The sequence below is a fragment of the Puntigrus tetrazona genome, chromosome 16 (assembly GCF_018831695.1).
Source record: "Puntigrus tetrazona isolate hp1 chromosome 16, ASM1883169v1, whole genome shotgun sequence".
In the NCBI taxonomy this organism is placed as follows: domain Eukaryota; kingdom Metazoa; phylum Chordata; class Actinopteri; order Cypriniformes; family Cyprinidae; genus Puntigrus; species Puntigrus tetrazona.
This window is the reverse complement of record NC_056714.1, coordinates 1,716,871-1,788,959: the sequence shown is the minus strand read 5'-3', so window position 1 is coordinate 1,788,959 and position 72,089 is coordinate 1,716,871. Positions and strand designations below refer to the sequence as shown.

The following is a 72,089-nucleotide window of genomic DNA, read 5'->3' as shown; positions in this document are numbered from 1 at the left end:
GCTTAATGTCTTCTTTATTTTTCTTTATTTTGCATAGCTTAAATATTATAATACAGTTATAGGTAATTTTTTTAAAATCATAAATATATTATATATATATTATTTAAATATTTATAGACACACATATAGTATTTTGAAAATATTTACATGTATGTTAATATAATTTATATTGCATAGGCTATGTTAAATGTTTAAAAAAACACATTTTCTTAAATATATACATCCATGTGTGTGTATTTATATACACATAATAAATATACAGAGCACACACATATATTATGTAAACAAAGCGTTTTTGGATGCGATTATACGGTGTATATTGTTCAAGTTCAATGTCAACTGTAAAATAAGGCTAAAAACTAATTTAAGAAATACTTACAATATACAATAAAATGACAAAAACAAACAACAAACATAAAAAACATCCCAAAATCTAAATAAAAAAAAAAGAACCAAAACTGAACATGTATCAAATTTTAAAATTTGAACAAAAGCTATAATAGTACATCAATAAAAAGCGGTGCATCCGCCCTTTTCCCTTTGAGCTCTTTAATTATACACAGCCCTGGCGGTGGTGCTATGGGTTCCTGTGCTTGGGTTATCTGGACTGTATAGTGAGAAAACTTCTGGAATGGTGTCTCCATTCACCGTTTAGTTTTTCTCCACCAATTCTCTGATTCAATTAGACTAGTGGTACTGAAAAAGGGAAAAAGATAACAGTTATTGGGTTGCACTCGTCGAGTTTAAATTTCCTTTATTAGTTTCTCAGCTCTAATTAAGCTTTGAGTCCTAAAGATGGCCAGTGAAACAGATATGGATGTCTAATAAGCTTACTGTCTCCCTCTCAGTTTACAAGACTCTTTTTCTTTTTTTTTAGAGCCTGCCTCGGTGTCAGCCGAGAAGCGACCTGTCTTCACGGGTGAAGATGGCGACATTCCAGTGAAACCTTCTTCTGGAAATCTTTCACACTCACTTTCCTCCTAAACCGCTGGATATATGGCAAAAAAATTTAATCAGCATCTTTTGCCTTGTTTTCTTCTGCTCGGCAGAAAGCCAATACATTTTATTACGCGTATGCTTAATAAAAAACCAACAGAAGTCACGAAAATAATCCCAATGGATCTCCTGGAAAAGATCTCCTGAATAACTGAAGACAACTCAGTCAGCGATAATATCAGAGCTCTTAACCAGTATCTCGAGTTCTGCTTTTCAATAAATTTAGATTCAATATTATTAAGTATGCAGTTGAATAAAGTTCCTAAGCCTGGGCCTCCAACATACACAAATAACCAATATCTGTTGATTTTTACTCTGTGTTGGTGACAGAACATTTGCTCTGTGACTCTTACCTACAGTGTATGTAACTATAGATGTCCGTCCTGGCAGCCAACACCTCCACCCACGTACCTCACATAAAAAATTAAGAGTTCTCACTTACACATAATAACGCCCAATCGCTTTCTCATCAATAAATAGCCAAGATGAAAGGGAGAGGAGACAGTGAGATAAAGGTGGTCTGTATCGTTTAGATATAAATTCATTTAACCTTCTTACTTCATCATACTGAAGAATATGGCTGAGCTTTGAATAGAATAACACAAGTCTTTATGCTACTTCAAACTTTGCCCTCGAGTACTGTATGTACTTAGTCAAACCATATATGTACTTTTGGGAGAGGAACTGAAACTACAGGCAAATATTTAGAAACATTGTGAAAGTGTCCTTTACCAAATCCTCCACCTCCACTTATGAATAAATCTCAGAGATATGAGCAGAGACATTTGATAAGTACCTGCAACCTCGCCTGATGCGCTCAATGGAATATTCTTGCAACAGGACCATTAAAAATGCTAAGCGGTTACCACATAAATAATACTCTAACTATGTCTATTCTGTACATAGTTAGAGTAGCCAACTCTTGGAATATATATGGGTCAATGGGTGTACCATTCTACCATTTTGAAGACATTAATACTGTTATTCAGCAAAAACATATTGAATTAGTAATAAATGACATTAAAGACAATTTCTCTTTCAAATCAATGCTGTTCTTAAGGATTTTTAATTCATCAAAGAATATATATATCACGATTAACCCGCCGAGACTGAGACACTCGACACGTGAAATGAACTTAACTGGATTTAATCCCAAAATGGGATCCCAAAGGCAGGACAACAACCGGGTAAGGGACAAAAGCGGAACTCAAAACACAGGACTTAAATACACAGGGTAAAATTAACAAGGCGCAGCTGAAGACAATGATATAATTAACACAGAGGAAGGCAGGGGCACAGGGCACATGGCACGAGGCGAAAACAATAACAAGTGTTCAGAGATGTGACAATATATATATATATATATATATATATATATATATATATATATATATATATATATATATATATATATATATATATATATATATATATACATATATATGTATATATTCTTAAGACTCTAGCAATCATGCTGGAAATTCTGCTTTGCATCACACAAATACATTACATTTTAAAAAATATATTAAAATAGAAAACTATTATTTTAAATTCTAATAATACAAAACTGTAGGGTTTTGCTGTGATAAAATCTATGTAATTTTAAAAATCTTTAAAATCTTTAAAAAAACATCAATACATTTTAGAGACCATACACTTTTGAATGGTGGCGTACTCATTTGACTTTTAATATTTAGTAATGTTAGTGATTTAACTGACATATGAAATCAAAGCTTGAACGAATTAAAGCTGGATAATGCGCTACTTTCTTCTGCTTTATAGCTTAATGTAATATACTCATAATTCATTTGCAGTTATTGAAGGCGAGCTGAATAACGACACGCTGTACTCAGAAGGGCCAAACTTGTTTCATATATGAACAAACTATAGGCAGTAATTGAATTGAACAAGAATCAAAACTGAACTGAACTGAACTACTGTCTTGATACAGCTGAAGTTTACGTCTTCCTTTCTATTACTTTCCTTTAAATGCTGTCAAACTGCTTTGATTCGATCTGTTACGTATAAATCTGTATAAAAATAAAGGTGAATTTACTTGGTAAAAGCTAGCCTTATTATTAGCCACTTTGCTCACTGGTTCCTCAAAACCCATGAAGAAATCTGTGTGCTGTTAAAAAATGTTTTAAAAATTGAGAACCACTATTTGTGCGCGCTCATTCTTGCTTATAGTTTGAGCAACTTTACAGAACAGCTATACACCACAATAATCTATATCTATGGCTTGTGGCGCAGGTCATCACTCATTTTCCATTTAGACTTGTTTGTGTCCCATCTCTCCTTCCTTTCTTCTAACTTTGTCTGCGGCCGGATTATGAGTAACGACTCGCTGTCATCTGAAAGTTAGTCACCTCCACCGGACTCCACCGCCCCTCGCTGGAGAAAAGGGAAGCCTTTTCTTCCCTCTGCCTCAGCTTCTCTTTTTGCTGCAGCCTAGACCCCAATAAACAATGCCTTCTCAGAAATTCGTATTATGGGGCCGCAGATCAAAGAGCGGAGGGTAACATGAGTCCATGGAAGCGGGTAAACAGGCTTTTAGCGTGCTCAATGCTGCTCTTTATGCTGGCGGAGAAGGCATGCCCAGCGAGGAAGACTTCAAGTGACACGTCTCTGTCTTCACTGGCCCATTAAAAAAGCGAGTTGCGGGGAGGGTGCTTGATTTCACATGAGATGTGTAAGGTACCGTCACAAAGATGCTTTTTAGCATCTGAAGTGGAATAGTGAGAGTCTGTGGGAGAGAGAGAGAGCGTGGGCTTGTCTTATTGCTGATGGTGCTGGTGCATTCTGGGAATGCTGTAAAGATCATTCTACAAAGGAAATGTGGTAGGCTTTGAGAGAGGGGAACCATAGAAAGAAATAGAAAGAGAGAGATTGTGATGGAAAACCTAAATTACCCAGTCACAATCTGGATGTTCAGCCACGCGCAGTAAATCAGAAGTGCGTTTATTTGGAAACATGTAAGCTTAGCCACTGCAGGGCGATGCATTTTGGAGAAATTAGGGAATAGTTCCCACAAAATGAAAATTCTGTCATTAATTACCCACCTGATGTCGTTCCAAGACCTTACGTTCTATGGAATGCAAATTAAAGACATTTCCTGATGAATTTTGACCCTGCATAGAGAGCAAAAACCCTTACATGATCAAGGCCAAAAGTAGTAAAGGCGTCATTAAAATTAATGTAAATCATTGGTTTCATCTGTATTTTTATGAAGCTACTGACCTGATAATCACACTCATACAAAAACTAAAGTCTACTGAGACTAAAGTCACACTTACACAGACCAATTTAGAAAACTAATGAGTATGACTGTTAATAAACTGCTTATTTTCAGTATATTAATAATTTGGAGTAAGTAGTTAAATTTAGGATCAAATCAATAGTTCTAAAATATTGTCATCATGCACAATAAGGCATTAATATGTGCCCAAAGTACTATAAAAACCAAATATGCTATTAATATGCATACTTAGCAACTTGTTATGATGGTGAGAACTGGTCACTTAACTAAAGTTGTCAGCGGTTTTTGCGAAGAGATTTGATTATTTAGCAATTCCAGTTTGAATCATTCAGACAGTTCACACTGCTAGATACACATGCCATGTCTGCAATAGTAACAGAGATGTTTTATAAGACAGAAAACAAAAGGAGCACTGAATGAGAGACACATGCAACTACAATCCATTGCATGGGAAACAAGATGTTACTCTCGTTTGTCATCTTTCATTTGCCAATCTTGAAACATTTACTTATAGCTTGTGTAGATTGGAAATGTCTGTATGGAAAAAAAAAGGCACTTTTTTTTGAAGAGGGCTATACAGTACTGATAAAAGATTTTGACCACAGTAGAAATATCATTCAGAAATTCTGATTCAGACCTGAGGCGTATAGAATAACAAGGCTTAGGAGTACTCTCTTTTGACTTGAAGTAAAACAGCGTGGGTGTAAGTAACCACCCAGAACACCCTAACGACCACTAAGCAGTGGCCTGAAACCGTCGCTAAGAACACTTTAGCAGCTGCCCAGCAATATGCTAAAAGCAGTCCTGAACTCTGTAGAAACCAGAGCTGTCCTCATTCATCTCAACAGCAGGTCTTTGGCTGCCATGAGACACCCTTCAGAACCTGCAGCGTACTGCCATCTTTGCTCATGGACACGTTTGCTTTGAACCAATCACCTAAGCTATAAATGCCACAAAAATACACACACTGTCCCAGCCCCTGTTGGTGCTACGAGCCGTCATCACAGACAGCAAAGAAATGTAATATTTTACACTTTCAAGAGCCCTCTATTTTACACTCGGTTACTCAGTACCAAGTCCCAAATGGTTTTCTTGGGGTTTTCATTAAAAAAAAGTTTTGCAGTGGTTTTCAAGAAGTTTGCCATGGTGACCAAAGTATGCTACTTGGTCTGAATGTAACTCTCTGTGAACTGTGTACTTTATGCACATCCATTAAAAAGCCACTGTACAATGGACTTTTTGCCCACCTTTATGTACACCAAGATAGTCTGAAGGGTGTTTTGTTAGTTAGCTGAGACATAGTGGGACCTTTATTTCTCTGCAGTTTTTAAAGACTTACCTTGAAGATCATAACATTTAAAGTCAATAAGATGCAGTGTCTATTTTACACTAGGTGCAAATAGCCGCCTTGTTCAGCAGAGGCTATTTACACTAACTCCGCCCTGCATCTTTTGAAATTGGTCTAGTCAACAACAGAAAAGATGGACTTCAGTCATTATCTCCAGTGGTACAGATGCTTCTACAAAAGTGTGTGTCAGCTCCTTTTGAAGAGAGAATGACCTGGAGTTCAGATCTGCCTTTGTCTCCCTTTTCGATTAAATCACATCAAAACATTTAGTTTTAATGAAAGTGAAGTGAAATGAAATGAGAAATCGTTAAAGGGTTGGGGAAAAAATCAGGTAGGCTTATGGGAGTGGGCGTTTGTCCCAATAAGGTGTACACTTTTGTGAATTTAAATAAAAATGTACATTTACACTCAACAAGTTACTATTGCATACTTTTTTATAATGCATACTGAGGTGCAATATTTGCCACTATTTGCAATAAGTAGTATAAATAGCAAAAATGCTGCTATTGTAACATTGTGTAAATACAATCCATTGATGTTTGGCAAGTGTAAATAACATCTATCGCTTATGGCTGGCTATTTTCACTCAGTGTAAATTGCATCTAATGCTATTTGAACTTAATGTAAATAGCCTCTATATATTTACGCTCCAGTGCAAATGGCAGATTTGCCATAAAATGATCAGTAATGCTTTAGTAGGTAGGGACCAATTCTCACTATTAACTAGCTGCTTATTAAAATGCCTATTATAAACGTATCGGCTGTTTATTAGTGCTTGAAAACACATGTTCTACTTGTGACCATATTCTCGTCTAATCCCTGCAATACCTAAACTTGGTAAACAACTTAAACTAACTGTTAATAAGCAGCAGATTAGAAGTCAGAGTTCGCTTCTGAGCCTAAACAACCACTTTGGGCCTCGAACCCGAACCCAGGGTGATGTAGTTATGACAGCTACCAGCAGAGGCTAACTGCCCATACTGATCAGCCAAACTTTGGTACCAAATACCAACTTTTAGTCCAGCATCCTGTTACTTCTTTGGCCAAGAACTTTGGAGGAGCAGGCGCAGCTGTGTCTCATAATGTGTGGCTACATGCTTGGCTTAAGGGTTACTCCATCCTAAAATAAAAAGCGTTGCTATTAATCACGCACTTCCATGTCATTTCGGTAGAAGTATGCAGTTCTGTGTCAGCAGCAATGAAAAACACATCTTGTATTTTCGCGAACAGCATATCGCTTCCATTACTGTCAACGCGGAAGCGTGTATTGGCGATTATGAATCATTGATAAAGTTATTATTTTGATTTCTTTCCTTACAAAACCATTCTCATAGCTTGTACGTTATGGATTTGAACCACTGACAATGTCAACATACCTCTTCACCCCTTAACAGTGCAAATAGTTTGGCGGTCACAAGCCTCCCAGTTTTGATCAGAATATCTTAAATTGTGTTAAGAAGACAAACAAAATGCTTTCACTGGTTTAGACGACATAGGGGTAAGTGATTAATTTTCATTTGGGATGGAGTAACCCATTTAGGTAACATGTACAAGTGCACACAAATCAAGGATGTCTTGCAAAACAAGAACAATACAATCTTATTTATTAATCCCAGTCAATCTGGTAATACTGGTAACACATGCTGAAAGTCTTTTTGTTGGCTCTTTCTTTTGCCCCTCCTTTTTCTTCCCGTTACATTCAGTGTCTTTTTCCCAGTTGCTTTTCTTGTCTGAGGTTCGGGTTTCCTCTGTTTCACCGCGTTACAGTGACATTCACTTGATATTTGTGGCTCAGTGCTTACACAGGCACTTTGCCTCTGTGCTGGATTAGGGGCCGGTTGTCAGACTACACGTCTTGGCATAACACAGGAGCCAGCGTGGTGGGGTCACAGGGCAGTTTGGGTTGCTGGCGCTCTCTTTAAGGCCAGGTGTCACCGAAAATCCCAGCACTTCAATAGGGGATCATGCTGTCATGTGTTTAGACAGAGGCAGAACAGCCATGTCTAAAATCTTGAGAAGAAGCCGAAGGGTAAGTCTGAATCCTTCTCTGACCCCAGAACTACTGTCACGGTCAGCTGTTACAGGAGACACACTGTTTTTAACAGCGGTGGAGCGTCTCGGAGTGTCTAAACGGGTTTTGTTTGTGGGTGTTCTTGCATTAGCACCCTCTGAACTCCTGAAGTCGTATTTTTGGTTGAGGATTATGACAGCGAAAAACACACATCTTTAATAATGTATCGATCTGCTTAGCAGCTTTAAATATAAACAGAGAGAGGAGTTCAAAGCCGGTCTGGTGGTGGAAATCAGTTTATTGAGGAAAGTGTAAATGATGGCAGCTCATGTGTTCGCTATGGTCTGTTTTGCGATTCAACCAAACACAGGAGCCACATTTGCCACGTGATAAATGTCCTTTTTGCTCATCTTTGTTTGTGTATGGTGAAAGTGTCCGGGGGTGTGCGAGCTGTTAACATTTTCAGTGATTGAAGGACATACTTTTCTTCTGTATGAACTCAGGTTGGCATGTTGTGTACAAGAGTGCAGTTTTAGCAGCAGGAGCAGCCATTTGAGTCAGATAATGTGTGTGTGTGTGTGTGTGTGTGTGTGTGCTGCAGTTTTTGGCCTACGGGGTTAAAGAGACAGGAGAGAACAGGTGTTTCTCATGTTTGAGTGAAAGAGTTCTTGGCATAACCAAAGGAAAATGTTTGTACTAACACATGAAACATCTGACAGGAATTATTATTAGTGTCATTAATGTTAAGCTGCACATTCTGAGATTGTGTTCTCTGTAAATGATACATTTGGCCAAAGACAGGTTAGCATAACCGTTTGAATAGCCCCTTCATGTCGAGACTGTGTCTATAATGCCTAAAAGTCATTCTGTGGACTCTAGATGTTAATATATCATTTATTTAATATGTAGATTTACTGTTGTCATTTATTTAACAAAATGTTCTTTTGAGTCATTAAAAATTAATTAAAAAATACTTTAATAAAGCCTACTCAATTTGTTTCTTTGATGTTATTTTTTATTTAGGATGTTAATAATTAGTTATTATTTTGGAATATTTCAAATAGAGGATATTGTTTAATGTTACAGAACAATGAAACCAGACAAAATTGACGCCTTGTGATGGCATTAACCGTGACCAACATGGGAGTCTCTGCTGAAAGTGCAATGGATATTGGTATTGTTATCAAAGGGAGAGTTGTCCATTATCCCAGGCATATAAAGTGGTATTTCAGAAACTTATCTCAGAGCTGGATGCTTCAAGGCTGTTAAGCAGAGTCTAGTGACTCAGTTCAAAGGTTTAAAGAGAAGTGATTGATTCAGTGTTTGAAAGAACTTGACTTGTTCGCAAAGCAAAAAGTCAGAATGCCTCACCTCCAGGTGTGACTTTTAAAGGGAGATATGGACAAACTTCAACATGGGGAAAGAAGTATTAGGACACCCTCTTCTTTAGAAGAAAATGGCACTTTGAAGCTGTGGCAACAAAGACAAATAATTTACTAATTGTATTCCATCTCTGTTGCAACATTTTTGGAAAGTGTCTAAAATGACTGTACCCATATGCTTTACAAGTCATTGGTGTTTTGGTGATGGGTTTTGGCTCAGGGTCTGCTTTTTAAAGTCACACAGAGATGTCCAGCTGGCATTATAACACTCTTAGGCAAAGCAAAAAACAGCTGGTTCTGTTAAAAAGGCAACCACTTTTCTTCTTCAACTAAATTAGAGTTTTACAGTTTTTACCAAACTTTGGGGTGATGCTACTGGTCTAATTGATTCAATGATCTATGCTAAGCTATGCTAAAAGTGCTATTGCCAGACCTGGAAGTCATTGAATATATTCCAAAACAGTACAACTCAACTCATTAACTCTGGTGAGTTGGAGAGTGATTCTATTTTTTATATATAAAGTGGAGCACGTTCCTTTAAGGGATTGTGAATGCTATTGTAACTGCTGTTGGCAATAAAGCAAAGTAATTCATCTTTAACATCTGTGTCTGGTATTCATACAAATCATTAAAATTATTTTAAATCCACTCATTAAAAATATTTAAATTATTTTGTGTTAAATCAAAACTATTCCTTTAAGTAGTATTATTACCATAGCTCTCCTGATGAAAACAAGATTTTGTGTAAATTGTCCTTTTTTTCATCTAATTAATTCTAAGCAGATCTGAAGGTTTAAGTCGCATGGGTTTTCAATGGATAGGCAAAAGTTTGTCTTATTAGATCAAAGAAAGCCTTGTGGAATTTGGAATGGAAAGGGTGAGTATGATGAGAAAATTGACATTTTTAGAGTGAACCTAATTAAGCTTTAACCTAGTTAAATGGGCACACATGGAGATTCATTTTACATTTGTATTGAGTATACTCTTATTTTAGAGATGCTTAAAGCCACTCGTGTGCGGATTCTCTGAATCACAATTTACTCAAATAAAGTCTGTGTTCTTCAGATACAATCCAGAGTGTGTAGTATGTTGTGTGCCGGTGCCCTGCTAGTGTCCTCTGTTTATACAGTGGGACACAGGCGCTCGTAAATAAGGAAGTGGCCGTGCGAGATGAAAGCTGCAGTCTGTTGTCTGTTCCTGCCAACCTCTTATTAAAAACTTCTTTACATATAAACAATTTAGCTTAGCAAAACACAAAGCATACCCTTGCCTTTTAATTTTACCTGTTTTCCCCTCATACTCACTTATTTGCTTTGTTCTTTCCTGATATTTGTAATGTTTACTCATGGTAGATGCGGCAGGCCCTTGCCCGATATTGCAAGTTCAAAAGAGAGGTCTTTTTAGGCACTGAAATAGTGTATTAAGCGGAAAAAATCATGTGCATCGATGATTTTACATCCTGCTGAGCGTAAATTAGGTTTTGTGAGAAGGTTTTCTTGCTGTGATAGCGATCGGAAAAATTTGCTAAGAAAATCACTGATACTTGGTGAACAGGTTTTTGAAAGTAAAAGAAAAATAAACTGTTTCATCTTATTTAGTTTTCACATGGCAAATGTGGTATGGGGCTTGTCGTTTCCTCAGCTTTATGCAAAAGAGCCTTCCTTCAGTGCGAATATCAAAAGAAATTATGAATAATTTTATGGCACTGAAAATAATCATGCGATAAGAGATCTATCTTGTTTCTTTTGTTTCGCGGCGGGGCAAGACTTGGGTGGTGTGCAAAGAAAGAATATTTCAGTTATTTCTTTTTTTGTATATATCACATAAATTAATCTGAGAAAGAAAAGCAGTGAGATGAGTTGTTAAATGTGTACAGTAGATCCCAAATATTCTCTAACATCTCAGAGTACATTCATAATGTAAACCGTTAATTCTATATTTAGTTAATTCATGGTTTTATCTCCAGGGCGTGGTCCATTTAAAGCTAACTTAAAAACTCCTCACTTCATATTCTAAACATAAATTAATAAATACGTTATTATTTTTGTCCTTACAGTGCATGTCAATGGTGTCCAAAACAAACATGTATCCTGCTTGCTTTCATTGAATGGACAAAAAATAGATGTATTTCCCAATATATCAACTTTTTTTGAAACAGGTTTGAAATGGCATTTGGGTAAATAAATTAAATTTTACTTTGTGTGAGCAATTTCTGTGAAATTTAGTCTTTTTGTCAATGCACACATAATAGCGTCTCGGAAAAATTAGAATACTGCCCTGTTTATTTTCTTACTTAACATTTAATGAGCAAAGAGACGTATCTGTTGCTTTTATGTTAAACTTATGATTATGTCACAATTGTAACCTAAAGAAAATGGATATCCTAAAGAGGTTTGGTTCAGTGTAGCAAACTTCACAGAGACAAATGACAAGTTAACCTCCACGTGCGCACACACACACACACACACACACACACACACACACACACACACACACTATTAGGATTCTACTAGGATGTGTGTTTGTATTGTATGTTTGACCTATATAGGCATGAAGGAAAGCATCCATTGGAGCTCACCTGCCTGACCATAACAAAAATCACCTCTCTCATGAAAGCACTCAGTTTTCAGGCCTGGGCGAGGACTTTCTTTGAAGTGACACTTTATCTGTATGTATGTGTTGCAGGGAGAGTGAAGAAAGGTTATTCATGTGACATAGAAATACATTCTTATCCTTTCTATAAGAACAATATAAAACCTCCAGGTAAATGTCTGCGTCGCAGGGATTTCGTGTGGCGTGTGGGAGGGATTTAAGGAGCCCTTTTTGTTGCAGACTAATGAATGTATTTTGGATGTGTGTGTGTGTGTGTGTGTGTGAGAGAGAGAGAGGTGATGTAATCACAGGTGCTACACTCTCACACAAGGATTGTTTAATGGAGGGAAAATGGAGGTTCTTCCTCCTGGTGACAAGTTCTAGATTTCCTCTGATGTGTGTGGCACAATGCGTGTGTGTGTGTGCTGAGTATCTGCGTGGGATTCAGCCTTTTGCTCTTAGTGATTAGCGTGATTAGTCAGTAATGGAGACAGTGAGGACGGGAAGGACCGCGTCACACCTGTCGAGGACAAGTGATCCAGTTAGATCAACTCTAAACTTCCAGACGATATCTTTCTCCTGGAAGTGTCTGTCTCCTCTGGATGTGCTGATAGGGATGAAGGAGATGGATGGATGGTCAAAGAACTTGAAAGAAAGGGAAGTGTGTTTCTTAGCTGACAGAAGAGTGATGCACGAAATGAAAGAGAGGGTGGACAACCTCTGGTTGCCATCATTAAATTAAAAACAGCAATAAATACAACAACAAAAAAATATAATTAGAATTAAGCTCAGCTTTATTTATATTATTAGAAATATTTTTAATTTATATATATATGTTATTATATATATATTATTATATATAAGTATTTTTGGTTTTAGTTACTTTAGTTACTTTGTTACTTTTGTTTCTAAAAAGATTGGTTTGGATTTAATTTAATGATTATTTACTTCGATATTGCATGTTTTATGGTTTTAGTTTCAGATAATGATCATCTAGAATAAAGACGTTTGTTAGAAGATGGTTCCTTGCAGCGTTGTTCTGGTACATTGAAAAACACTTTTATGAAGTTTGTGCTGATGCAATTGCCCAAATAAATTTTTTTTTTTTGTTTAATAGATCAAATTAAGACTTCTCCCAGTTTCAGAAGACATTCTGCTCAAATTTTGTCAAATTCCTCAAAGGAGAAAATACATTTATAGCTCTATTTAAAAAGAAACTAGCATTAAGATTAACTTTAAACCATCTTCACTTGCTAGTAAATTTAGCAAATACTTCAAAATGAAGCTACAGCATTCGATCGAAGGGTAAAATACTTATTGAAGTAGAAAGATTAATGTAAGTAAAGACTGTCTTGTCGAACCTAATCCGATATTCTTAATGTACAACTTTAAAAATCATCCTCGCTTTATATAAACAACTGCCTTGATTTCTGTAAAATGAATAACTTTAGAAAAGTCAATTAAACCTATCTCGAAAAAACAGCTGATGAGTGAATCCGAGAAAGGCGGATCCAGAGGGTGCACGTTTCTCTCTTGCGTGTGTGTATTGCAGTAGCTAAGTGTGTGTTAGTTGTCATGCAGAGATGAGTGTGTGTGTTCTGCTCTTATCTTAATGGAATCTGAGGGTGGCTGTTTTGTTTAGCTGAGAGGCTGGGTGTGTTGGGCTCCATTACAGGGCCTTTGTCATGCTAACCCTCGGCTCAGCGCTCAGCTCCTGCTGAGCCAGCAGCTCTTTTGTGTCGCGCTGCTCTCTCAGCGGGGCTGTCTACGCTGCCACGGCAGAAAGGGGGCAGGCTGAGAGGCCCGTCGTGCCCCCTGCGTCAGGCCTTGAGTCTTGTGTGCTCTGCGGGGTCCCTCCTGATTAGCAGCCCCTCGACCTGCCTCTGTCCTGGCTCTGGCGTCCCCGTCCCTCCTTTAGTACTACGGCTCATCCGTCACCTACATCCTCCAGGTCTCCTTCTCTCTCCTGCCGATCCAATGTGTGAGGTCATTCATAGAAGCGAGAGAGCTTTTCTCGAACTAATTTGAGCGATTTAGGATAAAGTTTGCGTTTGGCTAGATGATGATGTGCCATTTGGTGCTCCCCAATCCCCTTCTTAATTCGGTCTGCTTAATAAAGCAAGAGACAAAACTCTTCAGGATTTGTGAAGAAGCTGGATGGTAGTCTGAGTGAGACAATAACAGGCGGCCCATTCGGGTGAATCTCTAAAACCTGCGAGAAAATGAGCGGCTCATATTTCACCCCAAAATCAGCGAAAACAGTTTTATTTGATGAAATTTTAGTCAAATTCTCTTTACTTTAGTCTACAGTTGTAGTGAAAAACATTTTTAGGACATTTTAATGATTGGCTCCAAGCTTTTTTTACTGTATGCTATTTTTTTTAGACACAGGATATTTACAGTATTTATTTTCAAATGCACTTTTCTATATAGTGCCTTTTATTTCTTTCTTTATATATTTTTCTTTCTTTCTTTATATATATATATATTTTTTTATTTATTTATTTATTTATTTAGAAATTCCCAGCCACAGGATATTTATTTTCAAATGCACTTTTCTATACTGCCAATTATTTATTTATGTGTATTTTTATACATGCTTTGAACATTTAGATAAATTTATCTCAAATCAGTCAAATCAAATTCTCTTTAAACAGTGTAAGCTTTTTATAGAACTTTGCAGACACATTTTACTTTACTGTAATGAAAAATTGTGACACTGTTTGGCGATATTTAAGCAGTTTCTCCCCAAAATACTTCAATCACGTAAATGGTGATACGATCTGAATTCAGCTAATGAAATTAAATGAAACAAACAAACAAAAAATAATACAAAAGTAATAAAAAAAAATTACATTTTTATTACAAAAACATCTTGAATTGAAAAATTTATTTATTTATAATTGATTTATTGAAAATATGACAAATTATGATGCACCAGATCGCACAAAAGGCACCTCGTCATTCTGAGGCATTGCTTTCATCTTTAAATCAGAGCGTGCGGCGCCAGATACAGCGAGATGATTGAAAGCTGTCTTATGAATCTATGACTGGAGTAACTGTGTTTGCAAATACATGTTGTTGTTTTTTTGCTCCATGATTAAATGTGTTGCCTTGATTATAATGAGAAGTGTGGTCTTAAGCTGGGCTGGACTGAGGGCAGATTTGAGGATTGGTGGCTGCAGACACTAAACATATGTCTCTCTCTGGAGGAGGCCACAATGCTAATTTAAGAACATTAGCATCCCTCGTCAGAGCCCTTTATGACCTGACCCACACAGGCGCGGGACACAGTCAATCAGCCGAGAGAAAGGACTGGAAAGGAAGAGCGAAGTCGAGTGTAAAGTTTTGTGAAAACAGACACATTTAAGATGCATTGCATATATATTTGTTATCTTTCTGTGAAAAAAATGTCGGGAATCAGCATTAGACAAGTAATGGTGCTACTTAGTCATGGTTGGAGCATTTTTAATGGAAATGAGATTTAAATACATAAATACACACATTCATTGACAGAATATTCTTCTTTCTGTTTTTATTAATGAACTGAACTTCAATGATTCCAGTACAAACTGTCAAATCAAATGATGATTGTTAAGATTAGATGAAAATATAACTAAACATGCATGTACTCTGCTGTAATTGCGAGTCTTAGGATGGGGATCCACATTTACTCAGGCCATTGGATATTTTTTACATCAGTTAGATGTAGATGAATAATTCATGATCAGAGAGACACTCTGCGTGTGGGTAATGAGTCTGAGAAGGAAATGTCACTGGGTAATCAGCATCTTTAGAGTCCCAAAAGAGTGTCGATTGTTTTCCTAATTTTACCTGAGAACAAGAACTAGAAGAACAGTTACAGTTTGTAGCATTCTTTTGCCAATTCAGATACCGAAATGTTGGGACAATATGAGTTTTACGACTGCTGAAGAGTTTGTAGTGCGTCTTTGATGTATTTTGTGTGTAATTATGCACCGGAGTCTCTCTATGGATGAAGGTCTGGACTGCAGGCGGGTCAGTTTAGTACCGGACTCTTCTATTATTTGTAAAAGCTGCAGTATGTGGTTTCCATTTGCTCTGCTTAAATGCAAGACCTTCCTGAAGCAGACATCTTTTATACGCTTTTACAAACATGCAAGCTGCCCATGCAATATTGCTTATGCGTCCCATGCCATCAATGTGGCTTTTGAATTGAATACGATAATATGCTGGTGTCCCTCTTCTTTAGCCCACCAGTGTCCTCTGATTTCCAACAAAATGGCAAATTTGGGATCATCTGATTATAGACTTTTCCACTCTGAAACAATCCATTTAAATGAGCCTTTGCCCACAGAGCATCTTTACATATGGCTTCCTTTTGACATCTGCAGGTGTGTTTTGACAGTGGTTTCTGGAAGTATTCCTGGGCCCATTTAGTAATGTCAATGACAGAATCATGCTGATGAGTGATTCAGTGTCTGAGGGCCTGAAGACACAGGCACCAACAGAGGGGACTTGAAGGCATATTTATGGATATTCCTATGTTCTATTATGAATAAAATACTGGCTTTTAGTTTTCATTTCATAAAAAAAGGTCTCAACGTTTCTGGTATTTGGTGTGAGGCAAAAATACAAAATAAAGAGTTTAAAGTCATTAATTGAATATGGCATAGCTCAAACCACAGATGTTTTAGAAGAAGGAAAAATATGGAGATAGAAGGAAAAATCTCTCACAAAGTATTGCATTTTCTCTAAAAATTTCTTGCAGTTTTCTTGCAAAGGTATTCCGTGAGTCCACTTACTCCCACATTATATTATTATCATAATGCAAAAGCATTTAAATAATTTGTGTAATTTCTAATAATCTAAAATCAGGGCTCCATACAAAACAGTTGGTCTTGAAGGCTTAATGAGAAAAAGTTTAAGCGAATTAAAACCTTTGAATTGTTCTTGATTCAGCTGGGACATTTTTTCCCCAAAAATCAACAATCTGTTAATTGGGGTGATAGAAGATCTCTTTTGTAATTGTTTTTTTATGTATTTGTACAGGCAACATAAACACTTTGACCCCAGATGTCTATAACATTGTTCAAGTCTAAGTATCTGTGCGTGGAGTCATTGGAGAGCCGACAGAGGTCAGTTTGGGCTCAGCGGCAGTGGAATATTAACTCTCATTCTTCTGGGGTGTAATTGCACCAGACATCCCACTGCTGAATGGGTGGAGTTCATTGTCTTTGTTTGTCTCGCTCTGGGCAGCTGCCTTGGCTGCAATGTTTACTCTTTACAACTTCTGTGGTATTTACAGTGGAGCCACTCAATGCAATCACCCGTTAAGCTTGCCACTTCACGCCCTCTTATCTTCCCACCTCTCTTTGTTTGAGCGTTGATTTCAACATTTCTGTCTTTCTCTCGCTCTCTCTTTTTTTGTCTCCTGTTTCTCTCTTCAGGGCAGGCATTTTGGGTTATGGGGGCTGCTCTGCTTCCCCGCTGGGTAACAACACTGATCTGTATACCTTGTCCGAGCCTGCGATTGTCCACCACTAATTGGGAAGAGACTTTGTGCGCGATCACCCATGGAAAGAGCATGGCCCGTCTCGGCTCATCTATCAGTCCAATCGTCCATCAATGAGTAATCCAGCAATCAATCACCCCAGCTACTCACATTCACTCACCATAGGAGACAGACTAAATTTTCTGTCTGGCATTTCATAAGTGGGATGTTTGCATAGTGGTCTGCTCACATAGAAAATCTTGCTTGTCCAGTGCTACAAATACATAATTAGAGTTTCTCTTTCAAAGCACAGACATCCTGTCTGTCTGAGCTCCAATGACCATCTACACAGAGTGTCTGGACTATCAGGACAAACTCTTAAAAATAAGACAAAAAAAACCTGTATAATAAAAATAAACAAATTATCCATACTCACATGTAACTCAAAGCCAACTTTAACCCTGCAAATAATTTGTGTAATTTAACAATGTTACCTTAAATGAAGTGGCAAATTATGTCATTATTTACATCCAACCTGTTGATTTTCTTTATTTTGTTGTTTAAGTGCTGGTCACTACTTTCTATACAGTTACAACAGATCATTTTTTGGATCATTAAAACTATTTTCATTATTATTTTTATGTACATAAGTACATTCTAAACCCTTCCATTTTTTTGTTTAAATTCAAACCAGCAAAAATTAAATGCAATACAAACACTTCATCATCAATGCATTTATAATATAATCTAATATAAATGCATTAGTAGAATAGTAAAAAAATATTATAATACTGTAACAAGATTTTAACAAGGTTTTTTAATTAAATTAAATATTTAATAATCTTCAATCATTTAATATGTTTTATACAATTTTATATTTTAATAAGTTAAATGAGTTAAAGAAAAATAAAAAGTCAAATCATCATTTTATTTATATATTTATTTAAAAACAATGTGCTGATTTGCTTTTTCCATTCAGTTACAATAAAGGAGGAAGCTTTCAAGATTCAAAAAGGATGCAACAGCAACATAAAGGTGTCTTGAAAAGAAGTATCGTTCATCACGAAAATTTAAATTCTGTCTGTGGCCATTGACTTTTATAGTTTCTTGCACAAGCAGTTGCTCTGGTTCGATTTACGACTGATCTCGTGGCATCTGTTCTTGAGTTAACAGCTCACTGGAGGAAAGATTATCAATAATTGGAAGCTTCACGTCTTCTTGGAAGAAAAGTAAGCCATTAAATTGCACAAACAATGAAAGAAATTGTATTTCTGATTATTCTTTAATAATAATTAGGCAGATGTAAAGAAATCATAGCACTTCACCTCTGACACCTCTCGGTCCAAACATAATGTGGACAGGAAATGCCAGAACAAGTAACAAGTGCTAGATATTATCACAGGAGGACCTGACAACAAGCGTGGGAACAAGATGCCAAAGTCTCTCCAACCTCAAAGAAAGTTATGGTAATGGTGGTGACTCATTCCTGGCACACCCACATTCCCAACAAGCTTCACTTTTCTCTGCTGCCCCGTCCACCCAACCACCTCTATCTCTCTCCACGTGGGCCTCAGGGTAGCCTCCAGGCCCCCGCTGGATGAGCGGCCTTATCTGATGCATCTGAGTTGTCACGCCACCCCCGTTTCTCCTCTCCTTCCTCCATTTATTTGGGATTTGTTTGTAGAACAGGCACTGTTGTTTCCTTCTCTATGCAAGCAAGTGACTTCTCATTTTAGAGCTGCTTTAATAAATTATCCCTCTCTCTTCACTGGCAACTTTTTTATGTAAATATCACTGTCCAGGTGCTTCTCTTTCTGCTTCATAACACACTCACATGGGTGTGTGGAGACGAACCTTTAGCTTTCAGAGGTGATGTTACCTAGATATGTTTTGAATCGTGGAGTTTAATCTTATTATTTCAATGAAAATTGTAATCCAAACCTTACCACCACACTATATATTAAATCAGCCTACAGTAATTAAATTCAATGCAAATATCAAAATCACGGTACTCATAGTTGCATTTTGTAATGAAGTGTACCTTGAACCTTTCATTTTTAAATAAAGTTATATAATAATTTCATTCACAATTTGCTATGCTTGATAATTCCAGATAATCACATCCAAAATAAAGTTTTTTTAACATAGCATTTGAGTGTGTAGTGTGTATATTTAGTATAAATATACACAGTACACATTCATACTGTAAACAAAAATCATGCGTGTACAGCGCTGTAGAAATCGTTAACAGCATTTTCACGGTTTAAGTTAAATTTACAGTTAAATACCGTAATTTCATTAACTAATAGAATGTTAACACATAACAACCTATTAAAGTACTGAAATTTGTTTTGTACCTTTAAATATGCAATAACCGACTGCTGAAGCGGTGATAGAAAGAATCACATGATGAACCGGCCATTACAAGCAGCTTTTGAATATGAACACACGTATAGAAGGTGCTCAGTGTCATTAACACAAACATTAAACACCATCATGTTAAACTGAAATGCAATAAACATTATTTAACAACATTAGATATAGCATACAACGATACACAACTGATAAGGAAAACTAGTGATTTTGAAGAAAAACATCAAATTTAAAAAAAATTTGCAATGCAAAATTCTGGGGCGTGTCGTTTTGTTAACATTAGTTAATGTATTAACTAATACGAACAAACAATTACAGTATTTATTCATCAACTGTTAGCGTTAGTTCATCTTTCATTGATAATTAGTGTAGGCTCATAGTGCGATAACTAATGTTAACAAACACAACTTATGATTTGTATAATGCATTAATAATTGCTGAAATTAGTATTGTTCATTCTTAGTTAACTAATGAACCTTATATAAAAATTAGTATCTATATAATAAACATATTTTAAAATTAAATAAATAAATACAAAATGAATAAAAACCCATTTTTGTGCTACAGAATTCACTTGTAAAAACATGACAAAAAAATGTATTTTTAATGGAATAAATGTCAGTCTCCAATCTAATGTTAAAAAACATTGTATGCAATTATTCTATGCCCAAAAATATGCACAATTTAGCTTTTTTCTGAGCTTAATTTAACTTAGATGTCTCATTTCCAGTTTTTGTGAGATTTATTCATGTATTAAACACTTTTTACTATTAGTAGATTTTACTATTGTTGCAAACTTCAACTTTTAAATGTGCTGCATTAATCTTTATTTAATTTTACATTACATAATTTCTTTTTGTGCATTTTATTTATTCATTTTTAAGTCATACACAAATCACGAGCACTCAAGACACAAGCACACTTCATGCTTTAATCTGTGGGTGTTTAGGCCATTAGGTTCTAATGTATGGGTCTGTGGGGTAGCTTGGCTTTTACTTGTGACTCATAGTCACCATTCTCCCCGTAACTTTAGCCCTTAGCAGCTTGGCGGAGATCTCTTTTTCAATCCAACCGTCCCTCATGACAATGAGGACCACATGGGACCAACCGGAGCATATGGGTCTCCTTGCGTAATAACTCATCCATTCTTTGTTAAATTCTCTTTACGACCGCGGTTTCTTCATGGCTTCTGAGTCCTTTGTCATTGTAGAAAGTCACCTTCGAGATAGTTAGAATGTTGATCAGAATCCTAACTGGTCGGTTATCGAAGTTTAGCTGACTGACCTCCATTTTCTGAGTGTTAGCTACATTTCCTGAGAGCCACAATACAGGCTTGAGTTCAAGGAGTTGCAGATTGTTGTAATATCTGGTCCTCGTGACCTCTACGACCTTCAAGCATTAACCGCCACAGACCACCAGTGACTGTTTCACTCCGAACTTCTGATCCATGCATAGGACCACGTCTCCTGAAAGTTTGGTTCGAATGTAGTGTCCTTCTTTAGCTTCTCTTTCTCTTTCATATGCATAAACACACTCCACTAACTCACATATGTATTTGTGTGGAGACAGATAGCGGTTGGGAAAAGGTTGGGGGTGTTCGGAGTGTTACTCAGATGAGTTTTTAATCAGGAAGGCCTTGTCTGGACAAATTGTCAGCCCCTCATCTAATTCATCTCCCAGACTCCATCTGAGTTGTCTCTTGCACTAATGAAAGAGTTCACTCCAACTGAAGGTCAACAAGACTACTTCATCACTCTCTCTCCTCTTCTCCCCTCTCCTCAATGCTTCCTCTACTTCTTTTATCATTTCTCCTTTCTTTTGAATTGGATTTTCTCATTCCGTGGTCTTAAATGCACAATCCCATGTTTGAGGTTTATTGTGATGTTAAAGTTACTTTACCCTCCAAAAATAAAAAAATGACAGCCCATCATGTCATCCCAAACCTGTGTGCGTGGAGACAGAGGCCAATTTCTTAGCCAGGATTCAAATAATGACAATATCGATAATACATGTATTATAAACTCACACAATTGGGATCTGTAGTAACTTTTTGTGCTCAGCAAAGCTGCATTTGTTGTACAGTATGCCTGGTTCACGGAGGTCTCAAAAATGGCTAAGAATTACAAAATTCTAACTTAAACTTGTGCTTTGTTGGTATAGGCTAGATATATATATATATATATATATATATATATATATATATATATATATATATATGTCGCGACTCTGGACTTCTGTGTTTATGTTTCGTTTCATGCCATGTGCTCCTGTGCCTGCTGCTTCCCTCTGTGTTAATTATGTTGTCATCAGCTGTGTGCCGTCAATTACCCTGTGTATTTAAGTCCTGTGTTTTGCAGTTCTGTTTGTCCGAGCGTCAAAGGTCCCTACCCTATGTCCCTACACTGTGTTTATCCTGCCTGCCTGTTCGACCTGCCTGCCTGCCTGCCTGTCTGTATATCTTTATTTTACCATTCTGGAATTAAGCCCTTTATTTTCATTGAATCTCGTTGTGTGCTCGTGCTTACCACACAACCCGTGACAGGCGCCAACTCGGACCTTAAAAAGTAAATAGCGGCGTATTTTCCCCTTATTTTTGTTTTTTTGCCATGTTTGCCCAGTTTAAAGACCCAAACTTCCTCATCCGCCTGCTGGAGCAGGGGATTGCTCTCTCGAGGACTACGAACTGTTCCTCGAACGGCCCAACGACTCTCGCTACCCGGACTGCTCTCTGCTCGAACTCTATTTCGCGGACTTACCCTCCAGCCAAGCGCAGCGTCCGAGAGCAGTCCTCGAGAAGGCTTACTCGCCGCGTACGTCAAGTGGGTGCTGGTGTCCTGCAAATCAACCATGATGGTTGCGTACGGAACAACGACACCAGCCCCACTCCAGATCAGAAACCCAACTCATCCCTTCACCGCTGTAGTCGGGCCCCAGCCACTGAGCCACTGCTGACACGGGAGCAGTCGGGCGTGACCACGGACCCTCCGTCACAGGCGACAGAGCGCGTGGGCGTAACAGGACCCGAGCACGTATCGTCAGACCAGGTGCGCGAGCCAGCTGGCAGGCTCCCCGGCGGTGAAACGGCCGACTGGGAGGCGCGGAGTGGAGCTCCGCCCACTACACATCGGCTGAGGATGAGCTGATCATCCACCTGGGGCTGCTGGATCTGCAAAGGAGCTGGATGATGTGAGCAGACTTGGACCCAGACTGAAACCTCCCCTGTATCCTGAGTTCCTGTTCGGTTCAAGCTACCCGAAGTAAACCCGCTGGTTCCGCCCAGCCGTCCGTTAACCGCTGGTTCCTTGCCCGTCCCGTTAACTTTCGCAGTTCCGCCCAACCGTCCCGTTAACTGCGGTTCCGCCCAGCACGTCCCGTTAACTCGCTGGTTCCGCCGCCCGTCCCGTTAGCTCGCTGGTTCCGCCCAACCCGTCCACGTTCTTCGCTGGATTTCGCCCAACCCGTCCCGTTAACTTCGCTGGTTCCGCCCAACCGTCCGTTAACTCGCGCGTTCCGCCCAACGTCCCGTTAACTTCGCTGGTTCCGCCTTGCGTCCCGTTAACTTCGCTGGTCCGCCCAGCCGTCCACGTTCTGTGCTGCCCGCGCCGTCGCGCTTTCTGTCCCGTTCCTGTGCCCGGCGCCCGTCTCGCTCTGTCGTTCGATGCCCCGGCGCCACGTGCATCTTCTGTCCCGTTCAGTGCCAGCGCCCGTGCGCCTCATGTCCGTTCAGTGCCCGGCGCCACGTGCGCCGATCGTTCAGTGCCGGCGCCCGTCCGTCCCGTTCAGTGCCCGGCGCCCGTCTTTCGTCCCGTTCACCAATGCCCGCGCCCGTCGCTCCGTCCCCGTTCCTGTGCCGCGCCCGTCTTGGCGCTCCGTCCCATTCCTGTGCCCGCGCCCTGTGCGCTTCCACTCCAGTACCGCCTCAAGTTTCCCACCTCCCACCCTTGCCACCGCGTCTTCGATGGATCCCAGCAGCCCCTGCGCTCATCCTCAACTCACCATCGAGGCTTCGCCACGGGTCTGCCCGGTCTCCTCGCCGTCAGAGGGTGAGATCCCTAACCTCGCCCGTCCCTGCCTCCGGGACCAGACTCCTCTCGGCTCCGTAGACCGTCGGCTCCCCTGGGCTCCTAGCTCCTCCTCTACACCGTGGTCCGTCAGTCCACCAGCTCCACCAGGCTCCATCGTCCTCGGCTCCGCCTTGGTCTGTCGTCGACCATCCGTCGCCTCGAGTTCCTCTCCTCGGCCGCCTCGTCCTCCATCCCACGGCTCTGTCAGAGCTCCTCCTTCCTCGGCTTCACCTCAGTCCTCAGTCGCTCTGCGCTCCGCGCGTCCTTCCCGTCCCGTCTCCCGTGTCGGTACGCGAAGCCTGCGGCGTCGCCTTGAACCTCCAGCGCCCTCGGCGTCACCCTGGCTCTTCGGCTCTCGATCTCCACCTCAGTCTCCTCCTCCACCTGCTCCGCCGCGTGGTCGGCCCATGGGTCGATGGCTGCTCCTCCTCCGCATGGCTCTCCTCCCTCCGTCAGCTCCACCTTGGACCACCATGGCGGGCTCTGGATCTCCTCACTCCCGGGACCTCCTGTCTCCTCCCTGGCTCCTCCCACTCCATCTACACCTCCTTGGACCCTTCTGCCTTCTGCCTGCCCCCTCCTGGGATCCGTCCTCCACAGAACCTCCTCCCAGACCAGTATCCCAACTCCTAGTCTTTTTTTGTTTGTTTGTTTCTTTCGTTTGTTACCCTTTTGAAGTGCGTGGGCGCACCTTCCGGAAGGGTAATATGTATCCGCGACTCTGGACTTCTGTGTTTATGTTTTTCGTTTCATGCCATGCTCCCTGTGCCCTGCCTTCCCTCTGTGTTAATTATGTTGTGTCATCAGCTGTGTCTAGTCAATTACCCTGTGTATTTAAGTCCTGTGTTTGAGTTCTGTTTGTCGGCGTCAAATTCTACCCTATGTCCCTACCTGTGTTTATCCTGCCTGCCTGTTAAACCTGCCTGCCTGCCTGCCTGTCTGTATATCTTTTATTTTACCATTCTGGAATTAAAAGCCCTTTATTTTCATTGAATCTGAATTGTGTGCTCTCAGTGCTTACCACACAGCTTAGTGACAAATATATATATATACATATATATATTTAAATAGTCTTATGTAAATATTTAATTGTTTTTCTTCTTTTTCTTTTAAGCTAGACAAAACAATAAAAAACTACACTATTCATATTCATAGTAATTATGTATAAACCATAAATCACTTAAATATAATAGAAAACATAATTTTTTCTTAAATATGCATGCACGTTTGTATTATATATACACCAATAAATATACACAACACACACATACTACCACGTAAACAATGGGGTTTTTGGGATGCGATTAAGCGTTTGACAATACTAGTAACAATATGTGACATATACTGTGTTACTGATACTAATGTTTTGGTAACACTTTTTAATAAGTTAATTAGTTAACAACGTTAGTTAGCATGAATAAGAATGAACAATACTAATACAGCGTTCAATAATTAATGTTAATGCTGATTTTTATATTAAAATGACAAGTTGTGTTTATTAACATTAGTTAATGCACTGTATTCAAAATTAACAATGAATGACTGTATTTTTATGAAGTAACATTAACAAGATGAATACTGTTATAAATGTATTGTTTGTTGTTCGTTCATGTTGATTAACACATTATTGCGTTAATGAATAAATACCTTTTGTGCATTTTAAAAATTCTTTCGACAATACAATTTTCATTCTGTGTGAAATATTTTCCATAAACTGTAATACATGAGAAATTAAGGGAATAGATTCAAACAGCGTGGCCACAACTTTCCTATAATGAGGGAAAAGTATAAACCAATAAACCATGGCCATAAATTAATAAATAAATACATTTTTTATTCACGTATATATTTTATTGCTCCAGAGATTTGATAGATGTGGAGTAATGTTTAGTGAATAAAAATATAATAATTTTGGTCCCTTACAGAAAGTATTTAGGTAATGTTAATTTCATGAAGCTTTTGTGATAAATTTGAATTCTTATTTTAAAGAAGAGCAGCTTGCACAATCTTCAGAAAGTGGGTTTGGCCAATATTAAGGTAAAGTAAATATTTTTAACAAGCTTAATATAATTAGTATTGAAGAGAAGAAAGAGAAGAAGAGAAAGAGAAGAGAGAATAGAAGTTTTGAGTGCAGTGATTGCCTTGATAAACTCCTTGGGGAGCAATACAGCATCATTGAGTTCCTCCCAGACACCTGCATAGCACACACACACACACACACACACACACGGTAGTCAATGGTCATTGATAACTGCAGCCCCCATCTGTTGCAGGCTAATCAGACTTCAGACCCTCTCACAGTGAGGTGACTTTATCAATTGAAGATGAATTAACAGCTGTCAGATTGCAAATAAGGACTGACATCCAAGTTGTGTGTGTGTGTGTGTGTGTGTACATGTGTACAACATGTGTCGCGATTCCTGGATGATTTTCTGAAAATCTGACAGGATCTTGTCGCTGCTGTGAGAAGATTATATTAGAGATTATATTAGTTGTGTCAAACCCTCCCCTCCTCAAATTCTTTACTGCCAGTGTGTGTGTGTGCCTTGTGGCATTGTGTCCCATATGTGTGTCTGACCTCCTCTTGACAGTTGGGATACAGATGAAACATTCATCATGTCCTGCATCCATCATGATGGCTTCTGAGTTTCTGTAAGGAGAGCAGGGACAGGGCCAATGAACACATCACTGCAGGATGAATCCCTGTATGAAACGCAAACACGCACACACACACGCGCACGCACCACATTTGCTGCTGTTGCTGACACAGTTGTTTGGTTCGCTTTAGAGTTAGCAGCTTCAATCAGGACCAAAATACCAACCAGAAGAACAATGTGGTGAGTCTGCACGAACGCCCGCTGCACACACACATACGCACAGTGTCATGCACACGTACGCTATGTATGCGCATACACATACCAACACAACTAGTAGCCATTGATTCCTCGAGCAGTTATTTGCCGGCACAGGTGATAAACGTTCGCAACTAAAGACAACAGACGTTTAAGCCAAAGAAGTTTTGAACCGTCAGCATTTATCTCTGTCATCTTCTTCGGCCTTTTCTGTTTCACCTTGAGTCATGGATTTTGGTTTCAGTTTTATTGGCTCTAAAATAAATTATGTGAAGGACTGCTGACAGCGACCAATAGAGGTAGAATAGAGCGTCTGTCAGGGTCAGGTATTGCAGCTCTATTGTCCCTGTGATCTTCTATTTCGATTGGTAGGCACTAGCATGTACCTTCTATGCTGAAGTCACTATTTTCCTTCAAAAAAGTATGATGGTACTAAATAATTGCCATGCTCATACAGTATACAATAGTACATAAACTGAATTACCACAGTACAAATCCAAAATGCTAATGTTAAAAAATGGTTAGACATTCTACTAACAGTAAGCAACTACCTCAACTAGCAGTCATTAGACTATTAGTAGACCTTAGTAGATCTTCTAATGGCTTTATTTGAAGTAAATGAACACACAACATGCGACTATCCAGAAACTTTGGAAGTCTATGTCAACACATTCATACTAACCTAAACTGACTTATAGTTGGTAGAAGGTCTAAAAGTGGACTATCAAAATAAAGTATAACCCATCTTTTATACTTTTGATGATAGTGGTGGTGGTGTTTGCAATGTGTGATCCATCACTGATACAAACTATTATAAAATTAGAATGGCCAATAAAAAGCTTCAAATTGCTTGAACCTCTTTTGAAGCGATGCTAAAAATACATTTAAGGTTACTTTACAAAGTGTTTTCTTGAGGAAGTCACTTGTGCTTGGTTTTACTTTACCTAATTTACTAACCATGCCACAGATAAATAACTGCTATCCCAAATATCCAATCAAATCACAGTCCGATAGTTCTTGGCATTACCCACATTTTATCTTTCAATCTCGCCAAACATGGATTATTTACGTGCATTTATTTTTCAACATTGTGGTAAAAAGAAGTTTTTACCACAAAAGCCAGCACCTAACAAAAGAGTTTTGTTTTGTCCTTCACAAATTATTTTGAAATGAAGTGAATGAACCACGCTTGAACATGAACTTACAAATTGTCAATGACAGATCTAAAATATTTTAGAAAGGGGAATAATTTATTAAGCTGTTTATGACAAAATCCATTTTACTATTTGTTTACACTCCATTAAATAAAGCTATAAAGCGCCACATTATATATCCATGTGCGAATTGATATCCATTAGCGTGTTGTTTAATATTTATGACATGTTGACTGTTCAACTTCCTTTGTAATCACTCACTTTTATAAAGTTGATAAATTTAAAATGTTCTGAGTTCAACAATACCACTATTTCTGTTAAAAAATTTTTGTCAGATTAAAACAGCAAGACTTCTAACCCCGTTCTGAACAATACCAGCTCTTCAGTCTGATTACTCATCTTATGTATTTACTGTAACAATGATGATTTTGTTACAATCACAATAGCATTACACAACACACATTAGTGTATATCTGTGTATTTGCGTGCTTATAATCCGAGTTTTGTAGTGATAACTAGAGGACATACTAAATTAGTTGATCCCTATTGTGTGGCGGATATTAGGTTAAAGAGAGCACGAGAGGAAGGAGAGAGAGAAAGGAATTGCGTGTGTGTGTGTGTGTGTGTGTGTGTGTGTGTGTGTGTGTGTGTGTGTGCAGCTTTCACTGCCAGTAAACTGTGTGTGTGATAGTAGCAGAGCAGAGAGAGAGGATTGAAATGAAAAGATGAGAGCTGTGAAGGAGTTGAGTTACAGCACACAAGGACAGAAAAAGAGAAAGAAAAACAATGGCGGTCGTTAAAGGGAATGTGGCAAGTGTGTGGCAGACGCCGCTGAACCGGTGACCTCAGCTGCTGCGGAGCTGGCTGTCTGCGGGCAGCAGGGCGACAGGTGAACGCCTGCTTACGTTTGCCAGTTTGGGATAGCTGGAAGCGACTCATTTCCACACCTGATTCACGTGACGCTGAGACAGAGCCACCCGCTCAGCACACACACACACACATATGTGCGGTACAACACTTTCTAAAAGCAAGGCAACGCAGTGCTAAAAATATAAGCGTTCGCATAAGAACATGCTTATGCACTGTGTTAATGCGTCACTGGAGAGGAAAGCAAAATCACACTCTACTTTCATCACAGACACAGCACTGTTTGGCAGTCGTCCAGCGAATACTACAGCGTTTAGTGATAACATTATCACAAGTCTACCACGCACCTCTCAGCAGGGGGGCAAACCAGGGGATCAATGAGGTTTTATTACGCCCAAAACATGCGGAGCCTCAATCCACCTTATCTGTGTGTGCATTAGGTGTTGAGACACACACTACATGCTATTCTGAGAGTTTCACTCCACGAAATCGTGGCGGAGAAGTGTGTTTAAGTGGTCAGGTTATAAACAGTTCTCAATTAAAAAGATACGTTTGAGAAGTTTGCTTTTCGTTTTCTCTCGATTTCTCCACTTCCCCAACTCAACACCTACACTAAAGTTTCCTAAAAGAAGATTTCCTTCACATTGCCTCTAGAAGATCCTTTTAGGCTCGCAAAAGAACCGTTCTTAAAAGAGCCGTTTTTCCCGCTATAAATAACTTTTGTGGATCGGAAAAGGTTCTATGGACGCTAAAGGGGTCCTCGTGGGACCGCATACCAAATGCAACCGTTTAAGGCGTTTATCGTATGCGTATCTTTCTTTAATCAGGTGTTCCATTGAAGGATATCTTGTGGTCTGCAAGTCATGTTCTCAGGCCATAGCCATATCATGGATATGAGAACTCATTGGAATATCTGTATTTCTGATCTTTTCCTTTGAATCATCTCTGTGTGTGTTCTCTTTAACCATTTGCTCTAACTTGTGTGTTCTTCTTTGTGTTTGTCAATTAGAATCAATTTGTAAATTCAGCTGTCAGTGGCATTCTGCCACCCATCATATTACACACACACACACCCCTCACCCTGACTGTCTGCGGAGTGTGTCGAGCTGCTGTTATTCTAGGGCGTAATGACTTTGTTCAGTGTGTGGGGCAGTTGCTGTCGTGTGTGTGGGTTTTGGGCTGCTTCTGACACTTTTTATTTCTTCATTTTTCAGGTTCAGCTAGCCCGCTGGCCTGGATAAATGCTTTGCTTTGCTAAAACATTAGTAACATGACATACACTACCATTCAAAATGACAGAGTGAGTAAGTTAGTTTTTTAAGAAAATGATTCAATTACTTTCTATAAAGGAATCCTGAAAATCCACATAATCATTTCACAAAAAATGACTACAGGTCAATCTTTGATTTCTGAAGGATCATTAAAGGACACTAAAGACAGGAGTAATGATGCTAAAAATTCATCTCAGTAAATTGCATTTAAATAAATTACTTTTAAAAATATGCTCAAATTATTCAAAATTGCTTGAATCAGTTTTTAAAATGTCTAAAAGTCTTACAGACCTTATATTTTTGAATGGTGGTTGTACATATATATTTATAGATACATTTATTATAATTTTATATAGCTGACAGTCTTATCCCAAAATTACCATCAATTCTCACAATATGCTGTAAAGACATGAAATAAAACTAGGTTTTGAGGGAAAATAAGAATTTTGTCTTAAATGGATGATGCATTCAGTGCACCCATTTTAGCTGTAGGGTCAAAAGGTCACTTTATTTCAGAGTGTATTAGGTTGTTTATCCCTGATACTTTTTGTTTTTAGTAAAGACATGATTTGTGTGTGTGTGTGAGTGTGTGTGACCACAGGCCTGTGTTTCTTTGCTCATTTTATCAGGCTTTCATGAGTCATGGCGCTGAAGGTCTGAGCCACTGACTCAGGAGAGATAAAATGGGTGTGCATATGTTTTTGTTTTCAACCGGTCATGAGTTCCAGAATCTGTGTGTGTTATTGTCTCAGAGGTCAGGCTTCCCTCTGTTCTTTGTTGTAAGGAGCTGCATTAATGATTACAGGTTTTGCTCCTTTGACTTCCTGTGTAATTAGCTTGCGGCTAAATCAGCCACACCAACCATCGACATAGCATGTTTGTGTGTGTGTGTGTGTGTGTAAGTCGTCATTTTGTCTCAGATGAGTGGCGTCACTGAGCTGTTCAGGTGGTGTGACTCATTGGAGTCAGGTAGAGGGATGTATTAAACACACAGGAGCTGCGGCCAAGTCAAACAGTCTCCATGTGTTTGTCAAGGCTGTCCTCCAACAATGCAATCAACACTCAAACACACTTACACTCATTTTCCTCTTTAACTACAGGCCTCTAGCTGTGATTGGGAGTTCACGCACTGTTGTCCTCAGGTTTTAGAGTTCTGGGTGTGTGTTTGCTGTGTGTGACATTTTCTTCTTGCGCTGTTATTGAGATTGTCAGGTGAACTGAGTCTTAAAGGGACAGTGACAGAAAGCGCGCCAGGCGTGTCCTCCTGCGGGGCTTATGCTGTGATCTGTTGGTGCGCTGTAATTACAGGTCTGATGTCAATTGTCAACAAATTATGGGGATCGTGAGTCGCTCTCTCTGACACATACACACATATAGTCACGCATACATTCACGACACAGGCTTATCGCGTACACACAAACAGATATTTTTAGCCACTTGAAAATGCAGACTTCTACTAGACTCTTAATGGTTTTGGTAATTGAGGTGTCCAGAATATGAAATTTCCTTTAAGTAACCAGGAGAGACATAGAATATTTATAAAAAGAATAGTTATTACAGAGATATTGAATTTATATTCATATTGAATGCAGTTAGTTGAACTTTAAATGACTTGGGCAATTGTTTCTGATGCATATGGGTAAAAATTAATGTTGTTGGTAAGCTTAACAAATTTACTTTAGTGTAATTTCTACTGAAGCGTGTATGTTATTTAGATATACTTTTGCATATAGTTTCTACATTTGAAATTCATGAACTGTAGCCTATGTAATATTGCATAACAGCATGCCAGTCAACACATCAAACAGTTTATTAAATGTTTGTTTATTAAAAACAATGATTTTAAAATTTGAAACCTACAAAGTGCATTGTATTTACTTACTTTAGGTACACTTTCTTGGGTTTTCATTTCATGAATCATTGTATTGTAAATACAGCTTTGAAAATATACTTTTAAGATTTGAAGTGCACATTCTATATAATTAGGCACACTTTATATATATTTTTACAAAGTAAAACTGAGATATTCAATCAAATGTCCCTGGGCTGATCATTGTTTTTGATTCTAAAGTTCTGAAACTTCCACATACTATTTATAATATTACACTAATAATCCAAGTTATTTAACTTTTTCTACTCCTGTCTCTGGACAGCATTTAATTCATTTAATTTGTGGCAAATTTGTTCCAGTGTTCACCGCAGAGGGTTGCAGAAACCCTGTACCTCTGAAGTTTTAGAGAAGGAAACATCTTTCTGCAAAATATGGGTTCAGATCAAGGACAAAGAAAAAGTGGGCAACAAAACGGGTGTTGCCATTGCATCGTGTGTGTGTATCAGTGAGCTCTTTTCCTGCCATTGCCCAGTAACTAGATGTTCGTGATTGCGGTGACCTGTCGGGTCATAAAGAGGGCATCAGAGGTGGATGGAGGGTAAATCAACACCCCACTGCTCCATGCAGCACTTAGAGACCCTCGCTGACCACCCACACCAGACAGCATCAGCAGCTGATGGATAACAGCTATCTGTCTCTATGGTGACATGAGAGTTCCTTTGCATGCCCTCTAAATATTTACTACATCAGCGCCAATCAAAGGACAATGTCACAAAAGCTCCATTGTACCCATAGAAAGAGAGGGATATGGAGTCTGTTTGAGAACCATGAGTCCAGTGATATCATATTAATTGCCATCTGTGACACTTGGTTTCCCCTGATTCTATTTACAATTCGTAAAACCCTTCTTCACACACATATTTGGGAAGTTCAATGCTTGGTAAAATGATAAAACCCTTTCACACAAAGGTGATTGATTGATCAAAATATTTATTCAAATTCTGCCTTTATGTTTTGCAAAATCAATGAATCAAGCTTTAAAATGAATATAAAGTGCCAACAAACTTTCTTTCCTTACACTTTAGACATTCATTCAAATGTACAGAAATAAAGCAGGATTGTTAGTTCCAAAAATAATTTGTGCTATTAAAAGTTATTTAGACTATTATTTTTCTTAACAAATTTCTCAATAAATTTAATACATTTATTTTAATTTATTATTTTATTGTAATAATTATATCATTCTATAGTATTGTTATACACAAAATAAATAAATAAATAAATTAAATGTAATAAAAACTTTATTTTTAAGAGGCCTCCAAAGAGTAGAGTTTTTTGCAATGGCACTTTACTTGGATGGAATTTTACCACCAGAATGAACAAAAATAAACATTTGTCAACTCTTATGCAGACTTGTCCAAAGCACAGCATCTCTGCAGTGACAACATATAAAGTGCTTGTGCTATTGATTTGAATAGAGTCAGAGTCAATTCACTGCCATTAACACACTGAACCTGGAGTATCACAATGTTATGTAATTCTATTTGTGTGCTTGCATGTGTGTTTGTTATTCTCAACATTATGGGCACCAAATAGGGACCACGTCCTCACACAAATATCGAAATACCAGAAAGCATGCAACATAGAGAAACTCTAATATGTTTGGGGAGAGAAGGAAAAGTTTATCAGTATGTCTGTAAAGTAGAATTACTGCCTTGGCAAGATTGCGATATTGCACAGTCAAGCCAAAAAACATTGATTTTAATCAAATCTAATATACATTTTCTTCTACATTAAATATTTAGACATAAGTCATTATATCATGAGCATATTTTAACTAATTCAGTTATACTGCAAGTTACAAGTTATACGTTACTGAATAAATGAGTGAATTGGTGGTTTGACATATAGTTGATGAGTGTGTGTGACTGTCTGTCTGTGTGTTTGTGTGTGTGTGTGTGTGTGTGTGTGTGTGTGCACGCGTGTGTGAGTGATCTCTCATTAGAGGCCAGAGCAGCGGCTTAAATAGACTTTGTATTGTTCTGGGCAGGCTGATTAAGCGTTGCTGCTGGTCACACTCACACACACACCTGTCATATCCATCATTTGTTCCATCTAACACACCATTCTGATCCCGAACACTCATCATATGTCATTTTAAGTGATTAATGCTATCACACTATATAAGAAGAGTATCGTTAAACAGTGAGCATTTTGAATGCAACACACCACGCCAGGAGTTTCTTTCACAACATGCAGCGCTATTTTTTTAACTTAACAACATATCTGTGATAGCTTCTAAAGTAAAAACTGTCTGGAAAGCAGGAATACTCAAATAATCTTACATAGCGTTTATTCGCTTTATTGATGAGCAACCATACAAGCCTTTCTTTTAAAAAGTCAAATTGTACCTCGCCCGATGTCTTATCTGATGCTCTACGCTTTCATATATCCACTATAGGTCACTTCACAATACTTCCAAAGCTACTACGTCTGTTATATTAATTATAAAGACATTTTTTAAACAGATAACATATGTTTTGTGAAATCATTTTGCATATGGAGCACTGTAAAGCGCACACGCTGAACGCATGTGGCAGGTGGAGGTGTGCAGACTTCTGGCAGCTTTTTAAGGACTTTGTGGCAGAGATCCAAACTAAATATCTCCTAACATTACGCACACATTCACAGCACTTCACAACGTGCTGACGGGCCCAAAGGGCTTTCCTACTCACTGCATGTGTGCCTTGAGATAAATGACATGAGATAACGGCAGTTCTTTTTCTGATCATCTTTCGCTAATCAGATCTTATTAAAAGGTTAAATGGTTTTCTCAAAGCATTTTCCCCTCAACGCTGATGAAGTCAGTGGAGAGTAAAAAGAGAAACGTATGTGTGCTTACAGTGTGTCTGACTTTGTTCATCCTACACACTTTTCTCTGCTGCTTTGATGGTAAGATGTTTGAGTTTTTGAGCGTGTGTGTGTGTGTGTGTAAGGGGTGGTCAGGAACACTATGTCTGTTTCGTGTAAAGATCTGAGGGCAAAGAGGAGGGAAGTGTGCCGGTGGGGCAAACTCATTCCAACATGGACACTATTATCAGCTCAGCATAACGCTGCAGTTAATGCCTGTGCCAATGTTTGAGGTCTACAACAAACAAATTTCAGCTAACTAACGTCAAACCCAAATTTAAATAGGCCGTCATCGTAACAACGATGACACTGAAAAACACGCATAAGGTTGAGGGCAAAAACGCAACATTATATATAATGTTTCATTAATAATACCAGGCGTTGATGAGATTTTAATGGTTTTCTCTGGAGCTGAATGACAAGTCGAATACCTTAAACTTTTTGCTTTGCCTTGGGTTTTTGTTTCTCCTGCTGAATTGTTTGCTTTCTTAATGTCTTCAGTTAATCCCTAATGAGGCTGGTTTGGGTGGAGGTTTGTGTGTGTGTGTGTGTGTGTGTGTGAACAGAGATCTCTGAACTCTGTGTATATCTCTAGGATTAGAAGCATCGCTATCATTCACAGACGTTTATGGAAACCAGCAGGTAAAACAAATATATTTAATTTTATTATAAATGTACTTAAAATGTAAAGCATCTATAATTCATTTCATTATTGTAGCTAGTCAAAAACTAATATTCAATCTTCAGTAATTTAAGATATCGGTACTTTTTATTTTCTTGATTATTTACCACCAATAATGATCATTTATTTGAATTAGTATTTTGGTCACTTAAGATGTCCATAAAAGTTTCTTTCAAAGTGTAGACAAGCGTTTAAGATCCGATTTTTAAATACATTACTATTGTATTTCTTGCTGAATTTTTGTTAGATATAATTGTCACTAAACGGCGAATGTGCAGACTTCATTTTGTATTGATTTTGTACTGTTTCAAAAAGTGAAATGCTTATTTTACAGTATATAGAAATTTGAATTTCTGCTTATTTGTTATATTCTGTCCGATAAATTAATCAACTGCAACTATATAAAATACTACAGTGTCCATGTATGTGTTTCAATTGTATGAAGTGTGAAAATCCTTATAAAATGAAAAATCTGAGCTTTGGAAATTCAGTCATTGTCGGTGTCTATGAGATTTTTATTTCCCCGATTTTCAGAACTCTTTTCTAGCCAAACGTGGCAAGCGTGTCACAAAAAGCCAACCCTCAAGCCGTTGTCGCTGCAAAGGTTTATGTAATATTGATGGATGCTGAGAATTTAATCATTAATATAAACAGTTTAATAACACATGCGCCAAATTTAGCACGGTCCTTTTATAGTTTAGATAGTCTCTGTCTGGTCGTAGTATTAATCACCACGCCGCCCCCTCTGTGGTAAATGTTGTAGCAGAGACAGACATATCTCCAGATGGCTGGTTTGAGGAAGTGGAGCTGAAGCGGAGGGATTAGAGCTCTGTTGCCCGTTACCCCACATGAAAAGGGCTGGGAGGGGTGTCATCTGCAGAACGTGCAGCACACGTGCAGATCAGCTTCTCTAGCACATGTGTACACACGCGCACACACACTCGAACCTGAAACTTCGGTTCAATCCGGGTGCCATGGCTCAATATGCTTTGCTCAATATTTCAGTTGTGGTGGGATGTGCTTAGAACAGCCACACACTCACACACAAACAAAGGAAGCGTACACTAGCTTTCATTTAGTAATCATTCTATTGAAAGAGAGATAGCCCTGATTAAACTATTTTAAAGAAGATAACACTGTTTACGCTGTTTGGTTGAGAGAAGGAAATTAGATTAAAAAAACACATCGGTTTCACGTGTCGGTCTCTGGCTTCGGAGGACTAGCGACAGATTGGATCGCGGTCGTCGGTAACTTCTATGTTTGCAGCTTTAGGGATGTAAGTAATTACCCTGCACAAATTTGTCATTCCTAATTTCAAATTGGAACATTTCTATTTATGCATCTAGAAGTTTTTTGCACTTCGCATCTTCCTCTTCTCTTCCTCTGCGGCGTGGGGATGTTATGAGCCGTCTGTAAAACTAACAGCATGTTGATGTTCCTCTGGCCGCTATTGTTTAGCCGCTTTTCTTTCAGGCCACATTAAACCCTTTATATAGACAGTAAAAGGTCCATTTGAATTTGACTTCAGAGTCGAGAGAGTCCTCCCTGCCCCTGGCCTCAGCTTGTCCAGAGAAAGAGAAGGTGTCTGATCAAGCCCTGGAGGGTTCAGCCCTTTATGGGCTTCTGAAGTCTTTTAAAGCGGATCTTATTGGGAATGGCCTTGGCCGAGGAGCAAACTCTCTACTCTCTCGGATCCAGCATCTCCGCTTGAAGGTGAATTTCAGTGTTTTGGTGCTGGTCCTTCCTGGACTACTTATTGAGTGGGTTTCAGTGTAAACAGCTGTGGACCAGATTGGGGTGGGTTGTGGGCTGAGCTGGTTCTGGGCAGCCCTTGGGCTACAATCTTCTGGGTAGTCTGCTGCCAGGAAATAGTGAGGCTGCGACTGATGTGGTCAGCTCTTTGTCACCAGCTGAATTTCGGGTGGGTGAGAGTGTTTTTGTGCGTAATGAGTGTTTTTGAGTATGTCTGCTGAGAGACAGGCAAGAATCCTTCATATTCACCTACTGAAAGAGAGAATGCTTACGAGAAGTTTCTCTGCTTTTGAGAATGATCAACACGCAAGAAACCAGAATGGGAATTTGTAGGACCGCTCTTAAGAATGAATAATGCACCGGAGTGGGGTGAAGTATTGTGGGAAAGAGTGTAAAATGGGGGGATAAAGAAGAACAGGGACGTCAGTCAGCTCAGTGCAAAACGGCAATAGTCATTGAGTCACCGTCACAGGACGTCCCTTCCTTCACAGGATGAGAGCGAGGGGAAGACACATCAACATGCTCACTTTCCTCTTCAAACAAGACCGTACCTCTGGGGGTTTGGGTCAAAACAGTTTGTCTCGATAATTCAAAGAATATTTTAAACCTTTTTTTTCTTTTGTGAGAGTTATGTTGTTAAGAAAAATAAACATAAAAGAAAAAAAAAGTATAAAATGGAATTAAAATCTAGTATCATTATTTTCGGATTGTTACATAAAATCTATATTACAAAGAAAAAGAAAAATGCTTACTGATTATAATTTATATTTATAAAAAGATTATTTAGACAGCAATAACGTAATGCAGCGTGGAACATATTAACAGAAGTTTTTTTTAAGACAAAAAAGGTCAAAAGAAAAGAAATTCCAGATGGTTAGTCCGCATCTGATTATTTGTTAATTATTTTATCTTCAATAGTGTGTGTGTTGTATCAGAGGAGTAATTGTTAGATCATTTATTCTGGAGGCGAGTCAGTGACACTACGGTGGGAGGAGAGATAGTGGGCGGGGCCAAAGTGCCTTCAACAAGTCAGACAAACATGCTCAGGCAGTCAGTCAATCTCAGGCACTTGCAGGAGAAGTCACTTACCATCTGGACTAGCAGTGGGACAAGACAGGAGAACTTTGAGCTGCACCTGTCCCATACATACACACACACTCAGGAGAGATCACACACAGCCTCTATGTGTGGCTGGGACCAGAGCGTCCTGGTAAGTGACATTTCTCTAAACTCCTTTTTGTGCTCTGCATTTATTTCTGCGTAATTCAGGGAATCGCGTTTACAATGGAAATAATATTTAGTGCTTATTTCTGCTATTTAGTGGTTGTTAATTCTATGTGGTGCGATTTTTTTTTTTTGGAGATATAGAAAAACAGTTTTGAGGGGCTTAGTAATTTTGTAAGTTTACCTTAAAATTGTTAACTGTGATAATTTAGGCATTACAGTTCATTTTAGTATTTAAAATAATTCTTTAAAATGATTTTCGGTATTTCATTCTAAGAAAAACATTTCTGTATTCAATAGTTTTTAGTTTTATTAAATTTAAACTAAACATTTTTTGAAGGATTTTACACAAAAGTAGTATTTTTTTTCTCATTAAACATAACATAGTTTTAGATTGTTTGCGCATATTTTGTATGCATACATCTGATTTCCATGTTTGTTGATGAGGAGTTTCTCAGTTTCATTATGAGTTTTGGTTCTACAGCTGGCCTACGCACACAATTATTTCTAACAAAAAAAACTATTTTCTGGTCTTTAAAAAACATATATATGACGTATTAGTATAATAGGCAATGCTCAACTAGAATTTATATTAAACACAAATCAACTTTTACACAAACCAGTTACAGCTTTGTAAATTTCTGTTTTGAAACATAAAATTGTATAATTCTTATTAAACTGAATTAAAATGAACTACTAACATTTGCAATTATAAGAACAAGCGGTTTTAAATTAAGCTTTAAGTTTAATTTAAAATGTAGTTTTAAACTACATGAATTCACTTTAAATCATTTTAAGAAATGTAATAAAACATTCTCAGTGAAGTATAGCTTTAGTCCTGAACTGGTAACTACATACTTTGCCTTTTGGTTGAAGATTTGTTGTATCGCTTTGGGTCAAAGTTTTTCCTGCTTTGTTTCTATTTCTCACACACACACACACACACACACAATCTCTGGGATGGATTGATGGTTCCGTTGCTCTGCCACTCTGATTCCAATTTTAGCTACATTCAGATGTAGACGGGACTTCCTTCCTCTGTTTTCCTCCATTTGTGACTATTTTTTCACTCGGGAAAGAAAACAGGGAGAGAATAAGACGCATGTTGATAGACAGAAATGAAAAGTAGGGAATGAAAGAGAGACTGTGATCAGTTCTGACCTAAAGAGCGGGTCGATGCACGGCTGTTGTCTTTTATTTACTTTAAGAGCACTTAATGTGTAAAAGCGAATTCTTAGTTTTTATTGTTGTTTAACAGCTCGAATGTAGTAGTTAATTAATTCATTTTGCATAAAAGTTTTTGTAATTAGTTGTAATTAGTTTTAAAGAAACTATAAACTATAAGATAATTGATAAAGATTAACTTTTACCCTTTCAATTTCTAAGTCATTTAATTCCACAGTTTTTTCTTTTCTCAGGCTGCTTCTCATCACAGCTCGGCCATGCTGACTACTGAGGATCACCCTACACCGTGAGACAATGAGGAGCTCAAGATGGATGTAGAGGATGTAGACATGACAAAATGGACGGAGGAAGAGTTTGAGGAGAAATGCACGTACATCGTAAAAGACCACACCTGGGAGGGTCCTCTGGAAAACACAGAGCTCACCCGGGCCGGGCGTCCTTACCCAGAAACCTGGCATTCAAACACCCAGCAGACTCTAAAGAGGTATGACACGACGCTCTGCGCCATCACATATGCAACGGCATTACGCATGATGTACTCATGGCCTCCAGGCTTCCTTTTTGAAATGTGCCACGAGATTCATCGGGTTACAACTGCAGACGTCGCGTGCCATCTGCTAATAATTGTTGTCTGCTTGTATGAGTGTACTGACAGTAAATCTGCAAAGCCGCCTCAGAGTGTCACATTATCAAACTCCAAAGAAGCGGGTTCAAGCAGAATTCGGGTGGTTGTGATTCTTGTTTAAACAGCATCTCCATAAAGCCGCACCTACTGATCACATAACTGGCATTAATCTTCTTTATCAACACTGTCAGGCCCGTTTTTAAGCTTGTTTTGTAGAACAAAAAAAGTCCCTGTCTATGTCTGTGTGCTTAATAATTTCTAGCTCACATTGTTACTCAGCTAACACAAACATCCATACATCAGAGAGCCACATGACAAGCTCCTCAAGCAGCCGGGTGCAAAAGTTCCAGAGTGCCATCTATCAAACCTGTTTTATCTTCGGCAGACTGCCATGTCTGTGTTCATGACAATCCACAAACACACTACTTTCCACCTTTCTAGCGCTAATGACGGCAGAAGCTTTGAATAGGATTAAGCCTCTCTTATTTTGAAAGTGTTTATAGATCAATAGGAACAGGGTTATAGATTTTTTCATCAGTCGCTCTGTCTGTCTTATCTCTTCCTGTGAGGAAAAGACCGAGCCTCTTTTTATGAGCACGTACTTATGAGGTGATAAGGAGTTAACCCTCTTTCTTCAGAAACACCTGAGCTTCAAACAGGAAGAGAGTGAGTGAAGTCATGTGTTTCACAGAGGAAGATTATGAGGATGAGAGAGTATTGATAGGGAGAATGTTTAATAAGTTGAAAAGTAGGGGTTTGGGTGAGGGCGGGATCTTTAGATAGAAGAAGGGTCGAGTTATGCGAAATCGTAGGCATTTAAAATATTAATATTGTGGCTTTGATTTTAAAATTCTTTAGTTTAAATAATTATATAAATCCATTTAAAGAATCAGTTTATAAATTCATATATATCAATATTTCTATCAAACAAAGCACCTGTATGATTCTGTATTGTAAGGAGTGGTTAAGCTTTGGTGAGCACCTCCTCAGGAGTGTCTGTTCGGATAATAAGAGGCTAAACAGGACAAACGAATAGTTTCTCTCAGCCTTAGGACACAACCTTGATGACCTTTAGCTTCCTGTGGCTGTCAGGAGAGGTGACGGGTGAAGAGAGGCATGGCTCCATGTCTTTCAAGTGCGCACATCTGGCTGACTGTCAATTAATTACCCCTCTCTCACACTCACACACACTCTGTCTCGCTAATACTGTCAAGCTAATTTAATTCGTTATTTTTCCACAAAACAAAACTGAAACTGAGATACTACCCTTTAAACTTCATCTGCCTCTTTTTAACCACCTGTTTTCCTACTTTTTTAACCAGGTAATCGGTGTAGTAAGCAGAGAATACATCCCTAAAGGCACACGGTTTGGCCCTCTTGTGGGAGAAAGTTACACTGCAGAAAATGTCAGCAAAGATGCGAACAGGAAGTACTTCTGGCGGGTGAGTTGTTTTTTCATAATCTTTCAATAAAGTTAAAGCAGACAAGAAAAAAAAATACTGGGTCACTTCCTGTTCCACTGACTGACTTCCTATGTGACATCATGGGCTAGATGTATAAGCAGTGCCTTTATATTCTCAGAGCGATCAGAAACTGCTGAGTAAAGATCTGCTGTTTTGGGAACTGCGTTTCTGTACTGGTGCTGAATGACTGAGAGAGCACTGATACGTTCCATGAAGTATAATCTTTATTTGACTGTGCAGCGTTCTGAGCGTGTGGGACAGGAAGTGTAGAATGACTATGCATTTATACTGCTGCGAATATATCTTTCTTAAGAATATGTTCGCTTCACAGATAATCTGTGTCATTGCAGTTATTCAAAATGTTTGACCAGTGAAAAAAGAAATCCCATTGCAACATCACAGTTGCCACTACCATTAAATGCCACTAACAGTTAAACCAGAAACATTTCTCTCACTCCTCTGTGAATTGCAGCTGTGGTCTACAGCTGTCGTCACGGAGAAAGTGCAAAGTCAATCTGCTCTGGTTTTGTGTTGACTTATTTTCTGTCACTTCCATATTTTTGCCAAATCGAAGATCCCCAAGTGGAACAACTCTGGTCTTTACCTACCAGACACAGCACTGATATCATTGTTTCCTGTGTTACTGTCAGTCCGTCACCATATGGTGCAGGGCAGGTGATTGCAGAGTCACTGGTTAGTGTTCTCAAGAATAGAGAAAGAGTGCTAGAGGAAGTGTAGTGTTGACGTTTCGGAGGGAAGCCTTGTTTGTGACGTTTTGTAAGTGTTCCTGGAACTTGCAAGCTTAGTATAAACAACACACTGAGACAGGCGTCCCCCTACCATACTTCAGACGAGACCTAAGAATGCATCAGAGGGCTGGATGGAGATACTCTGAGATACTCTGTGAATATTAGTGTGGGGGAGTTTGCTGACTCACTATGAGACTTTATAGGAGCGAACCCCACTCGTCTGTCTCAAAGACATAAGAGCCACACTGAAGAACTAGAGAATATAGAATTGTAATAAAAGACAAAGAATGTTACTGTAATTAAAAAAGAACTGGTCTTAATTTTTTTCATTGTGTTTTCTAGATATACTCAAGTGGGGAGTTCCATCATTTTGTGGATGGACTAGATGAAGAGAAGAGTAACTGGATGCGTTATGTGAATCCAGCTCACTCCCAGCAGGAACAGAACCTTGCAGCCTGCCAAAACGGCATGAACATCTATTTCTACACGGTCAAGGCCATTCCTGCAGATCAGGAGCTACTGGTGTGGTACTGCCCTGAGTTTGCCCGTCGTCTCAACTATCCTGCCTCTGGAGAAATTATGATGCAAAAACTCAGTAAGTTCACAAAAAAATATTTTCTACTTGCCATAGACCTGGACAGATATCTGTTCCTTGTTATCTCAGTTTAAGTCTAGAAAGACATACCTTTCCCACTAGAGATAGACTCTGTAAGCATTGTGCAAACACACCAGCTTCTTCCCTTTCATCTCTGTTAAGATCAGAATTCTTTGAACTACTCTATTTCTCTCCTTTCTTCCTGTACAATGTTTTTGTTCAGACTAATTACAAAGAATAGGAATGCAATGTTGTAGCCATTGGTGTTTGAGGACGGTCTTTAAACATGAAAGTGCAGACTAAGATTTGTTTTGCCCAACATACTTAACCAGCAATAAAAGTCTCTAAGCTAAAAAAAAAAAAAAAAACAAGACAGAAGGAAAGATTGATACGGAGGAGAGGGGAGATTATAGGTAGGTGAACAGACCAGTCAGTGTGACTCCTCTCCCCAGAGTCATGCTTGCATACCCTGGGGCCACTGGATGTAGCCGACCCCTTGAGCTCAACACACACACATGACAAGTCTGTAATTACACCTACTCAGTCATGTCTACTGCCCCTCTACCTGCAGCCTTAAGGAAAAATAGCCACTGCATCTCAAAGGCGGAACAGTAGCAACCCCAAAGAAACCTGGTCTATGACTCAATTAACAGAATGAGCTGATCTGACTTACACAACCTCCCACATGAAACTGATTTAGATAAGGACTTTCTATTTCACTAGTCATGTCTGGTGTAAAATGACAGCACATTCAGCCAACATGTATCTCGAGTCCCTTCATTCCTTTGTCATCCTGCCTCAGGAGGTGTGGGAGGAACTTCTTCATTTGTTTGCCACTTTAAGAGTAAGGAGAGGCTAGTAAGAGCGCACAAGAGAAAAAAACCATTCCATTGACTAGTTGAACTTCCTGGCGGCAGGGCTGTGCTGACAGATTGATATCTCTGTGATCGCCTGCTGTTTGTTTTTGGCAAGCTCTCTAGGGAGAACAGAACTGGTACTATCTGTGGAAGAGAGGTGGGAGGGGAGAACTGATAACCTCTCGGTTTGTTTACACGAAGCTGCCAGGACAGAAGGATAGGGGAGTAGAAAGTCTGGTTCATCATTTAAGGATACTTATCATACACACACTCATATTCACACTTGAATTCTACACAATTAACCCCGTGAAAGTTCAATGAACAGGAAGCAGGAAGTTATTTAATTGTTTACATCCTTTTGAAGGAGATTAACAGTGAAGTATTTGAAGTAATTTTCTAATTAGCTTTCCACCTTTCATCAAATTTGAGTGGCTGGAAGGTTCAGGGTGGTTTATAAAGGGTCTATATGTTTATGTATGTTTTATTCATATTTCACTCCTCATTAGATTTATAACTGTGAATTCTGCAAAAGCTTTTAAGTTTAGCACTTTACAGAAATTTGGAAACTCGGTCACTAAATTAAAACCTTCACTGGTCTCTGTGGACCCTAAAAAGGAGAGATCTAGGCATGTAGATCCCTATTAGCAGGACGCCATCAGTCCCCCCACACCCACTCAGTGAACCCCATTAGATAGTATCAGTGCATCCATCCCACCCTGACCGGGGCGGCTGTCAGGCCTCACATCCTGTCTGTAGACCCTAACACGGGATAATTTGTCAAACTGTCACACTAAGTGAACCACTGGGGTGCTTTGTTGAAATTTGCTTTAAGAAGAGCTGTATCCTCTGGGACAATGGAACTGCTGTGTCCCTTAAATAACTGTAACTGGAAATGGTCAGGAATTGAGAACGTGAACATGTAAAACATATTGCAAACAGACCTATATCAGTGAATCTAAATTAATAAGAAAATGAATAACATATATAATTTTTTTTTTTTGTGTGTGTGTAAACAGAGCAGAGCCTGATCGAAGCCACACAGCAAGCGACTGAAGTCAAGCACCCAGTGAAAAGAGAACACAGTGTTTCAGAGATTTTGAAAGATGTACTGCAAGAACCCAGCAGACCACTTCCCACCGTCCCGTTGCCCCAACAGCCCAGACCGACCTCTTTACCCCCAGTGCTGTCTATCCACTCCGCCCTTCCCTAGCGAAGACTTTTTAAAGACTACCACAGTGTTTGGCCTCCCGAACCGCTCTCACAGAAAGTGTTCAGTGACACCCAGCCCTTCAGCACACAGCAGTCCGGAGAGCAGTCCAGAAAGCAGTCCCACACCAGCATCCCTTGAGCCAAGAGACACCTTCTCTCTTTCTCTCCAGCACTCTATAGCCGTGGCCTGAACCACTACCCAGGCTACTCACCAGCAGCAGGCTCCATGCCATTCTACCCTAACCCGCACTATTCTCGCTACCTCATGCCCCACTACCCTGTTAGTAGTTTGAGTGGGCCACCTACTTTGGGCGGTATATTTCACACATGTACCCCTTTTATAGTGGCTTGGTACCCCTCATGTACCCTTCCCACCTGGCATGCTTCCGTCCGAGGGTAGTCGACAATTTCTGCTTCCACCTGACTCTCCGGCTCCCAGGACATCCTGCTACCAGCGGCCACAGTGCCTTTTCTGCAGCCACCTCTCTGAAAGACAAACCAGCTCATGGGCATGGGCATGGGCATGGGCACCCTTATGCTCCCGCTGGTGGGTCCCCAACAGCTGGCTCTGCAGCCTCTACAGGACGTGTTCCTACCAAGCCTACCTCAGCAATCCTAAATACCAGCCGCTCAGAGGAAAAGGCGATCAATCTCAGCAAGATGAAACAAGGCTCCTCAGGCTACAAAAGTCTAGATTACCCACTTAAGAAGCAGAACGGGAAGATCAAGTATGAGTGCAATGTCTGCACCAAGACTTTTGGTCAGCTGTCCAATCTCAAGGTAAGCAGGAGAACAGTGCTTCCTTTTTGATGAAAAGAAAATGTGTGCTACACATCTGTTACAAACTTTCCTGGTAGTACCTAGCTTACCTGTCTTCATTTTTTTAGGTGCACCTGCGAGTCCATAGCGGTGAACGACCCTTTAAGTGTCAGACCTGCAATAAAGGTTTCACTCAGCTGGCCCACCTGCAGAAACACTATTTGGTCCACACAGGAGAGAAACCCCACGAGTGCCAGGTAAATAATACCAACAGTTTCAGTAACCAGTCAATTCCTTATTTGAGTATGAGATCCTAAAACTCTGCTTTCACCTCGCAGGTGTGTCACAAGCGCTTCAGCAGCACTAGCAACTTGAAGACCCATTTGCGACTGCACTCTGGTGAAAAGCCCTACCAGTGCAAGATCTGCCCAGCCAAGTTTACACAGTTTGTCCACCTCAAGCTGCACAAACGGCTGCACACAAGAAACGTCCACACCAATGCCCGCATTGCCACCGTAACTACATTCACCTCAGCAGCCTGCGGCTCCACGTCAAAGGCTACTGCTTAGCGGTTTCTCCTTCCCCAGCTGCAGTCTTGATGAACTCAATCGGCAGAGCGAGAAATCGAGCGCTTTGACATCAGCGATAATGCGGATAGACTGGAGGAAATGGAGGGGTTTGATGTGGAGAGCATGGTAGAGAAACAGATTTTTGGCCTGCTCTGGCAGGAGATGGATTTTAAGGCGTCTTATCACAAAGGTAGCACTGGAGGAGATCTGCACCCCCCACCACCTGCATTATCTACATATCGTCTGAGCGAGCATGGCAGTGAGGCTTCTGTCATCAAGGTTCATTGCAGCAGCCCTATCCAGCTCCTACCTGTCAAGGTTAAAAAGGAGACAGAGGAGGCCATGGAAACCTAGCTAACTAGAGGCTTGCCTGACTAGCTCTCTAGGCCAGGTTATGGACAGCCACACGTATACGTAATTCTTCTCAAAGAATCAGGCTATGGCCTTTATGTTCAGGGACTTGAGTACTCAGGGCTAACAGACATCGTTCCAGTCCATCAGTGGTCCAGTATGTCCGACGCAAATTAAAAAGACAATCATATTCTTTTATTAATATTATTATTATTGTTGTTATTAATATTATTTGCTCTTCTTGGTGTTTATTTTAGTTTGATACGTAATCTATTTAATTTATTGTTCAACGCATCATCCTTCACAACCAATACGTGGAAAAAATGTTTACAATGACTGGTTATATCATTGTAATTTACTGTTTTATATATTTCCTTTTTTCTTTATTCTTTTGTGGATAGTAACTGTAAATAGTGTCCCAGTTGACTGTGATTTCATGCATGACTGCAAAGAGCTCACCACATTCAGGTTTATTTTTAATGTGGGCTTTGAAGTCAGAGGTAGACCTTTTTGTTGAAGGCATTTTTTTAAACTATAGGAGAGGTCAGAGGTTACATATCTATGTGTACGTGTTTTACATAACATTTATTCTCTTAAAGTTGAGCTCTACACAATATAATAAGTACAAAAAGGGCATATTATATATTACCGACAACTGTTACCTCAAATGTCAGAGTGAGTGTGTGTGTGTGTGTGTGTGTGTGTGTGTACGGTGTGTGCTTGAACTGAGAGACGTCAGAGTTTGTTTTGCTACTTGAAGAGGAAATCAAATGTCCCAATGTGCAGGTCTACATGTGGTCCAAAGAATAGCAGTCTGTCTAGCTGTCACACACAGGCTGTGAGACTGACACTGCATTTTCTTACTTATGTGTGGCACATTACTGAAACCAAAACGATAAAGAAACGAGAATGTGGAAAAGATAACCAAAGTGAACTCTTTTGTTTATTTTCAGAGATTTGTTCAAGTTCAGCGTGAGCTGCTGCAACTGTCTGCTCTGCAGGTCTGTGATGATGTTTATGGACACTCCACATCTCTTTGGCCTTTGTATGCACTGGTTCTTTTTTCTTTTGTCTTACGTTTGTACCTTTTCTTTGTTTTTATGATTTTGTGTAGCGATATTAGTAGGGCGGTTTATCAGCAACGTGTGCTGCGAGGTAGTAGCGTCTCATACACTTTCTGTCCTAAAGTATGACCAAAGTCTACACCTCATCTTCAGCTTTAAATTAAAAAAAAAGACTGTCTTTGTTTACATACTGGTTTACGTAGCTATTTAAGTACAGCTTTGACAAAATGTAAATTATAATATAAATCTTCACTGATCTAAAGCATTTTTGTCTCTTGTGTGTGTTTTTTTTTTCATGTAAAACGGGGCTCATTCTCCTCTAAACCATTATATGGCACAAAAATTCACCATAGCACTTTCCTAAACATTCATAATTCATGCGTATATTAGGTGGATTCTTGATGTGATTGCAGGCCGCAGCACAGAGATTACAGAATATATTTTGCAGCAAAGGTCTTATTTTTTTCAGCTTTGTATAAAAAGTATACATTTTAAAAAGGATATCTGGCGATCTATCGACCTTGAATTTTTTTTTACTTCATTTTGACAATTTTCTTTTTATTAAACACTCATTTATTAGCAAAAACAAAATGTTTAAAATGCTTTTGCAACAAAGTGCAATATAAAACAGCCACAAACAGACTTGGTTCTGATTCGTAGGCACTTCAAAATACAACAAGCTATCCTTTATGGTGCGTTAAAATCTCTGGGTCTGTGGGTAGCTCCAGGGTAAAAGTTAGCAACACAGCAACCTAGCAATTACAAGATGCTTCATTTGCACTTCCGATGAATAGATCCATGACTAGGCAGACAAAAGAAGCAGTCACCAAATCAAAGTGTAAAATTCCACACCACACAAATCATGACACTGTTAGTAATACCAGCCACAACAGGCCTATAAATACACGCGCTATGGTACAATAATGAAATGCGTATGAATATCAGCCAATTAAAATGGTTCACATTGGCTGTTACTTGTTTGCGATTGTATCAGCAAGTACTGTAGATAAAATAGATAAAAATCCATGCAAGTGACCGTGCAGGTTAAAAGGAAGTGTCCATTTCAAAGTGTTTTCGATTCAATAAAATTCTAATTTTTTGCTTTAAAAGAAATCCAGAGAATAATGCAATATAAAGAACTAAATCTTGGCTGTGAAACCTGACTGTCAGAACTGATGTTTACAATGTGTTTTCCTTGTTAAGCAGATGTGGTAATACATTGCTTATGCAGTTCTGGCTCATGTGCGTCCTCTTCCTAATCCAGTTCTGAGAACGCTGACTACATCAAATGGAATCCCTTTCAGCTCTTCCCAAATTGTACATTTATAGGCCCCATGTGAGCACGCGGATTATATGATAATTGGCTTTCTTCATTTCCCGCTGCAAGATGATGTCTGAATCACTGAAGCTAAAAGGGGAAACACGCAGTTACAGAAACAAGCCTGTCTTCAGAACATCGACAAAAATGAATGGACAGAACTCAAGTCAGAATCCACTGACGTGGTTATACTGTTTAATATTTAGAAAAATAAGAGTCTTCCTGCTTTTTTTTAACATTTATTTATGTTCTAGGAAAAACTGCAAAAACATGTCTATGTGTAAAAATAGCAGGACACAAGTAATGATGTGGTCATAGCATTTAAATCTGTAAGAGTATAAAATAAAAATGCCAACGGAAAAATAAGCCTCTACCTATTTTATTCTGGAAAAACTCCAAAAATACCTGTACATAAAAATAATTCAAAATGAAAATCAAGATTCCAGCTTGAACGAACCCTAGAGGCAGAAGACAGAAAAAATGTATTAATGAAGAATTTAACGTCCTAACCTTCACAATATGACCTCAAAACACTTTTTTAAACTAATTTTTATGTCTGATTCAGGCATCCAGCTCCATATGCGTTTTTTTTTTTAGTGTAGTAAACTCGGGTGAGATTTCCATTAAAAACTACACATTAGAAGAGTATCAGAAAACGTGTTGAATCGAGCTTAATGCATGTCTTAAATTTGAAGTAAATTGCATTTATTAACAAAATGGTTTCTTATTTTCAAGTCTTTTAGCGTTAAAAGAAAAGTTAAGAAAAGTGTCTTTAAAACAGGGTCTACAGAAAACAGGAAAGGAGAATCAAAGGGAGAAAAACAAATACAAGTACCCAAAAAAAAGGACATGAAATGAATTAAAGCAAGGTACAGAAAAGAAAATTATTATCTGGTGTCGTGGGGGGTCATCATCATTGTCCCCCAAATGATCACAGCACCTTGGGGTCCCTCAGCACCTGTCCATTAGGAGCCGGGGTTAATGACAGGTTGGCTCTACGTGAGCGTGAGGGGGTCTGAAGAAAATTAGAGGGCAGCTCACGTTAGAGAAGAGAGAGTTTTGTTGTTGGTTCCTCAGCGATCAACCCCCTCCCTCCGCTCAGTTCCAGGTGTATTCGGAGTATACTAGAAGGTCATTCCGATCGGACAGAGGGGAAAGTTGTCTTCTGACACCTCATATAACTTAACAGGGTCTGGCTGAGTTATGGCCTTCGAGTTTTACTTTTATATCCCAATCAGCAAGCGGAGGGGAGTGGACGACACAAGAGTAATGTGGATAAAGTCTGTAAAAGTGGGCGAAAAACACATAAGAGAGAGCTGAAGGAGACATGAACCCTGTCCGCTTCCTCATTAAATTAACTTCAAAGAGGTTTCGCTGCCTAAAACGGTCAAGTCTTCACCTACTTCCCATGGAGGAAAGCAAGAAATGAAGGAAATGAAGAAATGAGTCGAAAAAAAGAAAAGAAGCGGTACCGTTTTTACTGCTCTTGCAACATGCATCTGAACAAATGTCTGAAGGAGAGATGACAGAGGAAGACGCAGAGGAGGAGAGTGGCTCCTCTGATCTTTTAAGTGACGGGTTTACTGGAATCAGCGAGTGCGTCCAGGATAGCTCTTTATTTAATGAACAGATGAAGAGTGCTCGGCTTCACTTTGATGTCCACTCCGCCGCCACACTGGAGAGACCGCCTCCCCAGCCTTCTTCCTGTGCCTGAGAAAAATAATGGCACTGAGCCCTGCCCCCAGCCGAAGACCACAACATCGAAAGGGGAAACTAGATACACGGGAGATCTTCTGGAGTTATGAACAACAAAAAACTATAACTACAGAGCTACCGAAACCCTTTAGGCCTTGAGTATTGTTATCATTTGTCAAATTTCGGCATCAGTATCGCAAATCTGAAACGAGAAGAATCCACCTCTGTAGAAAAGCACGGGAATTGTAAAGAATACTTACAATATTTGCCAAAATGTGAGGTACGCGCTAGTTTACAAGCATCCCACAATACAAGGCACTCAGCCAAATTGTCCATTTTCACTGTGATGAATGAAACGGACGCACAAGGAAACTTAATTGTTAGTTTCAGTTCAGTCATGATCAGAGTTTACCAGTTTGGTCAGCCATTTTAGTTGGAACTAAATGAAAATGCATAGAAAATGGACAAAATTCGACTAAAGCAATGGAACAAATTAATGACAAGTTAACAAATTCGTAATTTGTGTTTTTTTTTATAAATGAGTTAACGCTGCTACAGGCCTCTCTGAATTTTTTACCTCCTTGACTTTAGAACAGAAACGGATATTTTCTTTTGTATTTCAATGTAAACAGATGATAACAAAAATGTGGGTGAATTTGGGCTTGCCGTCGGTTGTGGGGTGGGATTTAGCATACTAAATGACTGGATAAATGTCATATTACTGAACAATAAAAATAGCAAAATAGTTTGCAATCTGATTTCAGCAAGAAAAACGAAAAGGACAACCAAACACTGAATAGCTATAAAATATTGTTTTAATTAAATGCCTTTTGAATGAATCTAGCAAAGACAGAAAAGCAATCACATAATTAAAATAAAGGAAAAACGCACATTTGAACCATTTCATTATCGTTTTAACCGTGTTATTAGTAGTGTGGAGTTGCAGCATCTTCTGTAATTATTAGTCATACAAGGAATGATATAAACAGCTGAAAGTTTGTACACAAACAGCATTGTCTCGAGAACAGTCTGCCGAGAAGTCGCCTGGTGGTGGCGTAAGCTCTGCGGTTTTGCCCGCTGTCTCTCTGTCTCGGTCTGGGGTAAAACACTCACCGATTCCTCTAAACGAATAATCACTCTCAGCTGTGTGTCGTCTGCAGCACTGATCTACAGTCCCCACAACCCCCTAAACACAGACAGCCAGTCTGCCTACAGGTTGTAAATAAATAAGGGGGAAAAAAAAAAAAAATACTGTAAGGTTAATTTGTTGGAAACAGTGCGATATGATAATGTATTTGTATGGCCTCTGACTTGCAATACATACCCATTTCAAAGATCAAACATTTGCTCTGAATGAATAGAAAAAACTATTTCCAAGCGGATGAAAAAAAAAATGTAAATTAGAAGAAAGCCGGGAAAAAGAGCTTCGTTTGTGCTATATCCCACTAACATTCGTCTGGGATCGTGACTAATCGGCTCGTGGGATGATCACCTCCACTGAGCTGTGCGACCCCCTACATGGCTGCCAAAACCAGACACTGACACATTTAATCCGGTGAATGAAGTCACCGATATTTTTTTCCATCGTTTTTTTCCATCTTCATTTTACACCTCATCTGACCCGGACGCATACGTAAAACGTGTTGATGATCAAGCCCCATGGCGGTCGTTTAGTGGCCTCATTAAACACAAAAAAGGATTCCTTCTGATAATTAACAGATCTGAGGGTCTAAGCGTACGTTACTCACAAATTAGAGAGTGGGAACGGGAGTGTTAAAGAGTTAATGGGGAGGGGATACAATCACATCGAGCTTGTGCAAATGTATGAATGTGAGAATTTTAAAGGCAGCAAGAACAGGGGACCCATCTGAGAAGTCGTTTCGAGAGAGTCTTCTTCGTGTGAAGCGCACAGAACGCCGTTGCTTGATGACCATCGCTCGATAAGGCCACTGCAGGGATGAGAATGAGAAAACAGGAAGAAATGGTGTGCCATCAGAACGTCTCTGCAGATGCTGTATCCCTAATTCTCCATCGACGGACAACTGGATCTTCTGGAATCAGTCACTTGGTGCCGGGATGATGCTGATGTGGAGAAAGTTGTCTGGGTGGCTCAAGTGTTCGCTCAACCACTGGATGGGTGTTTCCAGCAGCGGTTCGATGCCGTGAATCATAACCTGGAATCTCTTTGGCTCGTCTGGAATGAGTGTGAAAGAGAGAAAAGGTCACAACTGAGCATTAAGGGAAAGTACTATTCAAGTCGCGTCCAAAAAACAAAAAAAGAAAAAGAAAAGTTGAACATGTTAAGGCTCGTCACACGCGACTATTTCCCAAAAGCGCAGAAACTTTGTCATTCCAAACATGTCGGTTTAACAGCATAGAATTGTTATTGATGAAATGCAGGTGTGAAGTAACCATTGCTCAATTCACCAGTTCGGCAATTGCTGTAGATTATTGCTGTAAAAAAAACATGGGATTTGAAAAATACTTTTAGTTTGTCAAGAAATATCAAAGACACGGAACGAAACCTGCGTGTACAGGATGATGGAATGAAAGACATGCTGTAATCTATTTTGCTTATTTAGCTCAAGTGCACGATCTATTTAGGTCTGCATGTCATACTAACAACACGCTTCTAACCACAGATCAAAAGCTGCATTTCCAACCACACAACTTTGCATTGCTGTTTGCAAATGTTTTTGGAACTCTGGTTTCAGGAAAAATAGAATTGGTGACCTATGTTGGTAAGCAAAGTTTTTTTTTTAGAAATGCACCCTGATTATGAGAAGGTTCAAATAAGGACACTTGCCGTTTAGTTTTGCAATATGTAAATGCTTTAAGTAAATATGTTTTTGTTTGCTATTCAAGAAAATGCTAAAAGGCTAAATTAAAATTCTGTCATAAAGTATTCAACCTCATGTCATTCCAAATCCGTTCTTCATTCATCTTCAAAAGACAAATTAAGATATTTTGGATGAAATCCGAGAGCTTTCCGACCCTCCAAAGACAATTACCTCTAAACAAAGCAACTACCATGTTCAAGACATTGTTTAAATAGTCCATGTGACGTCAGTGGTTATGAAAGCTACAAGAATATTTTTTGTGTGCGAAGAAAACAAAATATTGATTTAACTCTTTCTTCTCTTCTTTATTTTTAAGCTTTATTTTCCCTAACTTTCTGGGACTTTAACGTGGTAGTTGCATTGCTGGAGGGTCAGAAAAGTCACATATATCATCAATATATCTAAATTTGTGTTACATAGATGAACAATGGTCTTACAGGTTAAAAATGACATTAATTAACATGATTTCACTTTTTCATTTTTAGGTGAACTATCCCTTTAAAATGCATCCCAGTCACCGTAAAAACCCTAAAAATGAATACAAAACAAAGTTGATGGGAAACTTGTACCCAAAGAAGTGGTCATGATATGTGTAACATCTTATACCTGTTGGCAATAATTTCATGACTGAATAATTCGGATTATTAAAAAGCCATGCAAGTGCAATATTTTTGACCATGGACCACAAAGCCAGTCATAACGGTCAATGTTACAAAATTGACATTTATGCATCACCTGAAAGCTGAATAAATAAGCTTTCCATCGATATATATATTTATTTATTATCGGACAATATTTGGCTGAGATACAAAACTATTTGAAAATCTGGAATCTGGAGATGCAAAAAAAACTCTAAACTGAGAAAATCACCAGCAATGCATATAACTAAACAAACAAAAAAAAATCAATGCATATAACTAAACTAAAAGTTTTAATATACAAAATAACAAAATGTCTTAATGGAACATGATCTTAACTTAATGTGCCCATGATTTTTGGCATAAATCACAGAACAATTAATATTTTTGATCCATAACAATGTAATTTTTCAGCCATTTTAAAAATTGCTAGTCCAAAAAAGTCCAAAGAAAAAAAAGCCAGATAACTTAGTTTTTAAACAAAAAAGCTCTATCAGCAGATCTTGGAGATCTAGAAGATTAATAAATAGTAAGGAGACATTTAAGATGCGATGGGGTTTGACCATTGAGAGCTTTAAAAACAAACAACAGAATCCTGAATTCAACTCTAAACTGGACCAGAAGCCAATGAAGTGAGGCTTGGTGTAATGTGATCTTTGCCCTAGTAAACAACTTTGCAGCAGCGTACAGAACCATCTTTATGAGTGCAAATGATGACTGAGGAAGACCCAAATATGGTGATAAAAGCATAAATGACAAAAAGACAAAAATGATTTAAATCTTGAGATGATCCATAACTGTTCTTGACTACAGTGTTAATATGCTTAGTTAAGCAGACATCAGAGTCCAGAATGACACCAAGTTTCCTGACCTGAGAAGAGACTGAGGGGAAATGCTGTCTGACTTCATTTATGAGACTAACTCTCAACTTTGGGCTTCCAAAAACAGTTATTTCACTTTTATCTTCATGGAGTCCAGGAAAACTTTCAGACAATCATTTCTTAATGTCCCCAAGGCAGGCAAATATAGGGTCAATTGTATCACCAGCTTTTAATGGTAGGTACAACTGAGTATCATCCGCATACAAATGAAATTAAACCTTATGTCTCCTAATAACAACGCCCAATGGACGCATATATAAATAAAAAAGAAGTGGGCCTAATACGGAACCCTGCGGCACTCCACAAGTAATAGGAGCAACAGATGAAGAAAATTTACATCATTTAACAGCAAAAGACCTGGTAATGTAATTTAAAGGGGGGGGGATTTATTTATTGATTTATAACTGACATTTTAAAATTGTTATTCCATGAAACGGATAAAATACATGACCAGATCTTCTGAGAGGCTCTATTGTGAGACGAACCGCAGCATTATAATTAGTTCTATTCTCCACTACTTTATCATCGCCTGCGCAGAACAAATTGACCAAGTTCATGCTGCGTAGCTACTCAGATACGACTGGAAAATTGAAGGAAACGCTAGAGGCAGTAACATTACCCTGTTGACCCATGGAGGTTAAATGGCTAATGCAGTTGGAGGGAAGGAGTTTCAGTTTGACAGCAAGTGATGGTTCAGGCATCAGCATGTGCGCTGGATGACCTTCTCACACTACTGAACTGCATCATGACCTACCAGACCATTTGCATAAAAGCACATACAGAAAGTTGTTGTTTGGACTTTAAAAACTTTCAAAATCTCCCCGAATGAATCTTCCCGTGAAGAAACCTAACGTTTCACTATTGGACACAACGATCACAAGCAAATGCTCTCTCTCGAACTCACACAAAAGCAATTCATCATGTCGACTCCACTTACTCCATTTATCACGAGTCTGATGAGCTGTAGCTCAGGGCTGGAGAGGTTGGGGACACAGATAACGTGGGTGCAGGAAGGAACCTCTCATAATAATGCATTCTTTTGTTTATTAAATGAGTGGTCAAAAAGGCATGGCCTCAGCTTTCCCTCTGACCGCTGTCAGCTCAATTATCTTTAACTAGATTCATGCATCATTTGGGCTTTCATTAGGCGTAGCTGTCAATAAGGTCAAAAATACACATTTTTTCTCTACTTCTGCATGAAACAAGCAAATCTCTCCACCTTTACCTAAAGTGCTTGAAGAAAATACTTAAACCTAATTGGATATTTTGGTGACATATACATACATACATAATTGGCATAAAGAGAAACAAGTTATATGTTTAATAAATAATTTCCTTCATTATTACCTGACATTTGTATGTAATTTGTTATATAAATAAATATATTGTTTACACTTTCCCAACACAGCTTTTCACTTAGTAAGATATTAATTAATGGACTGGAATCATTATTTGAGGATTATTATTTTTGATATTAAAATATACAAAACCTATATATAAATGGGTAAAACCCTAGTGGTTTAAAGGATAGTGGCAAAGACTGATTCATTTTCAGTTCATTACTTTTTGGGTTACACTGTGATCTTTAAATCTAGTCTTTTAATGTTGTGATGTGATGTAATGATTCGTGTTCTAAGTGTGTCTGAACAAGACTTTCTGGTAATATAAACTTCTGTTCCAAAGAATTTTAATGGGTAAAACAATGATTATGTATGATAGTCATTCATATCTGGCCAGAAAAAGTAAAACTAGACAGGACACATTCTAATGTAAGTCAATATATAAATTGCATTATATATAATTATAATAGCAAATCACATCTGCCACTATAGGACCATTGGTAACACTTTAGAATAGGTAATACTTGTTAACTATTAACTACTAACTTGCTATTTCTTAATTTTGTGCTACATAATAGTTAGTGAGGTAGTTGTTAAGTTTAGGTTAGGATTAATATGTGTGTGTGTGTGTGTGTGTGTGTGTATGGAAACTTTGCGTCATAGTAACAATAGTAATAATATGTTTTTGGTATTATTTATTTATTTTTCGACAATATTTACACATATATACATTTATATATTTATATTATATTCAATTCAACAAAATTCAACAAAAATAAGCAGTGTGTGTGTATTATACACACACACACACAATTTTTTGTTGAATTGTTTTCTCTTGTAACTTTTGATGTGATTTTTGATGACAATGTATATAATATAATATAAATATATAAATGTATATATGTGTAAATATTGTCGAAAAATAAATAAATAATACCAAAAACATATTATTACTATTGTTACTATGACGCAAAGTTTCCATGAATCATGTTTGTGCGTAATAGCCCATTTAATAACATCAACAAAATAAGGAACAAATTAGCATTTTGGCAATGTATTCTTTTTAAGTGTTCCTAATAAATGGTGGATTGTTGTAGATGTTTATTCGATTTTCGGGTAAATCAGTACGGTCTCTTTCTCTCAACAGCAAAAAAGTTGAAACCTCCTACAAATACCAAGAACATGGAAGCAACAAGCGCACTGGGGTGAAACTTCGGCAAGCTAATATGACTAAACATGATGACCATTTCAAACACGAGCACACACGCGTCCATGAACAAAACATCCACGTAATAACGGAACTGACTTGAAGCCAGTTTAAGCTGCAGGGCTATTGGATATATATATATATATACGCACAGCTTTGACCTTGATTGTTTAATTGTTAACGGTCAACCTGGACCAAAACCAACTCAAAAAGAGGACTAAACAATCAACTGACCCTGATTTTGAAGTCATACAGTAATAGTGCGATGAGCAGAAGAAGTAACTCATTCCTTGAAGTCCTGTGTGTGTTTGTCTGCCCCCGTGGAGTTTGTAAGGGTGTAAGGTGGGTGCGTCCCCAGCGTAACTCTCAGAATGATGTGAGGGGAATTCAAACAACACAAACTCATAGTAATTGAACACAACTTTCTTTCTTCCGGCAGTTATGACAAACGCCCACAGAAAAGTCCTAGCATAGGTCTGCCCTGGACCTCTGCCACCTTGGAGTATTTCACTCAACCGACTACTTTACTCGCTGGTTCACCTACTTTGAAGTTTTGAGGTTAACTGTCTGTTGTTGCTTTCAGTATGTCTAGAAGGACATGTAAAATGATATTTAAACTCATATTAGACATGTTTAACTACTGTCATATTGTTTGCATGCTGTTGTTTCTGCTGCGATGTTGCAGAAATAGAAAAAATTGTCACTGTCGCGGCTAGTTAGGACAAAAACTCATGGAAAAGATACCTTTTATCGCGTGTTGCGACATTGCATCACCAGTTGTTAGGACACAGTGTTATGTTGATGATACTTAGCTCTATATTTCTTTGCGCCTTATTTAGCTCTTCAATACTCACATTATAGTCCTCAATGTCTGCTGCATTCTCAAAACTGATAATACCTAGAATATCAAAATCGACTTCAGGCGGCAGATCCTTTTCCTATCTAGCTCCCAAACTCTGGAACAATCTCTCTAACGCTGTTCGGGAAACAGTAACACTTAAATCTAGATTAAAGACCCATCTCTTCAACCTGGTTTACACATAACACACTAATACGCTTCTATTATTCAAATCTGTTAAAGGATTGTTAGCGTGCATTAATTAGATCAGCCAGAGCCAGGAACACCGCCCATAACACACAATATAACACCAAGAGTTGACCTTCATCAGAAACCAGAACACCTGAGCACCATGGACGGATCACGGGAACCAGACAAAGACACAGACACACACACATGCAAAGGACAAAAGTCCTTTACACAATCTGACATAGCTGCGTTTAAAATTGAACTGTAAATAAAGTGTTGGTCGTCCAGTCAGAAGAGAACTGGCTCACCACTTGAGCCTGGTTTTCTCCCTTTTTTAGGGTTTTGCTTCCCTGCTGCCGTCTTCTCTGGTTTGCTTATTTGGGGACACTTAATTTCTAGCGATTATCATCAATTTGATTACAAGTTGATTATTTTTTTAATAAAAAAATATCGTTCTGTCATTCTTCAAATCAGTCTAATATATTCAACAATAAAACATTAACGTCCACTGAGGAAAGCTGAAAAAAATAAATAACTGAACAACATATGCGAACCATCATTTACCAAGGACATACTAACTGTACCATGGTACTGTGTCAGAAATGTGAGATATTCATAGCAAAAATGTATAATATCTCGAGCTGTGTTTCAAAGATGAAACGTTTTATTGGTTTGGAATGACATTAAGTAAATTATAACAATTTTTATTTTTATCCCCAAGTGTAAAGTTTATTGCAAAACCTGACCTACTGTTTATGCATTTTCTTATATATTCATCTATAGTTAATTCAACAAAAAAATTCCATGAACACATTTTGTAAACTACACAGAAACACATAACCCTGTACATCTAAAATATGAAACACAGTTAATGTAATCTCTGTCTAAAAAGCCATCTGATATCTAAAATTAATCAGTCTACAGGGTTTATCATTTTTGAGTCATTTCGGCTCTTTTTCTTTTACTACATTACCACGGTAAGACAGCCACCGAAATCGCTATTTCAGTGCCTTTCACAGGTTGAGCAGTTGTGGAGGTGGGAGGGCCAGCTGGAGGTTTCCCCACTCAACGCGTGGGTTGACACGAAGGGCTGCTGGGCGGGGGTTTTCTGCGCAATTCATTTATTTGAAATAATACCACCACACACCCTCTTATTCACTAAAAGATTTCTCACTATTCTGACCGACTTCTTAAGCAGAACATGGGGAAATTTTTTGAATACCATGTATAGCGTTTCGATACATAAAATCTTTATCTTATTGTGGAAAACGTAGGAGAGACCGTGTCTCCGCATGTCTCCATTTTTACCCCAAAAAGGGTGAATATCTAGCAATACATTCCATTCCGCTGGGTTTTGAAGACATATGGCTGTGATACGGCGGGGACATTACATGTCATTCTAGCTGAAGCATATGCCTTTTATTTTTATTTGTGGGAATCCCCATTACATTGAAAACATAACAGTACTGTAAACCATCTGTGACATTAAGACACCATCAAAGCCTTTCATAAACCAGAAAACCTCATCTGCTGATAAAAGAAGATGGTTAAAATCGCAAAATGCTGATTTTCACTCATGGGCAATTGATATGAATCAAGCCAACACTGTGATAAGCAAAAATGATTTGAGACCTTCTTGAGATAGAAAAGGTATTTCCCAGGTTGCAGCAGACAAGCATTTCCCTGTAATCTCAACACTTTGCTCTGCTCTGTTATCAAAGCATATCTCGCATATCTGGAAGAGGCAGAACGATAACAAAAGGAGAAGCACAAAGTGCCACTTTCTCTTCAACCCAACCACCAGGCCGTTCAGACAAAGCAAGCGCGTCTCGAATTGGGCTGGAAGCAGCACAGATGTGCTCCGTCATGCAGGCATCTCCGCCAGCAGGTGCTCCGTTTGTCACTGCTATTGTCTGCTTATCTACTTCCCCTCAAGACAAACCAAGGCCGCCCCTGTTTTGGCTGTGGATTTCATTCATGCAACCCTGATTCGTCCTTTTCATTCTTTCCCTATTCCTCATCTCTTCTGTAAATCTCTAGATGTTAACGATTTGTTTTCCTGTAATGTCTTTTCCTCTCATCTTTAATCCCAACCTCCTGTCAGAGATGAGTCTAAACTGCAAACACATTTTTAACAAATAACGAGTGCGTGAATTATTTTCATCTTGTGTATAACAGCTCACCTTCCGCACATATGGCAGCAGGAAACAGCTCCTTTAGCAGGTCTCCCAAAGTAAGCATGTGGCCTTCGGGAGAAACTGGTCGGAACAGCTTTTGGATGAACGGTCTGTCACTCATGGTCTAAAATGAGACAAAAATTAAACCCATCAGACCTAGAATCACAGTATAAAATAAATGCAAAAAAAGAATGCCATTCACTACCAAAAAACCCCCCCAATTAGAATTAAAAAAATTATATATATATATATATATATATATATATATATATATATATATATATATATATATATATATATATATATATATATATATTTTTTTTTTTTTATTTTTTTTTTACATTTTCAACAAGACAAATGTTACAGTGCATGTGCATTTTTGTGGCCCTAACTTCACTTCCGATGGGCTTTGAAATGGAATCAATAACAACAGCCAAGTCTCTCTAGATTAGATTATTTTTATTAAAAACGTGAATATGTTATCTACCAGCAAGAGGTGCTTTAAAGCAAGAGAAATAGACGTTTCCCTGCTAACGGCTGTACAAAAAGCAGTGCTGAGACTATTATTTTAGCCATTTTAGTTTGTTAAAAACACTAAAAACAGCAGAGTTACAGCTGATCCATGCATCGATTTGCTTATAGTCTATTTGATGTGACTGTATCTATGCTCCTCCTAAGCTGAAATCCTTATATACTAAAATTAGAATAATATTTAAAAAAAATAAATGATAATGTAAAAAAATGACTGCTTGATAGGTCACTTTACAAAAGTTGCGGTCGGTTAGTTTTAAAACAAACAACAACCGTATCGATAGAAAGTGAAAAGTTCTGAAAGTTCCTAGTCAGCGTGTAGTGAAAATTCTGTTGTCTAAATGCTCTGATCCTACTGTAAATAATTAATCCATGATTAATAATTAATTTCTTATTCAAATGCAAAGTAAAATTCTAATTCTGCCTTGCAAACAATTAAAAAAAATATTAGACATTTTTAAATATATAAATATTAGAAGTCTTCAATATACATTTTTGTTGTCTTCAATAATCTGTTTTGAACAGACATACGTTGCAATATGCAAGAAAAGAATGCTACTGAAATTCAGCAATTATTTTTTGCTTTTGTTAAATTGTATCATCTACTTTTATTGTATTATTTATTGCATCATATACTAGTATTGGCACAAGTTCATAATGCTCAAATTTAAAAGCAATTATAAAAGTAAAGCACTTTTTAAAGTAAAAGTGAGAATGAGGTTTATTTTAAAAACAGGCTCCGTGATTTACCCGGAAAAAAAACCAACATCATTTATGAAAAAATAATGATGAAACAGGAACATGTGTGGTGCATGTGCAGTATGTACTGGAATATTGGAAAGCTAAGAATCCCCAATCAACAACGATGCCATCAATGACCCGTGAAGCAGATATAGCACACCGTAACAACGATAACACGTCGACCACCTACGCTCAAGTGAGTATACTTTTCCTTTGAGCTTTCTTAATTTCCTTTCGTTTTTATGTCATTTAGTCAGCACACATGACCACGTTGGTGAGAAATGGCATGCATGTTATTTAATGGCGCCCGTTTTCACGCCCTTTATGGGGCGCTAACAACAAATAATTCATTTGTTAATATCATGTCAGTTAGCAGCTGTTTTAACCCACACTAGTTGGGTATAATGTTGTGAATTGCTGAATAAGATACTGAGCGGATTAACAGCCGGCAGTCACGGCTTAGTCTTTCCTTCGGCCTTGAGCGAGCGAGCGAGGTGTCGAATGCTGGACAGGATCCAGTTTTCACACACAACTTGCATGAGGTCAGTGATATAAGGGTATCATTGTGTAAGATCTGGACCTGTGGTGACAAACAGTGGCCTGGCAAACAATAGGAGTCAATCTTGGTGCTGTGAAAAGGAAACTGGTGACACGACGGCTCAGGTAGTCCAGCTGACACCGACACCCCCGGGTCTCAGGAAGAGAAGGTGTCTCAGGATGCTAGGACCTCGATCAAGTTACCAGAAAAACTGACTCACTGCTCACTTGCACCAAGATCATCTCCAGAGTCGGAGAAGAGAGAGTGTGAGAAGTGACAGCTACTTCGTTGCATTTTTAAACGGCAGCATTAATTATTGACCCCAGCATTATCCAAAAGGCTTCTGATACCGACGAGAAGTGTGATACTCTGGGTGCCGACACTTTCTTTTCAACTCCCCTGACACCCTAGCTGGCAAACCAGCACATGAACCACACAACAGACATCATTAGCCTTTCTCCAAAAGCAAGAGGCCAGAGAAAAGAGATGCTCTTGGGTCTCGGAGCTCATGATCAGAGGCTAACTCTATTCTTTAGAGCATGCAGACAATTATGGGTTCTTTAGGCAGTGTAATCGGACTGTAAAACAAAAAGTAAGTCACATTTAGGGAAGCAGGTAGCCTTGAGCCTTGCCTTAATGAGACGAGAGGTAACGGTAAAATTAAACAACCATGTCATTTGAAAGTCAAAAAAAAAAAAAAAAAAAAAAAAAAAAAAAAAAAAAAAAATCGCTGAAACGTTTGATTTAAAAAATAATAATAATAAAAATATTCAAAGATTAAAATGACCTAAACTTAAATAATCAACTGTCAATTTAGTGCTGAATTAAAAAAATACATAATATACATACATAATGATACTAATATGAAATGTTTAAACTGTCTTTCGAATATTCATATGGTGAATTCAAATAATCAAACAGTCAAATGTCAAATATTTAAACAAACATTTAAAACGGATATTCAAACTGTCAATTCAAATATTTCAATATTGAAAAAAACAGCTGATTGCAAAATTAAAGCAAGGAATTAGCTGAATGCATCTAAAAACAATTGCTTTTACCATTTGACCAATAGGTGGTATGATGGCATCATGCATATCTGTTAGAATAATACGTTTTAGATAGTGTAATAACAATTGAAAATAAAGACACACTTTTTTATTTATCAATGCATTACACTAGATGATCAAAAGCAGTATATCAAAAGCATGTGTTATGAACACAGATCCTCAGCAAATCAGCTGATGCATTATAGAAGATTTTTAAAAATTGTATCACTCTTTTAAAACTTCACATCATGTTTTTGCTAAAATAAACATTAAAAATGTCATATGTAAGTCAAACTAAAATATTTAAAGTTAAATCCTTTGCCATACTATACAGTACATAACTGTTGAAAGTAAATAAATGAGAAAATACCTGATATATTCTAAAGGGAATATAGCGGAAGCCTCCCTCTTCAGTAGGATACTCCATGAGTTTACGATTCATGGCCCAGAACTGGTCGAATTTATCTGATAAAATAAAAGAAATTGTTTTAATCAATGACAATAGCTCATGTTTCATTTAGATATCGCCCTCTAAAATCGTTCAGCACAGTATTTGAACGTAATTCTTCCATCAGGCAGCCTCACTCGTCCTTTACTTTCACTGTATTTAACAAAAACTCAATGAAAGTGAGTCAGTCGGTCCCTAACATCTGTTTAACATCCCTTCTTGTGCTCTCCAGAAGAAAGAAAACCATTAGGTCTGGAGCAAAATTATTCCAAAATAAAGGTCCGTTCACACCCAGAACAATAAATACAAAATGGCTATATTAGCGTCGTCAGCAACGGCCAATAACAATCTGTTTATTACAAGGACATAGCGCCGTTTTGTCGCCTGCCACGTTAAATGCTTGAGCACTTTAGCCGGTCAGATTCTGCGTGGCTTCCATTTACGCAGCTATTTTATTTATAGATTTTCAGCTGAAAGCGATTCCAACGATATATCGTTACAGCTGTGAATTATAATAGTGGGTTTCCCCATTCTAATAGAATTATAGCGGTCGTGCGAGTTGTATAGTTATAGCCATAACAGCCTCGTGTGTTCAGTCACGCTGGCTGCGTTCTCACATGTACAGGTGAAAATCAACATCCGCTTAGAAAATGTTACTTTCTCTGCTCACACGCGCTCATCAGAGACCAGGACAGCTGTGACGGTGTGTTATCAAAACATCTATGCTTCTGAAACTTACACCTCCCTCAGTTTATCTGCAGAGCTTCACATTTTCACCTTTAAATTAAGTACTGAAACCGCTGCCTGCATCGCGCGTACCGATTCTCAGATGAAAGTACGGGTTACGAGGACATCGTGCGTAAAGCTTAAAGCTGGATAGCAATGCACAAGTGCTTTTACTATTTCACCTAAAGATTAAGATTTGCTGAAAAATTGCTCATACATCCATGATGCAAATGAATATGTTTGTAGTACATAACTTGCACACTTCAGAGGTGTTATAATTATTCATACACTTTCTAACTTTGTAAAGGTTACAGAAGAACTAAATGGACCTCATGCACTAAGGCTCACACAAATGAACCATAGCCTCCAGAGCCTGTGCCCATCATACATCACATCGTTTTCTATGAAGTCTGTCAATTACGACAGCTAAACACTATACCTTTAGACTGCAAACTATATAGAAAAAAGTTGAGCAGTGTTCCCTGCTTTAAAGACATTGCTCACCCAAAAATAAAAATCCTGTCATCATTTACTCAATTTTATACATACAAGAAGGTGTTTTGAAGAATGTGGGTTACCAAACAATTGCCGGTTATCGTTGACTTCCATACATGTAGCATGGAAGAAAAAACATGGAGACCAAAACCTCTTTTGTTAGCCGCTTTATTCAAAACAGGCCTATTTTTGTGTTCAGCAGAAGAAATAAATTAATAAAGGTTTGGAAGAACTTGAAGGCAAGTAAAGGATGATGACATAATTTTATTTTTTGGGTAGCTTAACCCTTTAACGCAAGGCGCAAAAGTACTACCATTTAGTTTCTTCAGCCACGGTGCCATTAGAACTAATATACAGCAAACTTTATGACTATCTTTCTAAAGATTTCTATTCTTAACAAGTTAAAAGTTATTTTTCCCTAGTTGTTAAAAGTATTTCATGATGTATGGAGGAAAAAAAAGAGATATCCGAAAATGTAATATTAAATAATTTTTTTATACAATTAAACAATTAGTTTTTATAGATTAAAATAATTTAAACAATAATTACACATTTTTCCCCCTAAATAAATATATATATATATATATATATATATATATATATATATAATATATATATAAATAAATAAATATATATATATATATATATATATATAATATATATATATATATATATATATATATATATATATATATATATATATATATATATATATATATATATATATATATATAAATAAATATATATATATATATATATATATATATATAAATAAATTATATATATATATATATATATATATATATATATATATATATATATATATATATATATATATATATATATATATATATATATATATAAAATAAAAGTAGTATCAATTATGCTGGCAGTTCTTACCATTCTGTAGACCCATCCACAGTTGTTTATGGTCTTTTTTCTGCATGTCGTTAATGACTTGGCCTTTGTGTTTGAGCGCATCTGCCTCTTTGATGCATGACATGAAATGCGCTTCTATCACAGAGTTCGATGGGCAGTGAAGCAAGTCATGTTCTGGGAAGTTCTACAAAATAAAGGAAATTACAACTGTGGAATATTAATAACTTCGTGAAAAAAACCTACGAATGAGTCTACACACCTTAAAGCGCACTGTAACGTTCCAGGGCAGAGCGGTGTTTGAAGCGTGGAGATCGAACAATACGCCAATGGGATAGTGCCTTAAAACAATGAAAACGTAACGTTAACAAGGCATTAGCTAAAAATCAATCACTGAGTTACTTGAGACATGGCAAAAAAAATCAAACAGCTCTTGTTCAAGCAAAGCGGAGATCTTGTACATAAGCCTGGTTTTGTCCTGCCCCCTAGCGGTACAAGACAAAAGTACACCTATAACTATAACACCGTCACCAGACTAATTAGATACAAAGCTGACAGAATTTGAGAAAGTAAAAAATCTATAAAATGGATTAAATCAGGCGTTAGTACAATGTGAGAAACCGCATGTATGCAACAGCTAAGAAAGTAAGTAATGCAAACAGGCTCGAAATCTCTGAAAGGCTCTAAAAGCTGTCTGAAAAGCCTTGTTTTACCCAATAAGCTTCATGCCATCTATTTGTACTTGATCACTAATGTCATCTGTGATGTCTAGACTCAGAGGAAGTAAAAGGCATTTTAGTACCACCTACAGATTGCAGTACAAGTGTCTTTTTGCTGATCTTTATAAAGTAAAAATTGTATATTGTACTTGTATATTGTTAGTAATAAAATACTTATTGAACTTATGTTTACCTAATCATCCATTCATGACTTGCAGCAGGTTTTTGTATATTTACTTGGTATCAACACATCGTTATAGTAAGTTTTAGCAGGGTAGCTTATCCATAATTCTATTATTATTGTTATTATTTTAAAAATCAAATCAAATATGAACAGGCTTTTGGGAAAATGTGTTTGTAAATCTCTCAATCAATGCATTGTTTGTTTGTTTGTTTTTTTTACAACATTGTTTCAGATCACTGAACAAAGCACACGCCACGTTATTGGGAGAAATAGAGCGACAACCGATACGCATTTTGCATACGTGGCCGGCATTCAGCCTTAATCGCTTCGGTTGGATAAAAGCATCTGCAAAATCCATGAACGTAAAAATGAAAGTCGTGTGCGGACGTTAGTTTAGGTTAAACATACTCTCAAACCAACATACCACTTGAGAGGCGTTCCCTCATATTCAAACCACATCTCCTCCACGTCTTCTGCCTTCATGACTTTGAGAAAATGCTTCTTGACTTTATCGGTGACTAGCGTCAGGTAACTGACCCGTGGGAGGAGCAGCTGACAGATTTAGAGAAATACAGCACAGGTCAGGTGACTTCAAACTAACCATTCTACGGCAGAAAGAAAGGCTGCGATCTTAACTTACATAGTAGGGTTCTGCCTCTCTCTCCGTGGTTTCCTCTGGAGACAGCGTGAAGCAGGCCGGTATCCTCCCGAACCAAACATCTCGGAGCACATCCTTGTCATCTGCCATTATCATCTTTCTCCAGGTGACACATATAACGTCTTCAGTTATTGAGCTGTTTGCAACACAGACATTCAATATTTCATAACACCAATATATCAAGCAGTAAATTTAGGTGATAAAATACATCTATATGAACAACTGCAGAAAGTCACATGTAAGAAAATCGAGTAAATTGTGTTTTATTCACTACTCTTTTTTTTATTATTCTATTGACGACCCAAGTTTTTACATTTTCTCAGAATGAGAGCAACGTCTTAAACTACACCTTTTTGAGACAGAAAATGTTCTGGGACGAGCCACAAATACGTATAAAACATCTTATTAAGTGCTGTAAAGATCACAGAACGCATCTCCTATCCTAAATTACTCCAGAAATAATAATTAATAGAGGAAATTAAATGTAAACGTGAAAGTGAAATATTAGCTGTACTAACACTGGGCTAGTGTTTAGCATTTAACATTGTTTATAGCCTACAGAAGACTTATGACAATGTTTAAATCGCCACTCTGTTAAACCACCAACTAAAATCAGGCATTAGTGATATTTAGTCGCGTTTATGAGGCTGTAACTATGATAATGTTGGTAAATACAGCTAGCACTGACAGAACAACCTTAAACACGGCGAGACACCTTTGGAATAAATGCCGATACTAAAAATGCCTAGACTTCAAAAACGACTGTATACAAATATTAATAACAGACAGAAAACGGAAAAATAAATTACATCCATTAGATGTTTACAGGAAGCATTGGAGTTGAGCTCATTTTTAACACCCAAGCGATGTCATGCATCCCTAAGATGGCACGTACCTTCAAAGTAAAAGTCTCTACACGTTAAACGCTTTCATTGTTTTTCACAATAAATGTCGCATTTGTGTATTTATTTTAATTTTAAATGTTTTCATTTATTTTATTTTATTATTTTATTTTTTTTTTACAATTGCGCTGTTTCATGAATGATTCAGTTCCGATTTGGACGGGACTAACGTTACTATCTTACAGAAGGTCATGTGCTTTTAAACGCGTCAATATTTTAATATTTTAAAGCTATGGGCTGTTTTACGAAACACATTTAGAAAATATGAATCACATAATTGCAGCTTAATTCAATTTATATGTTATGAGAAAAGATTTGAGGATTTTTAGTTTTAAATATAAAAAAAAAAGCTTCAAATGTTGATAACCCTTCAGTCCGATAGATGGCGCTAAACGATTGGGGAAAAAATGTCGCGCATGCGTTGTATCAACACTGCGTGTGCGCTTTTTTTGCATATGGAGGCAGTCGAGTGAGTTGTATTAATTGTTGATGGTATTTTAGCCAAACGCATATTTTTTGCTTTTTTATAACAAGTATATATGTTATTTTGCATTTAATATTCAGAGTACTGGTTGGTTTTGTTGTTAATATCGTACTATCTCGGCAGGTCTTTTGTTGTGTATGTTTATCTACGGTTTATTTAAAGTTCCGGTTTATCCAGTTATCGATTCCCACTGGTTCGTGACTGTTAAATGTATTAAAAGTCTTGAAGCGTCGAGAAGAGTTACAGAGCGATGGAGGCTCCGCCGGTCACTGTGATGCCCGTAACGGGTGGAACCATAAATATGATGGAGTATCTTCTGCAAGGTAAACACCACCAGAAACACAATCTCATTGCTATTATTAAATCCCTCAGTCATCTAGTTTATACAAATCCGGACATGACTTTGTTATATAGCATGTGTTTAATAATAGCTTCCTTGTGATGAACGCTTACTGTATGTGTAGTGATTTTAACTAGTGCTCGGCTCTATTTCACTAGTTAGAAATTACTGTTTGAGTTTTTAAAATCCTTATTTAATTATTGTTAACGACTGGAAAAGCCATGTATTGAAATGTATTGGTACAAACCCTGTACCACTGATATTACTAAAAAGTCAAGGTTGTTTTGTACTTTACATGTTTCAGGAATTACTGTTAATTATTCTCTTGATTGAAATTTGATAGACACTTTAAATTGATTTGAACAGAAACGTGTACGGAAGCCTGTTTTCGCCATGGAACAAAATAAATAAGAAAAAAAAGCCTATTTAGACTTAATCTCAAAATAGACTTTTTCTCACGATTTTAAGTTTATACCTCACAGTTCTGACTTTTTTTTTAAACTAAACTCCTGATTCTGAGAAGACAAGTCAGAATTGTAATGCAAAGACATAAACTCGCCATTGCAAAAAAAAAAAAAAATAAAAGTCTTGATTACCATTTTGAAATTTTGAAACTTGGTCAGAATTGTGTTTATTTCTCACAAATCTGAGTTTAGCTCTCACGGTTGATTTTTCTCAGAATTGTAACACGGCTATAACATATAAACGTCTCCTATTTTAATTTTAAGTAAGCTTTGTGAAGTCTTTACCTCTTTGTTGGCACAGGCAGCGTACTGGACCAGTCTCTGGAGAGTCTCCTGCATCGTCTCAGAGGTCTGTGTGATAACATGGAACCCGAGAGCTTTGCTGATCATGAGCTGGTGTACCTCCTGAAGGGTCAGCAGGGCAACCCGTTCATGCTGCGCGCGCGCCGCTCGCTTCTTCACCCTACGGCCCCTTGGCACCTGCGCTATCTAGGTCAGCCGGAGGTGGGCGACAAAAGCCGCCATGCCCTGGTGCGGAACTGTGTGGACGTGGCCGCCTCGCACAGCTTGCCAGAGTTTCTCAACGAAATGGGTTTCCGCATGGACCACGAGTTTGTGGCCAAGGGTCAAGTGTTCCGGAAGGGTGCGATGAAGGTGGTTGTGAGCAAACTGTTACGCGTCCTGGCGACGGGAAACACGGAGAACACGGAGCCGCTGTCTCTGTCGTACCTCGTTGAGCTGAGCGTGCTGGCTCCTGCGGGACAGGACACTGTGTCTGAGGACATGAGGAGCTTCGCGGAACAGCTCAAACCTCTGGTGCACCTGGAGAAAATTGACCCTAAAAGACTTATGTAGTGTGATTTCATTGAAAGACTTGATTGTATGATGGGTATTTTTTGCTAATTGATTGATGAAGCACTGTATTTTTAGTAACTAAGTAAAAGTCTTAAATAACTGAAAACAAAAAAACAAATAAACCTCTCATTTGAGTAATTTCCTCCTTTTTTACCACTTGATGAATTCAGTTATTTAAAAAAATCTATGCTTTTTGAGACATAGACATAGTTATTCTGTGTATTGTTGTTTTTTGACTTCTGTATCATTTTTATTTTGCAAAAAATTGTTGCTTTTGACTTCAAAAACGTGCATTAAAATAGCAATAAACCGTGTTTAAATAGCATTTGTCAAAGCCTAAACTTTCCCTGATGATTACATTTTTACATTATCACTCCAGTCTATAGTGTCACATGACATTATTGTGATTATTTATTTTCAGTAAGGATGCATTAAGTTGAGCGACAGTAATACTAAAACACTTAACCTTAACTATATTATTCTAAAATAACAAAATGGCACTACAGTATTACTTTACTATATAGTGCTATTGTATACGATGCCATGTCTTTTGTTCTTGTGCCATGATGCAATAATGGTACGACGTAAAATAATATGAAATGCTATATGAATACTTCTTAAGAGTGAATAGGGTAATCATGTAGTTTTCTAGTGAAGCTGTAGTGTGCATCTAATGCTTTGTATCGCGCTTTATAGTATACAGCTTGAAGTGCAGGAGGTTGTGAGCCGAGTTCCTGAAGTATAGTGACAGATAATGCAATCGCTGTCCTAACAAATAATAAAGGCCGTGCTGATTTTCTCTGTTTTTAAGCATGTTTAGGATAATAACAGTAGCGTAGCGACACTGTGTTCAACTTTGTTTAGGCTAAAGAGTCATTTTAACCAACAAAGTTGTAACACTGTAAATAACTTCACAAATAAAAGGCCATTTTTTCACGCTAAAACCATGTTGACGTGTAGCAAAAAATTTAGAAACTCGGAACTGTAAATGACCTCGACCTCAGCGGAGAGCATTTGATAAATATATCCATTAAATAAATGAAAGAAACAACAACAAAGTAATAATAAAGTGAAGTGGAATATTTCTTCCACTGCCCTCTTTTTGGAAAACTGAAATGTGGTCGCTCTGCCCGAAGGTGTGCATCCAAACGGAAGAGGGCAGCAGAGCGTCACTTAACTGCACTCATCAATGCAAAATAAAAGTCCGCTGACCTCCAAAAGCTCAAAAACTCAATTTTCGCTTAGAATTAATTTTAAATATTGTAATAACAGGGATGTTTCCAGATTTATCAATGACAAAGTGTTGTGCAACTTTCTTATCTATATATATATATATATATATATATATATATATATATATATATATATATATATATATATATATATATATATATATATTTTTTTTTAATTATTTTTATTTATTTATTTATTTTTTATTTATTTATTTATTTATTTTTGAACATGAGGCTTACATTATCAATTTCATTAT

The 72,089-nt window shown here is 38.1% G+C and overlaps 3 protein-coding genes across 4 annotated transcripts; 2 read left to right on the top strand and 1 right to left on the bottom strand.

The window, feature by feature from the left end:
- The first annotated feature begins 37,987 nt into the window (after nt 1-37,987).
- Nucleotides 37,988-47,732, top strand: prdm1a (PR domain containing 1a, with ZNF domain). Its single transcript, XM_043260182.1, is given in 17 exon segments — nt 37,988-38,027; nt 39,460-39,655; nt 39,658-39,710; nt 41,174-41,293; nt 42,406-42,658; nt 44,532-44,652; nt 44,654-44,877; nt 44,880-45,044; nt 45,047-45,076; nt 45,079-45,159; nt 45,162-45,185; nt 45,188-45,504; nt 45,612-45,740; nt 45,822-45,966; nt 45,969-46,061; nt 46,064-46,093; nt 46,096-47,732. Coding segments are annotated over 17 exon segments (2,319 nt in total). The 5' UTR covers nt 37,988-38,000; the 3' UTR covers nt 46,407-47,732.
- A 3,636-nt stretch (nt 47,733-51,368) lies between these two features.
- Nucleotides 51,369-68,470, bottom strand: atg5 (ATG5 autophagy related 5 homolog (S. cerevisiae)). 2 transcript variants are annotated; one of them, XR_006252817.1, is made up of 9 exons: nt 68,365-68,470; nt 67,538-67,691; nt 67,322-67,449; nt 66,257-66,335; nt 66,019-66,181; nt 63,820-63,914; nt 60,597-60,714; nt 51,805-52,674; nt 51,369-51,689 (listed from the first exon to the last, which is right to left on the bottom strand). XR_006252817.1 is itself a non-coding variant. In XM_043261289.1 (8 exons), exons 2-8 carry the CDS (start codon nt 67,649-67,651, stop codon nt 52,538-52,540), a joined length of 834 nt encoding a protein of 277 aa, XP_043117224.1. In that variant the 5' UTR covers nt 67,652-67,691; nt 68,365-68,470; the 3' UTR covers nt 51,369-52,537. The 2 variants fall into 2 exon arrangements, 1 of the variants encoding a protein (XP_043117224.1); XM_043261289.1 differs by having other exon boundaries at nt 51,369-52,674.
- A 374-nt stretch (nt 68,471-68,844) lies between these two features.
- On the top strand, nt 68,845-70,925 carry med18 (mediator of RNA polymerase II transcription, subunit 18 homolog (yeast)). The gene is made up of 3 exons (XM_043261290.1): nt 68,845-68,926; nt 69,065-69,264; nt 70,047-70,925. Exons 2-3 carry the CDS (start codon nt 69,192-69,194, stop codon nt 70,598-70,600), a joined length of 627 nt encoding a protein of 208 aa, XP_043117225.1. The 5' UTR covers nt 68,845-68,926; nt 69,065-69,191; the 3' UTR covers nt 70,601-70,925.
- The last annotated feature ends 1,164 nt before the right edge of the window (nt 70,926-72,089 follow it).

What these genes read in the sequence shown, in the direction of transcription:
- atg5 (XM_043261289.1), bottom strand. Translation starts at nt 67,651, where the DNA reads ATGATAATGGCAGATGACAAGGATGTGCTCCGAGATGTTTGGTTCGGG. An exon ending in ACGTTACAGTGCGCTTTAAG is followed by an intron (nt 66,182 to 66,256) that starts GTGTGTAGACTC and finishes TTTATTTTGTAG; the next exon opens with AACTTCCCAGAACATGACTT. An exon ending in TGCTGCCATATGTGCGGAAG is followed by an intron (nt 52,675 to 60,596) that starts GTGAGCTGTTAT and finishes CACTCATTCCAG; the next exon opens with ACGAGCCAAAGAGATTCCAG.
- med18 (XM_043261290.1), top strand. Translation starts at nt 69,192, where the DNA reads ATGGAGGCTCCGCCGGTCACTGTGATGCCCGTAACGGGTGGAACCATA. An exon ending in GATGGAGTATCTTCTGCAAG is followed by an intron (nt 69,265 to 70,046) that starts GTAAACACCACC and finishes TTGTTGGCACAG; the next exon opens with GCAGCGTACTGGACCAGTCT.